Source organism: Pinus tabuliformis, chromosome 4_1, assembly GCF_031772625.1.
Source record: "Pinus tabuliformis cultivar Carrire ecotype Pingquan chromosome 4_1, CPIR1, whole genome shotgun sequence".
Classification (NCBI taxonomy): domain Eukaryota; kingdom Viridiplantae; phylum Streptophyta; class Pinopsida; order Pinales; family Pinaceae; genus Pinus; species Pinus tabuliformis.
In genome coordinates this window covers 53,646,459-53,718,547 of record NC_142303.1, presented here as the reverse complement: position 1 = coordinate 53,718,547, position 72,089 = coordinate 53,646,459, and positions in this window count along the sequence as shown.

Below are 72,089 nucleotides of genomic sequence, written 5' to 3'. Positions count from 1 at the left end.
ATCGCAGCGAAAGAAGTTTTGATGTAGGTGATTGGGTATTCCTATGGCTACAACCATATAAGCAAATGTCCCTCAAGCATGCTAAGAAGGATAATAAATTATCACCAAAGTATTATGGTCCGTACAAGGTGTTGCAAAATATTGGTACTATGGCATACAAATTGGAGCTTCCTGCAGCTTCTCGATTGCACCCAGTTTTCCATGTTTCATGTTTAAAGAAGGTTATAGGCGACAAGCTCCCAGTTCAAACGATATTGCCAGAACTTGACGAGGAAAGAAAATTATATTGGAACCGAAAGTAGTCACAGAAACAAGAGCTCGACATCTACGAAATCGATCAATTTCAAAGTATCTTATCAAGTGGAAGAACTTATCTGCTGAAGATTCCACATGGGAGGATGAGGATTTTATACAGAAGCATCCAGAACTACTCAAGCGTTGAGGACAACACTTTTTTGAAGGAGGGGGGCATGTTGGGTCCCTATAATACTAGTGATTACCCCATTACTATTGTAGTTACATCCCTTATTAATATTGTTGTGCCCCTATTATCCCCATATTGTTATTATTGTGCCCCATAGAATCCCTCTATTGTTATTTTTGTGGCTTTATATTATTATTGTTAGGTCGGCTGGGTTATATTGTGACTCCTAAGACTCCTATATATAGAAAGGAGGTTTTGTCATTTGAATCATCCAAAAATTGTTCATTTATGTAATGTAAAGGAGGTTTCCCCCTCGAAGAGGTTGAATTCTAAGGCGTTGATCTATCTTTTCTTGAGCTGGTTTCATAACAATACACCTCTCGATGAGAGGAATCTAATAAAAATATTATCAGCCATGAATAAGATGACCCACATGAAGTTTGGCCCTAGTTGCCAATTTTAACACTCCCTTTAAACTAGGGAGAACTTCATCTGCAATCTGTCTATCAGTCGCCACTATTCATCCATCAAATGCACTGCCCTGTACAACCTGACCCTTGCCCTACTCTACTCTATTCTGCCTGTTCTGATTTGTCTTGTTCTGCTCTGTATTGATCTGTAATGCTCTGCTCTGCTTTGTTTTGTTCTGCTCTGCTTTTGTCCAAATTATGAAGAAGAAGAAATGATTGAATATGTATCATACTGAATCAAAGTCAGTCTCAGAGTATGTACCACTGGTCCCAGACTAGTCTCAACCAACTCGAAGTTAGCGTCACAGTGAGTACAACTCTTACCACTGGTCCCAGACCAGTATCATCCTCCATTGACTCAAAGTCAATCTCAGAGTGCATACCACTGGTCCCAGACTAGTCTCAACCAACCCGAAGTCAGTGTCATAGTAGGTACCACTCCTACCACTGGTCCCATACCAGTATCGCAGTCTTAGAGAGTGTACCACTGGTCTCAGACCAGTCTCAACTAACCCGAAGTCAGCGTCATAGTATGTACCACTCTCATGGATCCCAGAACAGTACTGCATTGACTAGAGGTCAGTCTCAGAGTATGTACCACTGGTCCCGGACCAGTCTCAACCGACCCGAAGTCAGCGTCATAGTGGGTACAACTCCTACCACTGGTCCCAGACCAGTATTGTAGTCTGAGAGAGTGTACCACTGGTCCCAGACCAGTCTCAACCGACTTGAAGTCAGCGTCATAGCATGTACCACTCTCACTGGTCCCAGACCAGTACTGCACTGACCAGATGACAGTCTCAGAGTATGTACCACTGGTCCCAGACCAGTCTCAACCGACCTGAAGTCAGCGTCATAGTGGGTACAATTCCTACCACTGGTCCTAGACTAGTTTTTATGTCTCAGAGAGTCTACCACTAGTCTTAGACCAGTCTCAACCAACCCAAAGTCAGCGTCATAGTATGTATCACTCTCATTGGTCCCAAACCAGTACTGCTCTGACTAGAGGATAGTCTCAGAGTATGTACCACTAGTCCCAGACCAGTCTCAATCGACCTGAAGTCAGCGTCATAGTGGGTACAACTCCTACCACTAATCCTAGAACAATATCGCAGTCTTAGATAGTGTACCATTGGTCCCAGACTAGTCTCAACCGACCCGAAGTCAGCGTCATAGTATGTACCACTCTTACTGGTCCCAAACTAGTACTGCACTGACCAGAGGTCAGTTTCAGAGTATGTACCACTGGTCCTAGACCAATCTCGACCGACCCGAAGTCAGCGTCATAGTGGGTACAACTCCTACCACTGGTCCTAGACCAGTATCATTGATGCCACATCAATGAAGGTCATCCTAACATAGGGAGTACGGTAGATACAACGATGCGTCCATTGGTACTACTATGGTCCCTATCCTCATTTCCCTACTCATTGATCAGATGAGAGGTAGTTCCCATGAGTCCTAGATTGCATGGGTAGGATGCCTTGACAAGAGAACTTAATCAATCCTGTCCTCATAGGAGAACTAATCATCCTTCTACACAATTTCCATGGAGAACACATCATCCAGGCCTCACAGGAGAGCTAATCATCCTGCTACATAATCATCATGGAGAACACATCATCCACACCTCACAGGAGAACTAATCATCCTGCTAGATAGTCGTCATGGAGAACACATCATCCAGATCTCACAGGAGAACTAATCATCTTGCTACACAGGAGAGTGAATCATCATGTACCACAAGAGAGCGAATCATCTTATTCATAGTGCACACCACTAGGGGAGGGTGAGTCACCCTGTGGTCGTATGTTTCTTCAGTAAGAAACACAAGCCCCCAGAGCTCCCAGAGCTCAATGTATGCAACATGCAGGACCCTTTTACAAGGGTCTCTCGATGACTCCAAGTCGTTCGGGAAAATCACAAATTTGATCTTTCCCCGGGGCTCTGACCTATACATCATCTCAGTGCGATGGAGCCTCCTTGCTCATCGACTTACCATATCCCAGATAAGGCAGTATCTGATGTCTATCTACTAGAGAAATCATTGAATACGAGATTCCTCAATAATCGAATCCCACCTCTGGTTGTCATAGAGAATCACAGTGGTATTCATCATGTGTACTCACTGAAGAGTTTCCACAACTAGGAAACATCATACGAGGTCATACTAGTAGTTATGTATCCGGTCTCGGCGGTACTTATAACAACTGATTTCTGCTTCCTACTCATCCATGATATCGAAGAAGAATCCAAAGAGAACTAGCATTGAGAAGTGCTCTAGTGATCCTCCACAATGCCTGCCCAGTCAGCATTCGAATAATCATGCAGTTTTCATATTTCTGGCAGTGTAACTCAATCCATGAGATATTGTGCCCCAAGGATATCTCAGAGGACTCTTGGCACCAATCCAGTGAGGCTCAACCAAATATGAGCTCACCATGCTAATTGAAAAAACATATGTCCAGATGGAAGTTCACCAAGAACATCAACGTGATTGAGTTTATGAAACTTAGAGGCATTTCCCAAATCTGGTCCGATATCACTACCATATAACTTCTGAAAGTTAATATCCTTGAGGTAGTCACAGGCTTGCAGTTTAACATTCCACATTTAGAATCCAACTCCCTCTTACTTCTGCAAATGAGAGGGTCTGCAACTGTCAGAAACAGGTCATCCTTATGAGGTGCCAGTATGAGAGGTCTATCATTCATAACCTTCGGGTAATGGTTTGGATCGGTTTCACTCCTAGTGAATCTCAGCTTCATCAAACAACTATCAATCCTCTCATACTACGCCTGGGGTGTTTTGCTTCAAGCCATAGAGGGCTTTCTTCCACATGTATACATGAGATTCCCGTTCATGAATCTCAAACTCCACGGGTTGTTCCAAACCTGTGGACCTGCTACATGAGGGGAATAGTCCCCTTGTAACATTTTCCTTCTGTACATCTCAGACATGTACCTTCATGCTCTTTTTGAATTCAGGCATCCCTGTCACCATCTGACTCACATACCTCCGGTGCTGTGTCAATGGACATGGTCCCCAGTGGACTTCCTGCAACTTGATACAACCCTGAACTCAAAAACATCTTTGAAAAATCTATTTTCAAACACGTACCTTTCCATCGATGAGTGCCACCTTGTAACCTTTGACTTCCATTGTTGAAATAGACACCAGGTTCTTCTTGCGATCAGGTACATAAAATAGATTCTATAAATGAATCGAGTTACCTTCATTCAATTGAGGGGTAACATTCCCTACACCCTTAGCGCTGAACTTCCCAATGAAGTGATCTTTAAGTAGGCCATCAGAAACTTCTGCTGTGCCATTCTGATAATATTCTCTACTTCCGCTTCACCCTCGGTGAATTTGAACCCATTGATCCTTTTGTCTTGTCCCAACTGTTGTCAGTGATTGCTCTTTCACTCTTGCTTGGGCATTGTCTTCGCCTTAGCTCTGATACCATGTTAATTTTATGGTATGTTCTATGCTTATAACAGTTTACTTTCTTTTCTTATTATATTCCATAGATTAGCAATCACATGTACATAAAGTAAAGTGTAGATAGAACATTAAATGATTGACATAAAACAAGCCAAGACAAGAGACACAAGATGTGGCGGCTAGCAAGGGACAAACCCCAATATGGGGAAACCCTTTGATCAAATCTTCTTTTATCTTCAATAATTCAATAGAGAGAAATAGTACATAAATCTGATTTACATCAGCAGCAACAAACCCTAGATCAGCGGCATCAGCATCATCGGCATCAGCCGATATCATCATCGTTGGCATCACCAGTATCATCGGCTTCACTAGCATCATCGGCATCACCGACATCATCGACTTCACTGGCATCATTGGTTTCACCAACATCATCGGCTTCACCTGCATCATCAGCATCACCGACATCATCAGCTTCACTGGCATCATCAGCTTCACCGGCATCATCATCATCGGCATCACCAGCATCATCGGCTTCACCGGCATTATTGTAGGATCTCTCCTCCTACTAAAACCCAAAGACAAGTAGAGAGAGGAAGATATCCAAGTGTGTGTAGAAATGACTTGAAGTCCTCTTCTATTTATATTAAAACGTAGAGGTTGAATAGACATGACATTTGGGCTTCTTGAGCCTACGTAAGTTGTAGGTTGACTTGATAATAATTCCATAATCAAAATAAATTCATATCTTCATGAATACTTATCGGAATCGGATGATCTTTAGATCAATCCTACACCTCTCGATGAGAGGAATCTAATAAAAATATTATTAGCTATGAATAAGATGACCCACATGAAGTTTGGCCCTAGTTTCCAATTTTAACAAAAATTCAAATAAAAACACATCACACCCAAAAGAAACACAATGGTTGAAACAAAGTATGTAAAAAATCCACTATTGTATTATTGATAGTTCTCTCGAAATGACACCAAAAATGATGGTTTCTTCAATTTCCTTCTAATTTCTCAACTGATAATTGAGAAATTATGCATTTAATTATCAATCTATTGTTCATTGGGAACTTGTGAATTGTCATGAACCATATATGTTAATACATTTTGTTAAGTGTTAATGAAGTTGCAATATTAATTAGCTAATTAATTATCAATTGTAGGTGTTAATGATCTTTATCAAGTCACTAGGTAAAATTAACCACACACACTTGGTAGGAATTGAAAAATTCACACAATTGGTGGAATTGAAATACTAACTATTGTTGCAAATTTAAAACACACTTGTAAGAAGTGATTGGATTGTTTTGGTTCCTTACTCTCAGCCACCCATGGGGATCATGATAGAAGCACATTGCAGTAAAGACGATAACCAAGGAAAGAACAATGGATTTTTTTACCGGTTCCCTGCTCTCAGCCACCTGCAGAGATTGTATGGAAACACATTATGGAAAATGAGAGAAAATCTAATCTAATTTGCAGAAAACGAAAGAAATTCAGGGAAGTAAACACACTTGTAGGAAAATAAGCAGTCTGGTGATTCAATCAATCCAATTTTCCAACCCTAAATTTTGTAATGGAAGCACACTTGTTAGAAATAATTGATAAATATTGAAACATTGTTAGACTAGAAATTTAATAATAAGGTTGTGAACCAATAAATTATTAAATTGCATAAATGAAAATGATAAGCAAAAGCGACAAAAAGGAATGATTGGTTAACTAACTTCAGATGAGCCGTAATGAATGTAAAGTAACCTATGCTGTAGTACAAGTAGTACCTGACTAAGGAGGGGTCTCTACCTCCTTGTTGATGACATTTTAACGATATTTGCTTATTTAGGCTCGACTAAATCTCTCGACTCACCACCTCTAAATTTTGTGCCTTAGTTCGCAATTGACACCTCTAACACCTTCACGCCTATATCCCCCAATTTCATTGGTATAAACATGGCATGTCTTGTCTTGCAGATTTTCATGTGATTTTAGAAAGAAAAAAATGACCTCTTCCCTTGCTCCAAGACAAGACAAGAAAAAGAATTTATTCCCTATTTTAAGGGAGATTACATTATTATTTGACCAAAAAAATTATTCCCTATTTTAAGGAAGATTACATTATTCTTTTTACCAAAAGCGTGTGGGTTTTTAAAGTACTGTCTTTCTCTAGAGGCATGTGTGTTTTATTCCCTATTTTAAGGAAGATTACATTATTCTTTTTACCAAAAGCATGTGGGTTTTAAAAGTATTATCTCTCTTTAGAGGCATGTGTATTTAAAAAAAAAAACGTAACATCTGCTCGAGACCACTAAAAAGAAGTTTGTTGAAGATAGGCTCTTAAAGATAGGAGAAGCATTTGCAGGGCTGTTCATGATCGTACCTAAACTTCTTTTGCAGAATGTGATCAAGAGCGTAAAGATGCATGCAACATACCTCACTCATGGTGACATTGACCAGTGGTGAGGAAGGACACCACGATTCTTCAGGAGGCAATAAACATTTCAGATGTATTGGAATGTTTTAATGATGATGCAGACTTGGAAAGTATCACTGCTCAAAATTTGAACAAGGATGTCATGCAAAGGTCGCAAATTGCAGACTCGAAAGGTCTTTCTCGATGTAAATTTATGGCGGAGAATGCACCTATTAGAACTACTAGACTGAGTTTTAATTGAACTACTACTACTGGAGTCAATTGTAGATTGAGTTTCTATTCTCAAACCTCAAGGCGTTCCCGCATAGTACTTGTCCTTAACACAAATAATAGCTACTAAAGAGAAGTAAACAAGCTAACGTGTACACTTCATATATGTTTGGACCAATTGGAAAGCTATTGAAGATTGTGTCCTATTTAAGGATGACACGAAGGTCATCATTTGAGGAAGATATTATTTTAATATATCTTTATGTAAAGCTGATTGAAGAGTGAGAGTTAGAATGCAAAGTGTAGAAATTACAAGAAATTTGTTATTGCTAATGAAATTAAACTGAAATTAAGACATACAATTTTTTTTTACTATTTTGTGGAAAGGAAAACTTATTATAGAAACACATCCAATAATATGCAATCATCAAAACAGAAGGAACACAATGATTTTACAGGGGAACCCAACTGGGAAAAGCCTCTTTGTTGCTTTGCATTATATCATATGAGAATATGGATCAATTATAATGACTTGCTTCAATCCCGAAGCACACCCTACACTGCAATTTTGATCTCTTGCTTACTAACCCACTTTGACCCACACTAAGCCAAAATAGGTCTCTGCTTTCCTCTTATTTCCTTGTGCAAACCCTGATGGATCTGACTACCTACTCAATGCAAAAACTTGTACACTCAACTAGTATACAATAATATATAAAATTATGTCTTTTCCCTCCACTCAACTAGGCAATTCAAATTCCATGCATCACTGGGTCTATTTTTAGTGATTGATCAGTAAATTGAGAGATCAGTGAGTTAACCATTGTTATAACTACTCAATTGAACTCCTACTAACTCCATTAAAGACTAGAGCTCAGTTAACTAAGTTTAACTAACAATAATTCTACTAGATTGCTAAATTTTAACAATCAACCCATGCACAACTCTACTTCTAGCCTATAACTCGAATTCACCGATTTAACTAGGAGACAAAGCCATGCCACTCTAGTTAACTGCAATCCAAGTCATTTTGCTGATGTGGAAAATTGGATTTTTCCATTTAACTAAGGCACATATCAAATGAAGCCTTTTCTTGCTACAATTTCAACACTCCCTCTTAGCAAGAAAAAGGTTCTGCACAACCCCAATCCTGCTCCTGTAGGAATGTACTATAACAAAACTCCCTCTCATTGTTGCTATTTTTGTTGCTACTGCAACTGAGAAGCATCCAAAATACTGAATCAACTATGTCTCTGAGCTGCAATTGTCTCGTGAGTCTTTGACTACTACTAGCTCGCAATTGTCGCTCAAGATCTAACTGCATCAATTGACATTGATCCTTCTGCTACTGAATATAGTGGGCCCCGGTAGCAAGGGTAATGATCCATGAGAAGAGTATACTGCAAATGTTGTTGCTCTCCTATGGACCCTGCCCAAATATTTTCAACTCTGGGACTAAGGCTCCACGTCGCCCCATCTCACTCCTGGAGGTATAGCTGCATGCATGGTGAAATCTACCTCTAGCTTGTAGATATTTTTAATTCAAACACTAATTGATCTGGATTTAAACAGGAATGCAACAAATTACAGAGATAACCATAAACATAGAGATGCAGCGGAAATAGCATTTCATTTAATTAATGTAATATACTGAAATATGCTTACAAACATAAATGGAAATAAACCAGTTAGGGCGATAGTAGCTTATCTTTGAGAAGAGATGTGGTGGCTACATGCCTCTGAACTATGTTACAATGAGGCTCGAAGGACTATATATTGTTGAGAAACAATGGAAAACCCTAAACTCAAAAACCTAACCCTAGAAGATGAAACGCCAAACTGTGGGCCCCGTTTGGGTAAATTGGTACATCAACTTCCCAGAGTCGTAACTTTGGCATACGATCTCCGTTTGACGCGCACAATATCTCGTTAGAAAGATCTATCCGAGAACTCCAACTTTGGGAAGAGAAATATTCGTCCATAGACCCATGTTGCTCTTAGTTTTCCCAAAAAACGTCATTTAAGGCCTCAAAACGGCTCTAAAAGTTCAGGACCCAAAAAACTGCTAAAAATAGTAAACTGTGCTACAATTAAGGAAACTGAAAAGCTGAAAGAAACAATGGTGGGGGTCCAAGTGGACTTGGTGGGTGGCCACTGATATCCACTTGGATCATTCTTCCCCCCTTAGGAAGCAATGGTTCCCATTGCGTTGAGTTCCTCCATGAGATGAGGAAACTTCTGCTGAACTTGGTCCCTGGTGAGCCACTTGCCCTAGTGAAGGAGTTGCCCTGCTTTGACAACTCGATACAGTTGGATATTCTTGTGGCGAGTGTTCTTGATCTGTGTGTCCATGATCCGATCAGTTACAACTTGTTCCATGTAATCTGGATTTATCTTTTTGGGTGTGAGCTGTTCTGCAATGTCGGATGTGTTTAGTAATGGTGGAAAGTATGGCCGAAGGCGGTCCACATTGAACACTGGGTGCAGGCCAAGGAATGGGGCAATGCTATGCTCAAATGCATTGTCTCCCACAGCCTTGGTAATGTTGTAAGGACCATATCGAAGTGGTCTAAGTTTCTGATAGGCTCCGCTAAGGTGTTCCTTTTGCAGATGCAACCAGAGTTTGTCACCCACCTGAAACTTGTGTGGCACCCGATGTTGATTGTGTCGCTGCTTGTACTTGGCATTTGATTTTTCCAGAATGTCATGGACCTGCTAGCGAATATGTTGGATGTGCTCAATGAAGTTGTTTGCCTTATCTGTTTTAGACTGGACGTGAGCCGAATCTACATGGGTAGCTACAAATGGCATGGCCACATCAATGGGACATAGTGCCTGGAATCCCAAGCCCACCTGAAAAGGGTTGTGGCCAGTTGAGCTGTGGAGAGCCCGGTTGTAGCTGTGTTGAACATAGGGGAGGCTCTCGTCCCATGTACGTGGATGCTTTGAGTTGTACATGCACAGAATGTGTACGATCATCCTATTGACAACCTCTGTCTAGCCATCAGTTTGAGGATGGAAGGCTCTGGACTTAGTGAGTTTGGTGTCCAACATTGACCAGAGACTGGACCAAAATGTACTGAGGAACCTGCTATCCCGATCTGAGATGATAGACTGTGGGATCCCAAAGTGTACCCACACTTGTTCAAAGAAGAGTTTAGCAGTGGCTTCTGCTGTGATATTCTTATCGCAGGCCACTATAATGGCCATCTTCGAGAATCTGTCGATGACCACAAAAACACAGTCGTTTCCATGCTTAGTGGAAGGAAGGCATGACATGTAATCCATGGAGATGGATTCCCAACGTCGACTAGGGGTAGACAGCGGGGTATAGAGGCCTTGATTCTTGATGGTCGGTTTGGCAATGGCGCAAGCAATGCATGATTTGATGTACTTCTTGACATCTTGTCGAAGATTCGGCCAATAGAAATACTTCTGCAGTATTTCCACCGTTTTCTCGACCCTGAAATGCCCAACAACCCGACTATAGTGTGCTTCCCAAATCATCTTGGCATGCTCGCTTGAAGGAACAAAAAGGTGACCTAGGTGGCATAACAGGGCATCCTGAAGGTGAAAACTTGGAACATGCTGACCCTCCAAGAGTGTCTAGTATGTGTGGCCGAATTCTGGGTCGCTTTTGTAGAGAAGTGGCCAATCAGAAGTCTCGTGCTCACAAGAGTTGAGCATGGTGGTTAACGCCATGATCGGTGGTCGACTGAGGCAATCTGCAACATTATTGGTGCTGCCCTTCTTATACTTGATATTCGAAGGGAATTGTTGCAGGTATGTGGACCACTTCTAATGGCGATCATTTTGCAATTTCCCTTGGGTCTGTATGAATTGCAGGGGTCAGTGGTTTGTGTGGATGACCGTTTCCTTCCCCAAAATGTAATGCTTCCATTGTCGACATGCCTACACAATGGAATACATCTCTTTGTCATAAGTGGGATACTTCCAGGTTGTGTCTGAAAGTGTCTCACTGTGATATGCCACTGGATGCTTGTGTTGAGTAAGGACTGCCCTAATAGCATAGTCAGAGGCATTTGTCTCGACCTCAAATGGTTGTTGCAAGTCTGGTAATGTGAGCACTGGTGCCGAGCAGAGGTGATCTTTCAACTCTATGAATGCCTTCTGTTGATATTCAGACCAAAAGAATTTTGCTTTTGCTCCTCTCTTGGTGACTTGACTCAAGGGCCAAGTGATATGAGAAAATCCCAACACGAACCTGTGGTAGAAGTTGGCAAGACCTAGAAAGCTGCGGAGCTCTGTCAGAGTGGTTGGAGATGGCCAATCTCGAATGAATTAGATCTTGGCTGGATCCACATGCACCCCCTGTTCATCAATAATGTATCCCAAATACTGAACTTGGGTCATGCAAAAAGTGCATTTCTCAAAATTGGCACATAACTTGTGTTGCCGCAGTGTTTGGAGAACATGTTGGATATGTTGTAGGTGCTCTTCCCAACTCTGGCTGAAGATCAGGATGTCATCCAAGTATACCACTACAAATGAGTTGGTGAATGGCTGCAAGATGTCATCCATTAGCCTCATGAAGGTTGCAGGAGCATTTGTCAATCCGAAAGGCAAAACCAACCATTCGAAAAGGCCCTCCTTAGCTTTGAAGGCAATGTTCCACACATCGGAGGGTTCGACTGGTACCTGGTGATGTCCTGACTTCAAATCGATCTTACTGAAATATTTTTCTCCCTTCAGTTGGTCCAGGAGGTCATCAATCCATGGGATCAGTTACCTATTACGGACAGTGATCTTGTTCAGCGCCCGATAGTCAATACAGAGTTTCCAAGTCCCATCCTTCTTCTGTACCAACATGATCATGCTCCCACAGGGCAATGAACTCGGACATATGTGACCTTTCTATAGTAGCTCCTGAATATGCCTCTTGATTTCATCGTTCTCGAGAATGGAGCGCCGATAGATTGGTCCATTGGGAAACGATGCACCTAGGGTCAGATCGATGGAGTGCTTGACCTGACAGTGCAGAGGAACCCCTGCGGGGGAGGTGAAGATGTCCTTGTACTCCTCCACGACCTTGTCCATTTGTAGTTGTCATGCAGAGGGGCCCCGTCTGGAGGTTGTGGCCACCATCTTCTTCTTTCCTTGAGGCGTATCATCAAGAATTTTTTTTTCTCGGTTTTGCAAATGAGCTTATTGCATTGTTTTGCAGTAACCAAAGAGGTGGCAGTAGGCGGTGCTACCTCCGGTATCCTGTACTACTTATTTCCCAAAGTAACAAAAACAACACGAGGCCTTGATTCATACACAGCATGTCTCTTCCACAAGTATGGTTGTCCTAATAATATATCACAAACTTCAAGGGAGAAATGTCACACAATACCTCATCCATGAAGGGCTTGATGTTGTATGGAAGGCGACACTGTTGGCTCACACGAAGATCCTGTCCTTGGTGAAGCCACCCAATGGTGTACGGTTGTGGATGTGTTGTGGTCGGTAAACCCAGCCGTTTCACAACCTTTGCCGAAATGAGGTTCTTTTGGCTCCCACTGTCGAAAATGAATTGTAGCGGAGAGCCCTTTACCCACATCTGGGAGTGGAAGAGACGCTCCTCCTCCTCTGGATCTTTGGGTTCCTCCTTCTGGATCTTCGTGGTGGCAATGGTGGCGTTGGGCTCCGCATCGATAATCTGCTTTCCTTTGTCATTCCCCTTGTCGAGTTCTAGCTCAGGGTCCGAACATGCATCTGATTCTGAAACCTTTAGCTCAGCCACCAGTGATTGCTTGGCCCGAAACTCACTTGTGTTGTGAGTGGAGCTCTTATGGAACTCACACCACTTTCCCGTGTCCTTTTTCAGCTTCGCGGCGCTGTTCTTTGCTTGCAGCTTTGACAGGTTGTCTTGGGCCGCCCCACCTTGGCTTTGTCCTTTGTTCTGCGGTTTGGGGGCACCTTTCCCTTGCTTCGGATTCGCATATCCAAAGTCTCGCTTCTTCTGTTTAAACTTTTGCTCGACCTTGACGACATATCAGTATGCCGTGCCGAGCGAGGAGATGTTCAGGAATTCTATTTCTTCCTAGATGTACTTGTGCAGGCAACCGCAATATTTGAGTATCACATGCTGCTCCGAATCCTTGATACCCAACTTTGTGCGAAGGGTATGGAAAATATTAGTAAACTCTGACATGTCTTGGTCCCTTCCTTGCCGCAGTGTGGTCCACTTTATGTATTGATCCTGATAGCTTCTGACAGGGTAGTACTACTCCTTGATGGCATCTCGAAATGAATTCCAAGTGGGTGCGGCTGAAAATAGTGACCCTGTACTTTCATCCTTTTGCTCGCAGTAGGTTTCCCACCAGTCCTTGACATGGGGGGCTGCTTTGAGAAGAGCGAAAATAATCTTTTCCCGATTGGAAAAATCATGAATAGAAAAATAACCCTCTAGCAGATTTAACCATTTATCAACGACATCTACATCTATCTAATCCTTGAATATGGGGATTTCAAAATTAACTTGTACCTTAAACGGTGTGGCCTTTCTAGATTTGATGTTGGAAGACGATGCGTCGCCCCTGTGTAGCCGCTAAAGGATATGGGCAAAGTTGTCCATCATTGCATTCCTTGGTCGCTCCAGGGCTTCTTCGAGTAAGATTTTGATAGGATCTCTTGCCTCCTCGTCTTTCTTTTCATGCACCATGGGAGGCCGTCGGGATTTGCAAGGCTGGTCTTGCAAAGGTTAGACTAGTTCAAGCCCTAACTCCTTATATCCCGACCTCGTTGGGGACATGCAAAGAAAAATAGAGAAAAAGCAGACCCCTCTGATACCACTGAATCGGATTTAAACAGGAATGCAACAAATTACAGAGATAACCATAACACAAAGATGCAGCGGAAATAATACTTCATTTCATTAATGTAAAACACTGAAATATGCTTACAAACATAAATGGAAATAAACCGGCTAGGGCGATGGTAGCTTATCTCTGAGAAGAGATGTGGTGGCTACATGCCTCTGAACAATGTTATAATGAGGCTCAAAGGCCTATTTATTATTGAGAAACAATAGAAAACCCTAAACATCCAAAAACCTAACACTAGAAGATGAAACGCCAAAATGTGGGCCCCGTTTGGATAAATTGGTACATCAACTTCCTGGGATCGTAAATTTGGCATACGATCTCCATTTGACGCACACAATTTCTCATTAGAAAGATCTATCCGAGAAATCCAACTTTGGGAAGAGCATCATTGGTCCATGGACCTATGTCGCTCCTAGTTTTCCAAAAAAACATCGTTTGGGGCCTCAAAATGGCTCCGAAAATTCAGGACCCGAAAAATTGCTAAAAATAGTAAACTGTGTTGCAATTAAGGAAACTGAAACGCTGAAAGAAACAATGGTGGGGGTCCAAGTGGACTTGGCGGGTGGCCACCAATATCCACCTGGATCACTAATTTATTTTACTTGTCTAGTAGCAATATGCTTAAGATATGCCTTCCCTCTACTGAACATCACATCATATCCTGTCTTCAAGTACAACTACAGAAATCTCACAAGTTCAAATGATGACACATTTTCTCCTACTCCTCCAAGTTCATCTTGAACTTGAGTGAATCTGGATAGGTATTGTGGAATAGTTTCATTTTTTTGCATTTGAAAGCTCCTGAGTTTATCTCTCAATGCCAATTTCCTAGCATCCTTGCTACTCTGGAATATATTTGAGAGAGTTTTCCACATTGGAAAAGGAGTCTAATTTCCATGCAAGTTCGAATCCACATGATCTCCCACACCCTCCAGAATAATCCTCCTGACTTTTATTGTGTCTTTCTTCCACTAAGAAATTGCTTGTGCACCTAATGTTGGTAGTTTCAGAATACCAGCTTGTGTCTATTCCCATACTCCATTGTCATCCAGGACAACTTCCATTTTGTCTTTCCAAGCTATGAAATTTGAAGTGCCCTCCAATGCATACTCAAGTCTCAATCCATAGAAGGACATTGTTCCTGCACTGAAGAAAATTTTCTCCATAAACTCTGCAATTCGAAATTTCTCTAAGAGAAGATCAGTAAGTTGGTTTTTATGTAGTTTTCAATGCTCTTATACCATGTAGAAATTGCAAGAAATTTGCCACTGCTAATGAAATAGAACTAAAATCAAGAGACACAAATTTCTTCTATTATTATGCGAAAAGGAAAACACATGATAGAAACACATGCAATAACATGCAACCATCAAAACACAAGGAACAAAATTATTTTACAGGGGAACCCAACTAAGAAAAACCCCTTCGCTGCTTTGCATTAATTCAGATGAGAATATGGATCAGTTACAATGACTTGCTTCAATCCTGAAGCACACCCTACACTGCAATTTTGATCTCATTCTCACTAAAATGCGCTAATCAACACTTAGCCAAAATATGCCTCTGCTTTCCTCCTATTTCCATGCACAAATACCGAAGGAATTAACCACCTTCTCAATACAAAAACATGCACACTCAACTAGTATACAACAATATATAAAATTGTGCCTTTTCCCTCCACTCAACTAGGAAATTCAAATTCCATGCATGATTGGGTCTATTTTTAGTAAGTTGATCAGTTACATGAGAGATCAATGAGTTAACAACTATTATAACTACTCATTGAACTACCACTAACTCCACTAAAGGCTAGAGCTAAATTAACTAAGTTTAACTAACAATAACTCCACTAGATTGCTAAATTTTAGCAATCAACCCATGCACAACTCTACTTCTAGCCTAAAACTCGAATTTACTGATTTAACTAGGAGACAAAGTCGTGTCACTTAATCTAACTGCAATCCAAGTAATCTTGATGATGTGGAAAATCAAATTTCTCCATTTAACTAAGGCACAAGTCAAATGAAGTCTTTTTTTGCTAAAGAGGTTGCACTTATAAGAAGCATGAAAGTTCCAAATGGTTGACCAGACAGTTAAACATGTGCAAACCTAATTGCCTGATAGTCATCTTACCATCCAATCGATTTCTCTAAGAGTGATCCAAACTGTGCAAAAACTCAACAGAATTATAAGAACAACCAACTGACCAGTTCAAAGGGGATTCTTAACCTCCGATACTGAGTTGCTGACCAAATTTAGAGTGAGGTGTTCTGGCCAGTTGTGAGGTTTTATTTCCTTGTTTTTTGATCAATTTTCTTGCATAGGTCTCTATGATAGTTAATGATGATTGTTGGTTGGTAGCACACTCACAAGTGTGTCTGAGAAGGTGAAGGAAGAGCTCCATTATTCAGTGACAGTGTGAAGGTAATGCTTGGTTTCCTTTCTACACAATTTCCACTGTTATTCTCTTTTTGTTAGTGATGACCCAATGATGGTTTTGTAAGATGTGATCGACTTCAAGCCACTCAATATTTTAAATTTGAATTTGATTTACCCTCAATTTTGACTTTGATTCACCCTCTCTTTTATGTATGCATGTACTGTCTCTTGCAAAGTCTTATGAATTTCTTGAGCCAATAATATTTTTTTTCTCTCGTTAGTCTAAGATTCTTCTCTGTTCGTGTGCATCTCATTTTTCTTTTCTTTACATATATCACTCACTTCCAGATCTTATCTTTTGTATAAATCTTTTTATTGGGATTTGTGGATAGTTTTGAATTTTCCATTTGGGTATATATGAATTTCGAATAATAATCAGTCATGCTTGAAACTGCGACTGTGCTTTACCATGTACATATATGGTAATTTTTTGTGCATATTTAAGTTTAATGTTGTATAATATTAACTTATAATTTTTGTTTTTATTTAATCTAACTTTTTTTTTTGCATATATTTGTTTGACTTGTATTTAGTATTTTATTTTTTATTTTATATATATATATATATATATATATATATGATGACGCAAGAACAAAACTAATCTCATAACAATACTTCCATTTATCTTTTAAGCATTTTAATAATGAAATAATTTACCTTAAAGAAGGAATGGGTATTTTTTTAATTTTCTTGCATCACGTTAGGGTAGTTAGTTATTTCCTTTGTTTATTTTCTTTTTCTCATCGGAGTTGTATGCTACGAGATTGTTCCTAGCAAGCTGCAACTCCTTTGACGTATATGAGAGGGTTGAGTTGCACCAGTATTTGCATGAATTCAATCTTACTCCTAAGGCTTTAAACCACAAGTAAGATCTTCTATTGCTTCTCGCTAGTCTCCGAGAGGTTTGAGGTGTTGATGTTAGAGCGATCATATTTAGAACATCAACACTTCTTAGGTGAGGCACTGGTTAAACATTCAATAGAAAACTTATGCTATCAATGCATCACACAGATGGATCAAATTAAGTAAGAAATGGTGTTTTTGTATTAACAACAAAGTAGTGAAATTCAATTACAATTCTTCCAAATTCTCGCCCTCTTGCTCCAATGGAGTAGAGTATTTATAAATTGTTTAATTTTAATATTTAGTATGGAGGTCGAGAACGACCATGAGAATATCCTATTCTCGAGTTGTCTCTCCTTGTTATAACAATATAGGAAAAATATAGGGTGAGGAATGGTTCCTAAGTCACTAGCCACCTCAACCAGTTGAAGCTAGTCAAGATTGTTGTATTCGAACCTCTCTTGCTAGCCACTCTTTTGTTGTTTCCCCTATTGGGTGGTGTAATTTTTTCGACTTTCCTTTTTATTAGCTAAATATAGCAACTAGGCAGTGGAGGTTGACCAATATCACTCCACTTGCTTTGTAGTAACTTTTGTTAACAATTAATGCAAAAAGTTGTTGCAGCTGATGGGCCTTTCAACTATCTCCTAATTCCTTTAGTAGACAACTGAACAACTATACATTTAATTATCAATTCGAGAATTGTATGGAAGTTGTGAATTGTGATGCACCATATATGCTAGTAAAATATGCTATGTGTTATTGTAGTTGCGGTATTCTAAATGAATGTCATAGGACAAGATATTGAGATGCTTTCATAAGTCACCAGGAAAACCACACCATACTTGCAATCAAAACTAATCTTACAAGAAACTAAAGAGAATGCTTGTAAGAAATTAAACATATTTGCAAGAAGGTAAACACACTTGAGGAAAGTAAACACACTGGAAATTAAAGGGTGACTTGTTCAAGTATTTAGATGATCTTGAATTTTGTAATAGGAATGCACATGAAATGAAATGGTTAACAATTATGCAATAAAGCACAATCTATAAGAAATTCAAACTACACTGCATTACAAAGAATTACACCACAAAAATAATTGCAATTTATATAAAACAAGATAAAGTAGAAATAAATATGATAACAAAGTAATTAGCTAAATTTAATAAAACAAAACATTGTAATGTTAAATGTAGAGTAGTAGCAATAACCTAAACTACAATTTAGAACTATGATCTTATGCAAATTGCAACAATAGTCAAGTCACGAGTTAGAATAATATGAGTTGTGGCAATGTATATGATGCAGAGTTGCAACACTATGTAAATAGAAAAATTAAATATTAGAGTTGCATGAAAATAATAAATAGAGGATTTATTTGAAATAAAAGATTGTAAATGAATCTGTAGCTATACTATAAAGTTGTAAAGGATGGAGCCCTATGTCCATAGGCGAGGCATTGGTTAAAGGAATAACAAGGCATTAATCATCAACACACCATAAAATTGAATTAGGACAAAATAGAAACTTGTATTGCAAAAGTTTAAATTACAATTACAGTCCTTTGGACTTGGGTAATTCTTCTCTATTATCTGTTTATTAACTCTATTTCTATTAGCATGGTATTTTATACATGATATCAAATACCTAAATTAAATCAAGGAACCAATGGAAAAAAATGATAATTTTGTTGTTCCATCCAGTTACAATGATTTCATCAAAAGATAGAGAAATCATGCAAGTGTTGACTCTTTCGGTTTTGTGACAAGTGGTAGTTGGATCATACTTTCCACGTTGATCGACCAATTTCCTTTGTTACTTTCTTCAATATGAGTTTGGTTGGTTGTCTCCTCTGGGTGATTTTTTGGTGATAGTTGTGCAATTGAGATGATGCATTATACCCAATGTCCTATAGTTACAACACCTTTCTTAAACGATCAACTCTTTGAGAGTTGCAACAACGATTTATATAGTAAGTTGCAACAATGGTGCTAAGGTAAGTTGCGGCAATGGTGTTGCGTGAATTGCAATGGTGAGGAATCACAACACTAGTGGCCACAATTTGGAGTTTTAGTACTCAAAGTTTCATCATCTACACTGAAACAACAAGTTGCAACCACCAAAAATAGGGAGTTGCAACACCTATGTTGAAGTAGTGAGTTGTAGCAGCTATCCATGGTGATTCATAGCTTGTGTTGCAATAACCCTGAGTTAAAATTTACTATAATAAAGTTAATAAACTCAAAATAAGACGAAGTTCATGGGACACATATTCCAAGCTAAATATTGGGAAAACATCCTAGTGGGTGTTAATTTGGTTTATTACAGTTAAGGAAATTGACAAATGTAATAGCAAAGGCTTTGAAAAAGTAAAGAGACATTAATTGGCATTTTATTTATGAAAATAATGGAAAATAGGAGGAAATGAAGGTGAAAGGTCACAAGTTGCATGTGAGGAGGAAATTGAAGGAAAAATAGAGGAAATTGAAGAAAATAGAGGCCTCAATCATAAAAAGGCTTATGAGGATCAATTCACAGCTTTTGTCGGTATTACCTTTTGTTAGTTCAGTTTTGGAGCTCTCTCTCTCTATTCTCTCTCTCATACTCTTGCACTTAGATCATTCTTGGAGCACTCTAGAATTGGAGAAAGGAAGGCAAAGGAAGGACAAGAAAGAAAAGGGAAGCAAAGATCATGCAACGAAAAATTGGATCAAGCAGCTACAATGGGATTACTTTGTAGGTATCGAGTTGCATGTATGGGTTCCTTGCTAGTTTTGGCATGCATGGTATATGCATATGTGTATTTGATTCTCTTGTTGTCATTGGCATGGGATTTTCTAGGTGTGACAGTGATTTCAACTTTTCCTTGCCATTTCTGGATAGCCACGGTGTCATGGGGTTCTTTTATTTGGTTTAGCTTTGGATTGTCGGATGGTTTTGAAATCGGATGAAGTGGTCTCAGGAAAATTCCCAAGGGCCTAGGAATCCCTTGATCGGTAATGATAGGATACACGGTCAAGCCTAAGGGTGGAGAGAGGAAAATTCCTCAAGGTATTGGTGATGAAATCTAGGGTCATCCAAGCTTGTTTAGGGCCTAGTGATCCCTTGATTCATTTTGGTAGGATTGCGGTAAAGCATGGTAGTGTATGTTTATTGTTTGGCCTAGGCATCCCTTGACCGATAATGGCGGGATTGTGATAAAACCTGGTTGTATAGAAAGGGTTTTGGGCCTAGAAATCCCTTGACCAGTAATGGTGGGATATGCGGTAAAGCCTGAGGAATCCTTGGTGGTTTTGTTGTGAGTCCCACATTCATACTTGGAATATGGCACGGGGGTGATTGGTTGAAAGAAATATTTGGTTCAACCCAATCTATAGTCGAGCGGTATGTGGAAGTCCCTAACTTGGTTGGATTTTTCATATGTTAATAAGAGTTCTTCTCCACTTGTATTTCATGAATATTTATACTTGTTATTATGTGGATTTGATGGTTGTTCTATCATTGTTATTATTTTGGTTATATGTTGGTTATAAGCGTGGTTTTATAACATAATTTAGTTATGTCTCTCATCATTTTTTGATTATTAAATGAATGGTTAATGAATGTCTGACCTGATAGATGTTATTGTAGCTATTGTGAGAGGGCATCAGACCTTATTGATGATTCCCAGATAAGTATGAGACCCATATGTTCAGATTTGCATTTATAACCTGTAGATTACATGTTCTCCATGTGTTTGACAAAATGAATGTCATGGTTGGGGCTTGATTAGGTCATGTGTTGGACTAAGTTTTGTATATCTATCTTTTTATTAATGCATTTGATCATTTTGGATAGTTCTACCAAGTTCTAGGTAGAGGTCTGAATCCTAGCCTTGAAAAAGTGGCCCAGATCTCAAGGTCACAGGCACAAAACCGAGTAAATTATATTATAGTGATTGGGAGGCAGGCTTATGCATGCGACTGAAATCCTACAGTCACATGGATGCATGCTTATGCATGTGACTAGGAGTCTAGGTCAGTGAAAAAGAAATCTGACTTAGGGTTTGGGCACTTGGAGGGGTGGTTTAACTCCTGTGGGTCCTGTAGCTCTCGAGGAAGGTTAATAAGGTTTCAGTTGTCGATTCCACTTCCTTAACTGTACCTAGGAAGTTGAGTCATATCATAGTAATTCTTCGTCACATATTTACCCTGGTGGACCGGTGAACTTGAGTAAGTGTGGGAGGAGGGTGTCACAAGGTGGTATCAGAGTAGGTTGCACTCTCTTTAGGTAATATCTGATACTACAAGGTGGTATCAGAGTAGGTTGTGCTCTCTTTGGGTAATATCTGATACCACAGGGTGGTAAGAAAGCATGGTTCAACACTTGGACTGGATGGGCAGAATGTGTTTTTCATGCATGCTTGCAGGTTGTATATGTGTTTGTTATGTATGCATGGTGGTGGTCATTGTTACAATTGTGTTGTCATGTATAATTTGATGATGTTGTTGTTGGGATGAATTTGTCATGAATGCATGTGAGTGTCTATATGTTGTTATGTATGCATTTTTATGGGCATGGTTGTCATGCAAGAGGTCATGGTATGCAGTTGGTATTGTCATGCATGATGTTGATATTTTTGTTATGATTATGATTATGATTATACATGTATCATGCTAATCTGGTTGATCTTGCAGACGAGATATCCTCCCCTGAACTATACTTAGGTATGTTGGTTATGCTTATGTTAGGTTATTTGACATAATATACTTGCAGGAAAGAAGATGATCAAAGATGACTAACAAAAATGTGTATTATAGCTTATGAGACACTCCCTATAGATCATATGAGCAACATGGTGATAAATACTCCACTCACATAGAAGATACTTGAGAAGCTTGAAGGGAAAAAATAAAATAATGAAAAAATCATTCAATCACAAGAGAGACTTGTCAGGGCATAAGAGAAACAAGCAGAGGCCAATGCAGTTATCCTTCAGATTTTGTTAGACCTGCAGAGACAGGGACCCCTTAGGATCAATCATGGACATGAAGAAAGGACTAATGGAGCCTATGGTAGCAGATCTCATGAAGGTCATAGGTCAGACATGGATGATATTGTCATGGATGGAATATTATTTGATACACATGATAGGAGAGGTAGTGGATATGGGCTTTATTCTTGTTCTAGTTCGGACAGGTACCGTGGTCATCATCGCTATCATCCTTACAGGATGAGTGACAAAGTGAATTTTTTGGATGAGTTTAAGAAAGGCAAGCCACCTACATTTGATGGATATTTGAAGAAACTGGAAGACGCAGATGCATGGTTGCTTGGAATGAAGAATTTCTTTGAGATGCATGATTACACAGAGAACATGAAGGCCAAAATAGTTATTTTTTGTCTTAAAGGGAAAGCAGATATTTGGTGGGAAGATGTGAAGTGCGTCAAAGACATCAGGAAAGAGGAGTTTAGTTGGCATGAGTTCAAAAGTATTTTCCAAAAGAAGTACTTGTCTCAGAGGTACTACGACAATAAATCCAAGGAATTTTATGAGTTGAATATGGAATCGATGACATATGAGGATTACAAAACTAAGTTCTTGGAGTTATTGAGGTATGTGTCATATATTAAGGATGAGAAACCCAAGGTTCAAAGATTTTTTAGTGGATTACCATTAGAATTTAAGGATTAGATTAAGTATGATGAGCCTTGATCACTGGAAGAAGTCATTGGGAAGTTGAAACATTGTTATATGCAATTGAAGCGTAAGAAAAAGTCTCAACAAGATTGGAAAGGGAAAGATAAGACTAAAGGAAAATGGGCACCGAAGCGAACAAGACCTCAGGATGCAAGTGAGAAAGAGAATGTTGTTGCTTACAAGAAGTTTAATGTAGTTGGAAAGGGACACAGGTCATAGCCTAGAGGGCACCAGAATAAAGGTGAGGGTAAGGGACAGTTGCAATGTTGGATATGTGGCAAGGAGCATCTTAAGAAGGATTTTTCATCGTATTAGGGTGGTAAGCCTCAGATCTACAATGCTCAGGAGGTGTAGATAGTTGGGGATGTAAGGATAGAGCATTCCTTAGATCTATGAATCATTAGATAACAGACATGTGGATCACCATGCATCTATTATATAGATGGACGGTAAGATTTGTGATCAAGTTGTTTCTATTTTGATTGACCCTGGATATAATTATAGATATGTTAACCCTAACCTGGTGGATAAGTGTGGTTTGAGAAAAGAAATACATGAAGCATCTTGGTTAGTGTAGTTGGCTATAGATACTACGAAGAGAGTTCATTATTGGGTAAGAGCTTGTGCATTTTATTTGAATAGTATGCCTACATCAGTGCCTCTGAATGTATTTTCGTTGGGATCATATAATATGCTTTTGGGTATGGATTGGTTGTATGTTCACAAGACTAAGGTGGATTGTTATGAAAAATCTATTGATTGTTTGGATGAAAGTGGGGAACAAATAATCTTGTAGGGTAAGAAGAAGGCTTCATCAATAAGAATGGTTACAACTATGCAAGAAAAGCGTAGTCACAGGAAATGGTGTGTGTTATTTGCATTGCATTTTTCTAGTGATAAAGGTCAGGATGTTGAGGATGTAGAAGTCTTGAAGAGGTACCCGATCTTGCAGAAGTTTCAGGATGTTCTCCTAATATATATTTCAGATTTGCTGCCTCATAGGGAAGTGGACTTTTCTATTGAGTTGGTACCAGGGGCAACACCATCATCAAAGGCACTGTACAAGATGAGCACTTCAAAGTTAGTGGAATTGAAGTTGCAGTTGAAGGAAATTATTGATAAGGGATACATTAGGCTAAGTGTATCATCATTGGGGGCATCGATATTATTTGTGAAGAAGAATGATGGTACTCTTAGATTGTGCATTGATTACAAGCAATTGAATAAGGTGACAATCAAGAACATGTATCAGTTGTCGAGGATTGATGCCTTATTTGACCAGTTGAAGGGAGAAACAATGTTCTCAAAGATTGATTTGAGATTAAGTTATCATCAGGTATGCATCAACGAAGAGGACATCTACAAGATTTCTTTTTGGACTAGGTATGGGCATTATAAGTTTGTTGTGGTTCCTTTTGGTTTGACTAATGCTCTAGCTACATTCATGTGTTTGATGAATAGTGTGTTGCATCCTTATCTGGACACGTTTGTTATTGTATTCATTGATGATATATAGATATATTCTAAGAATGAGGAAGAGCATGTTGAACACTTAGCAACAATATTGAGATTTCTAAGAGTGCATCAATTATATGCAAAGCTTAGTAAATGTAGTTTCTTTTAGACAAAGGTACATTACTTGGGACATGTTTTTTTCAAGAAAGGCATAAAAATGGATCCGGAAAATATAAGAGCTACATGGAATGGGAAACTCCTAGAAATGTGGATGAGGTCAGATCATTCATGGGGCTAGTAGATTACTACATGAGGTTCATCAGAAATTTTGGGTATGTGTTATATTCATTCCACGATTAGCGTCACGCGTTGTATGTTGCAACGAGTGCAATGCCCCATGATTTTTTTTTTATGCAGACCCAATAATAGTTGGGCGGACCCAAAGATGGGGGGCTTACCTACCCATGGTTTTGTGTGTGGGTTTTGCACATGGTTTTGGGCATGATAGTTTTTAGCCCATGGTATTTTGTAGATTTGGTTAAGGGAACTACAATTATGTTCTAATCAGGGTTAATGGATTGGGGTTTATGAATGCTTTGACATATATATATATATATATATATATATATATATATAGATATATATATATATCTATATATATAGATATATATATATATATATATATATCTATATATCTATATATATATATATATATATATATATATATATATATATATATATGTATGTATGTATTGTAACATTGAAGGGGATATAATGAAAAATCAATCTGGTAGTCCCAGTTTTGGGATCCAGGAGAAAATATCTATGTATATTTGTTTATGTTCTCGCCATTGTATATTTTTTGTTTTAAGAATTCGTTTGCAGGTAATTTATGTACAGGGTTAAAACCTACAAGGAACTTCTCACAGATTTCCTACCCTATCACATCCTTGCAGAGGAAAGGAAATAAGTTTGAATGGATAGAAGAATGTGTAGCTATCTTTGAGAAGTTGAAGTAGTTGTTGAAAAATGCTCCAATTCTCAAGATTGTAGATCTGGATAAAGAGTTCATGGTGCGTACAGATGCTTGCAAGAGAGGACTTGGTGGAGTTTTGATGCAAAAAGGACATGTGGTATGCTACGAGTCAAGTAAAATGAATGAGCATGAGCATAACTATGTGATGCACGATCTTGACTTGGCAACGATAATCCATGCATTGAATATTTGGAGGCACTATCTTCTTACCATGAGGTTTGTATTGATGAGTGATCACAGTGGGTTGAGATATTTATTTGAACAAGCTAATATGAATTCCAGACAAGCTAGATGGTTGGACATGATTAGTGAGTTTGACTTCAAGATTAGGTGCATTAAGGGTAAATAGAACAAGGTTGTAGATGCTCTTAGTATAAGAGTATAGGTAAATAACATAACAACTATGAGTTCATATCGAACATATTTACAGGATCAGATCTTAAAGGTGGGTAAGTAGGATGGTAGGTATAGGGAGCTTAGGCAAAAGCTATAGAAATAAGGTACAAGTGATCAGGATCTGAACTATCGTCTCACAACAGATGGTTTGGTCTGATTTAGGGACAAGATCTATATGTCAAACAACAATGAGATCAATAAGCTTACCTTGAGGGATTTTCATGTTAAGACTTATTCAGCTCAACCGGGATATCAAAAGGCACTGATAGAGGTGAAGAAATTATACTATCGGCTGAATTTGAAGAAAGAGGTAGACGAGTTCGTGGCTAGATGTTTGAATTTTCAACAGGTAAAAGCAAAGTGAAGGCATCTTGGTGGTCTACTGCAGTTGATTTCGATTTCGGAATGGAAATGGGAGGTCATTTCCATGGATTTTATTACAGGTTTGCCGAGGACATCTAGACAACATGATTCTATCATGGTTGTGGTTGACAAGTTGACTAAGGTAATGCACTTCATTCTAGTGAAGTCAACTTATTCAATTAGTGAGGTAGCATAGGTCTTCATCCGATAGATAGTGAGATTGCATGGTATTCCTAAGAAGATTGTGTTCGACAGGGATGCTAAGTTCACTTCTAGGTTTTGGAAGGAGTTATTTGCAGGTTTGGGGATAGAGTTGGCCTTTAATACAACTGATAATCCATAGACATATGGACAGACAGAGAGGGTCAAGAGGATTTTGGAGGAAATGTTGAGAATGTATGTTATGCATCAGTAACGAAAGTGGGAAGAGTATCTTCCATTGATTGAGTTTTCTTATAATAATGGGCATCAAGTGTCATTGAGGATGAGTCTCTTTGAGGCACTTTATGTGTAGAGTTGTAATACTCCCATCATCTGGAGCGATCTAGTTAAAAGGGTGTTGATAGGACCAGATATGTTGGCAGAGATGGAATAGGAAATGCAGGTTGTTAGGGTCCTATAATAATAGGATTCATAATTTTGAATTGGCTATGGTTAGTCTTGTAATATTGTACATACTTTTGCTTTTTGTAAAATGTTTGCCCATATTAAAGTTAAAAAATGTAAAGAGGGTATGTCCTAAAAGAATAATCAAAGGACAAAAAGAAAGAAAAAGATAAAAAAAAAGTAAAAAAATATATGAACCCCACAAAAAGAGATAAAAATAGATCATGAAAGTGTGAAAATTCAAATTCCACTCCTTTTACTTTACTTTGCAAAATAATATTGTGTGCAGCTTGTCAAAAATGCCACAATCTGTGATGGTCAAATAGTTTAATCTTGATTCATTCATGCTTTAAATTTCATGTTGATAGATAGAGAAAAAGATCTAGGCAAGCTGTTTAATCTTGGCAAATCAGTAGTTAGGTAGAGAATAATAATGAGCTCATCAGTTTAATGTGAGCCATTGGAAGTTATAAGGTTAGAATTAGATAGTTTTCTTATCAAAAGAAAAATAAATAAAGGGCCAACAAGCTTAAATGCACCCAATGAATGAAGAGAAAATGCTAGGGTAAATAAAGGGTAGGTAGAAGAAGTTTTGCAAGTACACAAGGTTGCTAAGCCAAAAAAGCACATTCATCATGCTTAATCCTATGTTTCATGTGTAGGAGGAATTGTGAAAGAGAAAGGATATTCACTAAAGATTATTTACTAATTTCCCCTCATTTCACTACACCCCCACATAGTTACTTTATTGTTAAAAATGGCAACCAGGGCAAAACTTCATGTGGGTCATCTTATTCATGGCTGATAATATTTTTATTAGATTCCTCTCGTCGAGAGGTGTAGGATTGATATAAAGATCATCCGATTCCGATAAGTATTCATGGAGATATGAATTTATTTTGATTATGAAATTATTATCAAGCCGACCTACAACTCATGTAGGCTCAGAAGCCCAACAGTTGCATCTATTCACCCACCAACGTTGTGTATAAATATAAGAGGACTTTTCCTCATTTGGACTCACTCATCTCATCACATCTCTCTCTCTCTCTACTATGCAGAAATGAGTCTCTTCTCTACTGCGCTGAAATGGGTCTCTCTCTCACACATGTGAAGCCGGAAGCTGTTGAATTTGAAGCTGCAACTGCAGAAGTAAATATTGACTTGCGTGGCCTAGAAGATCTCCTCTTTGGAACTGCGTTGTAGGTTCATCTGAACCTCCTCTGAAAGCCGCAACTTTTGGTGGTGGAATGAAGTCAATCCGATGAACGGTTTGCAAGATATCGACTGCCCTAGTTTGAAGCCGGAAACTGCTGAAACTGAAGCTGCAACTGCAGAAGTAAAGATTGACTTGCGTGGCCTAGAATATCTCCTCATCTGAACTACGCTGTAGTTTCATCTGAACCTCCTCTAGAAGCCGAAACTTTTGGTGGTGGAATGAAGTCAATCTGACAGTCGGTTTGTGAGATATGGTCTGCCCTAGTTTGATAATGAAGCCGCTAATGCTGATGCTGCTGATCTAGGGTTTGCTACTGCTGATATGAATTAGATTTATTGTACTATTTCTCTCTATTGAATTATTAAAGATAAAAGAAGATTTGATCAAAGGGTTTCCCCACACATTGTGGGGTTTGTCCCTGGCTAGCCGCCACATCTTGTGTCTCTTGTCTTGGCTTGTTTTCTGTCGATCGTTTAATGTTTTATCTGCACTTTACTTTATGTACATGTGATTGCTAATCGGTGGAATATAATAAGAAAAAGAAGTAAACTGTTATAAGCATAGAACATACCATAACTTAACATGGTATCAGAGCTGAGGTGAAGACAAAACCCGAGCAAGATTAAGAGAAATCATCGAAGAGAATATTGGCAAGGCTATCCTAAAAGAACTATGGGGTCCTCAACACTCTTTCCTGCTGAAGACAAGCTCCGTGAGAAAGCTGACTATCACGGATGGAAGATGTCTATCGATCTAACCCTTGAGAATCAAGGAGTGTTGGATCATGTGAGAGGCAATATTGTTGAGCCTCCATCAAATGCATCCGCTGCTGCCTAAAACAAATGAAAAAATGGAGAAGTCAAAACAATAGAAGATCATCCGGGACTCTATCGACAAGCACTTGGTGGCCTACATCTCTGAACTGGACACCTCCAAGGAAATCTACGATAGACTGGATTGCCATTTGAATGGTATGTGTTCAGGACTACTCTTTTGAACTATAATGTAATTCCTGGTTTCGAGGAATTAATGGCTAGATGCATTCAAGAAGAAACAAGGGAAGACGTGCAAGAAATGCCCATGCCTAAAGGTCCTCCTGCTGCCTTTTCTTCTCATGCAAAGAAAAGAAATAATTCCGGGACTAAATCAAAAGGAAAGGCTAGACCTAAGGCTAGAAGAAAATGACGATGTTACATTTGCGATAAAGCAAGTCACTATGTATGAGATCATGAGCATCATGATGAATGAGATCATGGACATAAAGGGCAACATGAGATCATGGACATATAGGATAGCATTATGATGATGCACACTAGTTTGAGCAGCATTATGATGGATAAAATCATGGACATGGGCAGCATGATGATAATCATGATTAGAGAAGCATGGTACAGTATGCAGTGGTGCAACTCGAAATCCCTTTGATGGCAATCAAAGGAATGACAAATTCAACAACAAAGGTAAGAGGAGAGCTGGGAATCAAGGAAGAGGACAAGCATTCAAGAAGGCTAGAAATTCTAGGATGTATTAAATGCACCTGACCTCAAAAGGAACCTAGTGTCCATCTTGGCAATGGAAGACAGAGGCTACAAGGTAACCTTCAGCAATGGCAAGGTATGTATATGGAAAAATAATGTTAAAGATGCCTTTACTCTTGGGTTTAGTGTTGATTCATTATATCAGGTCGATGGAAGTCCGCTAGGTGTCATGTCTTGTGACACAACTCTTTAGTCCGAACTTTGGCATCGGAGGTTTGCCCACCTTCATTACAAAGCTCTACCTGATGTAAGACAAATGGTAACAGGGATTCCTGAATTCCAAGTAGAGAAAGAAGGTGTATGTCCGGGATGTGCCAAAGGAAAGCTCAAAAGGGGACCATTCCCCTCAAGCCAAAGCAAGACCTCCAATATATTACAATTGGTTTACTCAGGCATACCTGAGTTTGGCATTAAGAGGGAGACTACTACACCACATACTCTTGAGCAGAATGGTGTGGTGGGAAGGAAGAACCACATGATGATGGAAGTTGTTCGGGCCATGCTACATGATCAAAGACTTCCAAAGTTTCTATGGGCTGAAACTACAATCACCGATGTACAAAATCGATGCCCTCATCAAGCATTGGGTTCCTAAACTCCTGAAGAAATGTTCACCACCGGTCAAAGGGAAGTCGTGATTATTCATGATGTCACCTTTGACAAAGATATGGCTCTCAGCAAGGTGGACAATCTGCTGACTTTGAGTATCTCTCAAGAAGCCGACACCAGGGAACTGAAAGAAAAGGATGATGAATCAATGCCTTATGTAGAAGAACCCATGGATCCGATTGATCCTCATCTACATGAGCCTTCCTCTTCTAGGAAGAGGCCTTCATGGCTTAGGGGGATACTTGATGATGCTGAAGGACATGCTGCACCCTAAGGAACCTTCCATCCAAGTAAGAAACTTAACAGGTATAAGGGATACCTAACCATCATGAGCACGATCATACAAAATGAACCTTCATCATTCTCAAATGTCATCAAGCATTAAATATGGAAGGATGCTATGACCATAGAATATGAGTCTATTATGGAGAGTGATGTCTGGGAAGTAGTTCCCAGACCCTGGACAAGACAATTGTTACTTCAAAATGGCTTTACAAGATAAAGCATGCAGCAAATGGAAGTATGGAAAAGTATAAGGTTCATTTTGTTGCTCGTGGTTTATCCCAGAAGGGAGGTATAGACTATGATATTTGCACCTGTTGCCAGATATACGACCATTCACTTGATCATAGCCCTTGTGGCTTCACAAGGATGGAACCTACATCAGATGGATGTTAAGGTCGCATTCTTGCATGGTTCTATCAAAGAAGAGGTCTATGTGGAGCAACCTGAAGGATTTGAGATTTATGATTGAAAATATCATGTATGCAGGTTGAAGAAGGCTCTCTATGGGCTGAAGCAAGCACCCCAAGCATGGTATGAGAGGATCAATAGCTACTTGATGAAGCTGGGATTCACTAGGAGTGAAGTTGATCCTAACCTTTACTTTAAGGTTGAAGATGACAAGCCTCTCATACTGGTGTTGTATGTGGATGACCTCTTTCTAACAGGTGCAAACCCTCTCATTCACAAATGTAAGAGGGAGATGGCTTCTGAATTTGAAATGAAGGACCAAGGACTTGAAGTGTGGCAGAAGCCAAGGGAAATTTTCCTATCTCAAGGAAAATATGTGGTAAATATATTGGAAAGATTCGGTATGATGGACTGCAAGCCTGTGACTACCTCGAGGATCTTAACTTTTAGAATTTATATGGTAGTGATGTCGGACCAGACTTGGGAAATGCCTCTGAGTTTCAAAAACTCATTCGCATTGATGTTCTTGGTGAAACTCCGTCCGAACATATGTTTTGCAGTTAGCATTGTGAGCTCATATTTGGTTGAGCCTCACTGGATTGATGCCAGGAATCTTCTGAGATGTCTTCAGGACACAATCTCTCATGGATTAAGATACACTGTCGGAGATGTGGGACTACTTGGATATACTGATGTTGATTGGGCAGGCAGTGTGGCGGACCGTAAGAGCACTTCTGGGTACTGTTTCACCTTGGGATCTGCTTCGATATCCTGGATGAGCAGGAAGCAGAAGTCGGTGGCTTTGAGCACCACCGAAGCAGGATATATTGTTGCTAGCATAACCTCGTGTGAGCCAGTCTGGTTGCGAAAGCTCTTCAGTGAGCTGTTTGGATTTACATTGGATACCACTGTGATTCTCTGTAACAACCAGAGGTGGGATTCGATTATTGAGGAATCCCGTATTCGTCAATTGCTCCAGCAGATAGACATCATCTGGGATATGGTAAGTCGATGAGCAAGGAAGTTCCATCACATTAAGATGATGTACAGGTTGATACACCTTGTCAAAGCCCCGAGGAAAGATCTAATCTGTGATTTTCCCAAACGACTTGGAGTCGGCAAGAAACATTTGTACAAGGGTCCTGTACGTTGCATACATTGAGATCTGGGAGCTCTGAGGGCTTGCGGTTCCTAATGGAGCAACATATGACCACAGGGTGACTCACCCTCCCCTGGTGGTGCACACTAGAACAAGATGATTCACTCTCTTGTGGGACAAGATGATTCGCTCTCTTGTGGGACAAGATGATTCGCTCTCTTGTGGAACAGGATGATTCGCTCTCCTGTGTAGCAGGATGATTAGTTCTCCTGTGAGGCCTGGATTGATGTGTTCTCCATGGCAGCCTGGATTGATGTGTTCTCCACGACGATTGTAGCAGGATTGATGTGTTCTCCTGTGAGGACAGGATTGATTAGTTCTCCTGTCGAGGCATCCTACCCATGCAGTCTGGGACTCATGGGAAGTACCTCTCATCTGATCAATGAGCAGGGAAATGAAGTTAGGGACCATAGTAGTACCGATGGATGCATCTTTGTATCTACCGTACTCCCTACGCTAGGATGACCTCCATTGATCTGGGATCAATGATACTAGTCTGGGACCAGTGGTAGGAGTTGTACCATACTATGACGCTGACTTCTGGTCGGTTGAGACTGGTCTGGGACCAGTGGTACATACTCCGAGACTGACTGCGTGTCAGTGCAGTACTGGTCTGGGACCAGTGAGAGTGGTACATACTATGACGCTGACTTCGGGTCAGTTGAGACTGGTCTGGGACCAGTGGTAGGAGTGGTACTTACTATGAAGCTGACTTCGGGTCGGCTGAGACTGGTCTGGGACCAGTGGTACGCACTCTGAGACTGACTTTGAGTCAGTGGAGGATGATACTGGTCTAGGACCAGTGGAGTTGTACTCACTATGACGCTGACTTCGGGTTGGTTGAGACTGGTCTGGGACCAGTGGTACATACTCTGAGACTGACTTTGAGTCAGTATGATACATCCTCGATCATTTCTTCTTCTTCATAATTCGGACAAAAGCAGAGCAGAACAGAACAATGCAAGAGCAGAGCAAAACAGTACAGATCAGTGCAGGGCAGAACAAGACAAAGCAGAACAGGCAGAATAGAGCAGAGCAGGGCAAGGGTCAGGCTGTACAGGGCAGTGCATTTGATGGATGAATAGTAACGACCGATAGAAAGATTGCAGATGAAGTTCTCCATGGTTGAGAGGGAGTGTTAAAATTGGCAACCAGGGCAAAACTTCATGTGGGTCATCTTATTCATGGCTGATAATATTTTTATTAGATTCCTCTCGTCGAGAGGTGTAGGATTGATATAAATATCATCCGATTCCGATAAGTATTCATGGAGATATGAATTTATTTTGATTATGGAATTATTATCAAGCCGACCTACAACTCATGTAGGCTCAGAAGCCCAACAGTTGCATCTATTCACCCACCAACGTTGTGTATAAATATAAGAGGACTTTTCCTCATTTGGACTCACTCATCTCATCACATCTCTCTCTCTCTCTACTACGCAGAAATGAGTCTCTTCTCTACTGCGCTGAAATGGGTCTCTCTCTCACACATGTGAAGCCGGAAGCTGTTGAATTTGAAGCTGAAACTGCAGAAGTAAATATTGACTTACGTGGCCTAGAAGATCTCCTCTTTGGAACTGCACTGTAGGTTCATCTTAACCTTCTCTGAAAGCCGCAACTTTTGGTGGTGGAATGAAGTCAATCCGATGAACTGTTTGCAAGATATCGACTACCCTAGTTTGAAGCCGAAAACTGCTGAAACTGAAGCTGCAACTACAGAAGTAAAGATTGACTTGCGTGGCCTAGAAGATCTCCTCATCTGAACTGCGTTGTAGGTTCATCTGAACCTCCTCTGGAAGCCGAAACTTTTGGTGGTGGAATGAAGTCAATCCGACGGTCGGTTTGTGAGATATGGTCTGCCCTAGTTTGATAATGAAGCCGCTAATGCTATTGCTGCTAATCTAGGGTTTGCTACTGCTAATATGAATCAGATTTATTGTACTATTTCTCTCTGCTGAATTATTGAAGATAAAAGAAGATTTGATCAAAGGGTTTCCCCACACATTGTGGGATTTGTCCCTGGCTAGCCGCCACATCTTATGTCTCTTGTCTTGGCTTGTTTTCTGTCGATCGTTTAATGTTCTATCTGCACTTTACTTTATGTACATGTGATTGCTAATTGGTGGAATATAATAAGAAAAAGAAGTAAACTGTTATAAGCATAGAACATACCATAACTTAACATTTATTAATTTCCCCTCATTATCCCTTCATTACTTGTAAAAACCCTTCCCCTCATTTTGACCTTTTATCCCTTTGTTTCACACATTTCCCTAGACATTACCCTTCAAAAAATCATTCCCCCTTCCCAAAACCCCTTTCCCTAGTGTGAAACCCATTCCCATCACAAATAATACATTCCCCCCTTATTAATTTCCCCTTTTCCCCTAAAAAACCCACTAAAACCCTTTTATCCTAAGTTATTTCCTAAACTATACCCCCGCATTATATAATTAAACTCCCCGACATTAATATTCCTCGACACCCTTTTAACTCACCAAACCTTGGTGTATAGTTAAAACCCCCGCCATATAACCCATGGTCCCACCTTTATTAACCATTTGCTTATATTAAAAATCCCGTCATTATTTGTTGATTAATTACAATTCATTGTAATTAAACCCCAAGCCTCGCCAATCACATCCCAACTCCATCCATGCAACTTCACTACGTGATATCCCTCCGATCTCCCACCTCCAGATCCAATGGCGCACAACCATATCGCGTAGATTCGTCATCCAATAGTTAACGGCTCGAGAGCACGCGAGATTCAAGGTTTTGGCTGGGCACTATTTTGCTTCGTGGTAGCACTAGGTTATATTGCGTGCTCGTGAAAATACTGCCCCCATCCAAAAGCGATACGATATGGCCTAAAACTACCTCCCCACCTAAAACCAAAATTGCCCACTTTTCATTCACCAATACTCATGCCAAAATGTAACTGTTATTGGTTAAAAGGCCGAAAAACCCCCATTTTACTCTTTTCGCTCATTTTCATTGTAAACCTTTGTTAACCAAATCTGACACCCTAAACCTCTGCGCGACCAATTTAACCACCTTTTTCCACCTGAAGATGTTGCAGACACCAAATTGAAATAGCAAATTGGCAATTGAAGCCTCCAAAGCCTCTGCTGCCACCACAAAACCCCGTCTGTGCACCAAATCGTCAAATTTCCAGGTATTCTTGATAGAACTAGAACGACCCTGTAATTTGAGTTATACACAATAATTATTAAAGGGTTAATTAATTAAATTAATTAAAGAACCTTCCTAAACTAAAGAAAAGCTTACTGTGCACCTAAACCCCTTTTTTACAGACTGTTATTACCCTCCCCATTGTTCCAGAGCTTCTGACCTTACTCCTAAAGCCACAGAAAGAGTAATTCCATTGAATAAACCAAATTATGGCTTCCCAGACCTCTCTAGATGTAAGACCTCTACAAACCCCTCACCTGGATATTGACGACCTCCCTTTAGCCGACAGAGAATTTCAAATCAAGGACACTGCTTCCCCTGCCCACCTACTGAAATTCCACTGCTAGAGTAAAGACAAGTTTTTGAACCAAAATGATGACATTCACCTATGGGAGTCCAATTTTCCCAAGTACTTGTTCCCACAGGTACACCTATTCCCAGAAATCATCCACTTCTGCCAAGCTTGCTATGTTCCAAGTCAGAGAGCCATAGTCACCCCTGACCAACAGGTTTTGTTCACCATTACAACAAAATCAATAAATCAAATGTTGCAGATCCAGTCAAGCCCAAATGAGACCCCACTTTCCATTGAAGGCTTACTTGAACTCTACACCAAGCTAGACCTTCCCAAGAAAGCTCAGATTTTTTAGACTTTCATCATTAAAGAGTCTCATACTCCAATAGATAGTCCTCCATATGTTGCCACCATTTTCTCTAAGAGAGGGAGACAAATTATAGCCATGATCTCTTGCATTCTAGGGTACACCATTGATGAACATGTGGATGAGGTTGTTCTTGCTTTCCTTTCTATATTTGGCCCAGGCAAGCCTCTTGCTACAATTTACAACTTTTCTCAATTCATAGTAGACAGAATCCATGAACAGTTTATTAGATTACCAAATGAGAGAGTGTTCAAGTATTCATCAATATTGTTTCATATGTTCTTATACTTTCAGTTAGACAAGTTTCCAGTCAACATCCAAAAGTTAGACACCAATGGAAATCCAAGATCTGTCATCTTTTGGACACCATTGATCCAAAGATATTCCACCGTTTTTGGTTATAAAGACTTCATTGATTCATTTTTTCATCATGTTATAAACATGCTAACCAGTAGCTATCTACCCAGGATAAGTGAGGATATTAAGATAGTTTTGCAGTTGACTAAGAACAGTAGAGTGGGAGATTGCTATCTATACCAGGACCACACAGAAATCAGGATATATGGATGCCAACTCACTCCCTACAAGCTGCCCAAATACCTCCCCATGAGGATATTTGCATTAGAGTATTTCAGGGAAATCATAAATTCTGATGAAGTTAATTTCCTGTCTGATAAGAAGAAAACCTAGTTTAAAATGAAAAACCAATTGGGCCCTTTTATTTGTAATAATAGGGAAGTTGGACCAGAGGTAGACAAAATCTTATAGTAGATGAAATTCAAGAGAAGTTTCAAGTGGCAGTATGACCCTAATGGATTCATAAATAAACTAAGGCTCAAATTCAAATTGAGTCCTTTCATACATGAGCCTAGGCTAGACATTGAGAGATTTGCCAACCAGAAAGAATGGTTGGAAAACACTTTGATAGATGTGGAGAATACTGTAGTAGATGTGGAGAATACTTTGATAGATGTGGAAAAGCATATTGATAGTAGTTCCTTTCTGTAGGTTCTAGCCCTAGAGGAACAGATGAATATTACTCCCATTTTACAGACTCCAGTCAATGAGGACAGAAATGTGAAGAGAACCAGGGAAAAAGGTTCTAGCTCAGGGATGGACACTACAGATGACAGGTCTGAGATCAGTTACAGGATTTTGGCCCAAGCTTAATCCTGTAACTAAGCAAGAAGACACCATTGAGATAGTTGAAATCAATGATACTGACATAATGGTGGGAAAGAGCAAAGCTCCAACAGTTTCAGAGTAAACTCATTAGCCCTCCACCTTAAACACTCAAATCATTGAAAAACAACTTAGCATTGAAGTCTCTTCATCCAGCAAGCCTGTGGATAAAGAGAAATATATTAAAGAGAACTACGAGGAAATTAAACTGAGGAATGAGGCATTGAAGGCTGAAACATATGCCCAGTACTTCAAACAAACAGCTGCCAATCAAAATAGATTAATGTCAACCTTTGACATTAAGACTAGGAAGATGCAAATGACATTCATGCAACCTATAGTCCAGCAGTCCAAATCATCAACAGACGACAAGAATACTGAATTTGAAGTTTTGTCTAGGGATGTTCACCCTATTGACCAAATTGAGTTCCATAAGCAGGCGGGTGAGATGATTTATTACACCATGAAAAATAAAGAAACGACTGTGCACAAACTCCAAATCTCACTGGATAATATCATAACACAGTATAAGTTAGAAAAGGCATCCTCACAGGCCAAGGACAACAAAATCAAGTCATTATAAGACTTGGTGATTGAGCTTGGATATTATCGCAATGATGTCAAGGCTGCGAAGAAATTGTTAAAGAAGAAAAATGAGGATATTGCTGCTTTAAAGAAACAACTGAAGTTGCCTCATTCAGAGCATCCACAGACCAAGGAGGTCCTTGAAATCCAAACTTAGCAGGGGGAGATGATGGATCTTATTCTCCAATTAAATGATCAATTGAAAGAAATGGAGAAGGAGTTGGACAACTTAATACAGCTGAAACAGGCCAACCTTGAGATAGCCACTGCCACTGCCATTCCCATAGTGACTACAAGAGTTCCATCAACCTTGGCAGCGTCATTGGCCCCCACAGCTCCACTGGATACAACACTTCCAGCTGTAACAACATCTACATCAACAACAACAGCAACTCAGCCAAGTGATGAGGCAAGAAAACTGGTCAAAGCAATGGAGGACATGTCCATTCAGACTGTTGAGATAAATAAACTAAAAGAAAAAATAAAAAGTTTGGAGGATGAGAAGAAATTGACCCAAATTATGCACAAGAATGAAGTACAGAAGTCAACCAGGTTGACTGAGAGGATAAAAAACTTAGAGAAAGAGTTAACATTGAAAGAGCCACTTGCCCAAGTTAAAGAAAAACTATGGGCCAATATCATTGACTCTGTCAATGATATTTGGCCATCTATTCAAGTCATCTTTGAACAAAATGATTTAGTCAAGGAGGCTACTTAAGCAATTCAGAGAGTTAAGGCTGAACTTGGAGACATGCCAGAAGAAGCCACCAGAATAATCAAATTCCTTAACTCTAAAAATAAATATGAATTGCAGAAGTTGGACATAGATGATAGGACTGGCACCATAATAGAGTTGAAGAAAGTGCTCACCAAGAGGAACCTAATGATGAACCTTGAGGAAAAATACCAAACCATGGAGTTGGCTATAGACAGGTTCATGGTTAAGTTTGATGCTTTGAGGCAGAAAGGTCTGCCAAATCCCTTGCTGATAAATGACAGATTGATGCCACATGAAGACTACAACAGGAAAATCAAAGAAGTGGCAAGAGATCAAGCCAATAACTCTTCTATGAAGGGGATGCCTACAGGAAAGGTTCTGTACCAAACATTTGAGAACCTATTTTACCTCCAGCATGAGGTAAAACACCTTTTGTGAATAGACCCACCTTTGAAAAGTACACAGAACCAGATGAAATCTACAAAAAAATGGTAAATATCAAATTGCCAGATGCAGAGACCTGGGAGAAATTAAATGAATTACTGTAAAAAGGTTGGGTAAAGGTAAATAAAGAGCAGTAAAAGAAAAGCAATAGGTCAGCCTAGTCAAAGAGTATCAGATGAAAGAGTATCAGTTAAAAGGGAAAAGTAAAAAGAACAGTCAGCATGAAGACAAACAGCAAAGGAGAAAAGGAAGCAAAAGATCTGACAGCACAGCGTAATAACATGGACAGCTTGCAACAGTTGAACATATGTCTCTGTCTTCTTGCATGAAGATATTTCTTTTCCCTAGATTAATTCCCAAGACAGTTTGGGATATTTTGTAACTATTTTTGTATAAATACTTCATAATTCGAAGTATAGAGTGTGGATTGCTAGACATTTCTATAATTGTATTGATCTGTAACCTGAGGGTTCATTGTACCAATTTTTCAAGTCAGCAAACTGGATTGAGTAATAAAGAGATTGCATTACAGGATTCATGTGTTGAGTCACTTCAGTGAAGTATTTTCTATTTGTCAAATTGTTATTTTCTTGAGTGTTTCATAAACTTGCATCTTATCTAAATCGAATGAATTAACTCGAATTATATCATAGAATTTGTTTAAGTACACTCTGTCTTTAACAATTAATCATTCTAATGTCTTCTTATGATATCCAGATCTAAGAATCCTTAATTTCTCTCCCATCCCAGTTGACCTCTTTCGCTTCCTTCATTATCTGATTTAAGGAACCCTTAATTGCTCCTTGGATCCGATTGAAAACAACTTCACCATCCAGCCTTAAGATCTGAATTTACTCAGCTACCTTACCCTATAAACACTATCTTTAGAACTTGATGCAGTCCTATTTGCTTGACACTTGACCCCATAGCCCAATGGTAAAAGACATCCCTCTATCCATCTAAGTCAGTGATTCCACCACCAAATCTAAATCAAAACCCAAGTACAATCATAACTAGCCTAAAATCAATTAACAAAACAAAGTTAAATCATAAAGAGAGAGCCCTCTCTAAGCATTAGGAAGGCTAGATCCTAATCTCCAAAGTAGGTTTGTGGTTACCTCTATCATTTCTTTCATAAAAACTCTAGAGAAATTTTGGAGTGATAACGTAGGTTATCAAGAAGAATCTAAAGGAAACACAAGACATACATAAACATTATGTAGATCAACATAGGGCATTTAAGGAGTTTCGGGTTGGGGAACATGTGTGCTTGTGCATCAATCTTAAGAGGAGCTTCTTGAGGACTGGGTCATGTGTGAAGTTGGCACCTCGGTATTGTGGACCTTTCTAGATCCTCGAGAGGATTGTACCAATGTCCTACATACTTGCACTACCTCCAACAATGAAAGTCCATGATGTTTTCCATGTTTCATTGATTAAAATATATGTGAAAGATGTTGATCATGTGATTGATTGGTATTTATTGTAGGTGGAACCAGAAGGAGAATTCCAATCGGAACCTTAGTGCATTTTGCAACGGAAACAACTCATGCTTTATAATTGAGAAATTGAGCAATTTAAGGTGCAATGGAAGTATTTTGGGCCAATGAAGCTACATGGGAGATGGCTAGTCAGATGCAAGCTATGTATCCTTCATTATTTGTTGGTGAAGGAAAATGAGTTTTGGTATATGTACAGATTTATGCATGGTTGTTATTGTAAATACTACAATGAGCTGTGTTATAAATCTCCAATAAGTGGTATGGGTGTCATGTTGTTATGTTTGTCATGTTGGTTTGCTTTTCAATAGGTTGATATTGTAAATACTGCAACAAGATGGGTTATAAACCTCCATAGGCAATTTGTTTTGTCTTAAACGGCCTTGCTGGTCATAGGTGTTATAAAACACCAAGGATGGTGTTCCCCTAAGGGGAAGGGTCTGTAATAGCGTCGGGTTAAAATTTCATGTAATAAAGTTAATAAAGGCAAAATGAGACGAAGGTCACGAGACACATATTCCAAGCTAAATGTTGGGAAAAACATCCTAGTGGGTGTTCATTTGGTTTATTATGTTTAAGGAAATTGGCAAAGGCAATGACAAAGCATTTGAAAAGGAAAAGAGGCATTAATTGGCATTTTATTTATGAAAATAATTGAAAATAGGAGAGAAGGAAGGTGAAAGTTCATAGGTTGCATGTGAGGAGGAAATTGTGCTAAAATTAGCAACTATGACCAAATTCCACTTTGGACAACTCATTTTATGGAGATTGATGAGGCTCATCATTGTGTAAATATATGGACCTTAATACACCTCCAATATTACTAAAGTCAACTCTTCTCATAATTCCTTACACGTTTTAATTATATTTTGCTTAATGAGATGATTAAAAGTAAGATGTTATGTCTAGTGGTCTAATGTGCGTTCATTGCAGGTTTTTGGGAGCAAATTATGGCAATTATGTCTAATTAAGGTGCAGGAACTCGAATGAGACAAGAGGAGAGATTATAGGAGATGGATCTTCCTCATTAAATCCTCACTCATTCGAATATCCTCCAATCAAATCACACTAGCTCGGAGTTGCAGGCAACCTAGTCATGAAGATCATTGGCAACCGAGCTAGTGATAGTCAAAGAACCAGTGCATCTTGAGATTGAGAGCCAAGCCTCCCTATATTTAAGGAAGTTGTTGGAAACTTCAGTTGTATAAATGAGGCCTAGAGCCTCATTAGGATTCAGATTTTTTCTACAAGATAGCTAAGCACCTTCGAGTTGAAGGATTGTGGCAAAACACTGTTATGTATTATTTTTTGATATGTTAATGAAAATCAGCCTTTCCTTGATCCAACATTGAGTTGACTCAGAGGGTTGAAGATCTTGGGTTGGGGCCCAACCCTAGCAAAAGAGGTTCCTCTTATTGTACTTGTATTCTTAGGTTATTTCAGATATTACTTGTTGAATTAATTTTGACATTGTTTCATTGCAAGTATTAGTGAATTTGATTAGTTTGCTTCCATTTGTGCATAGCTTTAGCAATAGCTTTATAGAGATAAAGGAATACCAAAAAGGCTGATAAAAGGTGGTTTTTTTCTCACTCCTCCCTTCAGGGACCACGGTTTGAAGGAAAACTCCCATTCAGCCCCAAAAAGACAAAATTCTGATTTCTTATGAAACTTAGGGTTTTCTGCTAATTAGGCCAACATCTTCAATTTTCAAGGATAGTTTGCAGCTGTTATTTCTGTTATCTCCAACTTTGTATTAGATTTCATGATGTTTCACAATAGGATGCAAAGTATTTCCATGCAGGAACTAGGCGTTGGGCTAATTTATGGAGTAAATTAACACAAGTATTTCATTATCAATCTAGGTTTGTAGAACTTGGAAGCATGTCCAAAATGTATGGATATCGGATGTAGTTAAGGTTAGAAGATAAAATATGAAGAATTGAGGAAATACATATTATAAATATAAATCTAATTAAGTAATTTCTAATTCACTTATGCAATATATGTGAGATGAAGTGGCTCCTAACTTAGGAGAACCAGTTGTGTCCTTCTTCTAAAATATTACTTCATGAAATAAAAAAACCCACTAATTGACAATAACTTTAAGATGCATAAATAAATAATGAAAGAGGCTCCTAACTTAGGAGGTCCTTGCTGTTCCTCATCACAAATTCATTCATCATAATACCATTGTTAGAAAACTAGAAATTCATAAAATTACTTGAAAGCAAGAAAGATGAATTTTAGTTTTTATTCATTAATCCAATAGAAGGAGGGTTCAACTTGAACACTGGGTTGTCCCTTCATATAAAGATGATAAATAAATCAAGATTCGTTAGCAAACATAAATCATCATACATCAAATCAAGTAAGCAAATCTGAAGAAAAACTAGTTTATGAAAATCAAGCTAAATTAACCATGAAGTGTACTTAGCTTGGAGTGGGGGCCCTCCACCCTTGCCTTGCACACTTGAAGAGATTATCAGCTACTGCAAAATCAGTCAATCATCCACACCATTTAACAGCAAAATCAAGGTAGAACAGGTTCCTCAAATTAACTCAAAGTATTCAGATGTCTCAATATAAAATTATACAAATTCTACCTATCATAAGCCTTTAATGTTTTGGCTTAAACAGAAGAATATGAAACAAAATGATCTAAAATATCTCCAAAAACTATATCTATCCATATCCCACCTATCCAAGTCAAACTCATCCATCCTATCATTAAAAATATGGAAAATCCCGTGAAATCATAAAACTGCCTTATTTCCTAGGGATTTCCAGAATGATTGGTCCTGTTTGACTAGCTTTGACCAAGCCTGTTTAAGCTCAGTTTGACTAAACCAATAGGATTTAGTTCAATCCTAGTTTCCAAGCTTTCTATAAATGTATTCAGCTCGTGCCCAAGTGTCCTGCAAATATGACATCCATGTAGCCATTACGGGAATTTCTGATTTTGTCCAAAAATGCACTTGAAATTCAATTTTCATAAAAACATCTAAAAATTGCAAAATTAAATTTATATACATGAATATGCATAAATACATCAAAATGAGGTGTATGTGATGGAAAATGGATGGAAAATATAGAAATTAAGTATGTTTTCTTAAGCAAAACTGGACCAAAAACGAGGGCCAACACTAGGCAAATGAATGATGAAATTTTGTTTTCTTATGTTGTTGGAAATATTTCTTGTTTTGACATGATTTGTGGGTAAATTCCGGTGATGTGCGTATTGCAGGAGTTTCAAGAGTGTAGGAATATCTCATGTCAGCAGCCCCAACCTAACCTCATCCATCCATAATCGCCAAAAGCCACTAAGTCTATAAATCGAGTTATCATTTCATAAGACCGACTTGCCATGCTTGTTGAGCAAACCCAACCATCCTAGAAACTTTGGTTTGAGTTCTGAGGAAGTTTTAGCCACTTCCTTGCCTTATTCCTTCCATCAATCACCCTCCCTAAGTGCTATACCACTGCCTAAATCACTCCTTATGCTTTCGGCCTAATCCTGTAGGAATACAGGGGATCTTGTAGGTGCATTAGGAAATCCTGTAGACATCCTGTAGGATGACTTGTAGTGGCTTGTTTTGAGGCCGATTTGTGAAAAATACATCAAGAAAGATAGGAGAAGACCCCCGCTTACCTCCCAAGCCTTCTGACCCTTCACAACCTCTCTCCACACCTAACCCACCTGCCATACAATAAAGAAGAATTAACATTCATGTTTTCACAAAAAGGACAAAAAGGAAAGGTTGTTGTGTTCATTCATATGCACAACAGTAAAGTGTTTTGATTAGAATAGATTGCATGCTTAGGATAGTTAGGGCTCCACATGTGTTAGTTTAGAATTCTTCTAAAGCAATATCTCTTAACAAATAGCTAAATGAGTGGCGTGTTTTAAGCATTTGTTTCAGTCTTTCATTAATTCAGTAAATAATATTTCAATTCTCTCAATTAGGGAAAAATTCCCCTTTTTCCATTGGTAATCAAACTTTTTCTAAATCAATAGAAGGTCGGTTTGAGAAACCCTAGTGGTCTATCACCAGCTCAGCAGTGACAAAGAGTGGATCCATTGCATCTATTTGTGTATACAACACTGTCACCTCCAAGTTTGTATGAACCCCGAGTTGATAAATTAAAGTTGGTAGCCCCAGGAGTTGCATCATTCTTGCTACAATACTGGCACTCATCACTTTTTGGTGTCGTTGTCGAGGAGGTTTCTGAGTAGATGTGATTTTTTCTTTCTTTCTTCCATTTCTTATCTCTTTCATTCTGTTATTAGCTTCATTTTTGCAAAAGTAGTTGTAAGTTGGTTTTCTTTCCTTTCCATTTTGCAAGTGAGTTCATTCAAAAATTAGCTTCAATTCAGTTTGTCATTTCAATTCTACAATTAGTCTTAAAGCTTGAAAAAAAAAAAAAAAAAACACTTCTTTCATGCCTCGTAGGAATAGGAAAATTTCTACCAAATACCCCCACCACTTCAAACAACCAACCTTCCCTCTTCTTCGGTGGCTGTGAATTGGAGGACCCCTTAGGCGAACAACCAGAGATTTTTGAAGAGCCTATAGGGGAAGAAGAAGAAGAAGAACCCATTCCAACTGACCTAATGGCTGAAAATAGAAATGACAGAGGAGATAGAGAAAGAATTGAGGGTGCTTTTCCCATCAGAGAAACCAATGGGGATGCCAAGATGAAAAACATAAGCCCCTCTGCTCTTCCTCACTTCCATGGCCTGACCTCAGAAGATCCAGATACTTTCTTGTTTGAATTCGCTATCATATGCAGAACTTATGATTACACCACTGATGATCAGAAGTTGAAATTATTCCCATCCACTCTCAAGGATGCAGCTCTGCACTGGTTCATGGGTTTACCTGGGGATAGCATCACCACCTGGGCTTAGATGCAACAAGCTTTCAACAACAAGTATAGGGACTACTGTAGGTCCAAATACACTAAGAGGAAAATTTTAGAATGATCTTGGGGCATGATGAGTCCTTCGAGGATTATGAGGAAAGATTCTAGCTTAGCTAAAAAGGTCTAGGTGCACACTTGATCCTGAGTCATTAAAGCTAGTCCTACTCAAGGGGGTCAGGTAAGATCTTCTGGATACCCTAAACCTATTATCAGGAGGGGACATCTACCAGCTACCCTATGAGGATATCAAGACTGTATTTAAGAATTATTCTAGGGCAGCTAGAAAAAAGGGTAGGGGTAGTGAAATAGTGGCCAACTCATCCTCGTCCAACACATTTATAAAAGGTGAAATTGGGAACATGTTGGAAGATTTTAAGAGTGAAATGTTGCAAACCCTTTCCCTACAAATGGACACTATGCACATCAAGAGGAGGCAGGAGGAAGCAGAGAGATCATTAGCCATCTTCTGCCCTAGATGCACAAGGAGGCACCCTAGGAATGAATGTCCATTAAACATGATAGAAATCTGCTCGGTCTATGAAGAAAACCACTCCACAGAAAAGTGCCCTTCTCTACCTAGACTAAAAGTTGTGTATCAGGGAACTGAAGGGGTGAATGAACAACTCTGCTACATAAATCAAAGAAGGACTCATGGGCCTCGACCGTACTAGCAGGGCATGCAAGGGTCATCCTATGCATATTACAACCCTAACCAAAACACATCCATTCCTTCTTGGGCCCCCCTGCTCATCCCTCTTGGTCTACACCTTCTCCCTGATCTTTTTCACCTCAGTACCATTCCCACCTGACCAACCAGCCATTTCAGCCATATACTTCTCCACAGCCTCAGTGGAATGCACCATCCCAGGGGTGGAGGCCTCCATACAATAATGCTCCAGCTTTATTGCCTTCACCTCCTACTCAACCACAAATTTTACACCTTGATCCACCTAAACAACCTTAGATTCCTACCCAACCAAATTCAAACTGAAACAATAGACAGGCATAATAGGTCTATACTGGAGAGACATCCTACCCTACTTGTGCTGTGGAAATTCAGGAAATCAACTTGAGGTCTGGTAGAGTACTCTCAGACAACCAACCTCCATCTCCACTTAGGGAGAGTGAGGAGGAAAGAGAGGAATGTATGCCTAGAGTGAATCCACCACCCTTTCCTGAAAGGTTAACTCATCCAATCCAGCCTACCCCAGAAGAGAATGACTTCTGGGTGAATTGAAAAATCTATGTGTCAAAATTCCACTTCTCCATGCCATTAAGGATGTACCTATTTACAACAAAATGACTAAAATGAAGTGTTTCAAACATCCAGGGATGCAAAAAAGAGACACCCCTACCATTAATGTCATTGGACAGTTGTCCGACTTAATGTTGGGGCAGGTAATTTCCTAAAGTATTTAGACCCTAGAAGCCCTGTAGTATATGTGCACACCAATGGAAACATTGTCCCACATACCTTGATTAATATTGGGGCTGCCATTAATGTAATGACTAAGGACACCATGCTCAAGATGAATCTCCAGGGTTCATTAAGAAATACCACAACAATCTTGCATCTTGCAAACCGATCCAAAGTAGCCCTTGAGGGGATTGTTGAGGATGTGATGGTCTCTATTGACTCCTGGGAGTACCTTGTAGACTTCCTAGTTATCCAACCTAAGGCCAAGTTTAATGGTTATCCTCTCATACTTGGGAGGCCTTGGTTAGCCACTACTGATGCCTACATCAGCTGCAGGGCTGGAAACATGACTATAAAAAATGGGCATCTATCCAAGCAGTTGGTCTTGTACCCTCCTGCTTAGCCATCTTTAGAACATGATTTACCTTTATGGCTAGAAGAGGAGGAAGAAGATGAAGTCTACTCTACCCAACTCTATACCCTAGAAACTTCCATGGGAGGAGGACAACCTGATGAAGATGATTTGATTGAACACATCCTCCAAAATCCAACTCCCAACACCTTGTCTCTAGAGGAAGTAGTGAAGGAAACCAAGAGAAACCATCAGATTGACCTATGCTTAGCTGAGTCAAACCCTACTCATGTCAAAACAATAGAATTCGGCCTTGAAAGAACTCTGAAAATCAACCCCTATCTTTCTGTACACCAAGGAGAAGAGTTATGTAACATGCTAAGGGAGCATTTGGGTGCCTTTGATTGGAATTATAAAGAGATGAAGCGAGTGCACCCCTCAGTGTGTACTCACCACATTTATATCAAAGAAGGTTGCAAACCAGTCCAACAACCCCAAAGGAGAATGAATCCAGCTCTCAAGGATATAGTCAAAGAAGAATTGCAAAAACTTATGGATGCAAGATTCATTTACCCTATCTCAGAAAATGAGTGGGTGTCTCCTTTGGTGTTGGTCCCAAAGAAAAATGGGAATTGGAGGATTTGTGTTGATTATAGAGAGTTAAAAAAAACAATGAAGAAGGACCATTTCCCTCTACCTTTCATTGACCAAGTGTTAGATGGCCTGGCAGGGAATTTTTTTTTCTTTTTCTTAGATGGGTTCAGCGGGTACAATCAAATCCATATTAGCCCAGAGGACTAGGATAAAACCACCTTCACCTATCCTTGGGGTACTTTTTCTTATAGGGTCCTTCCTTTTGGTCTATGCAATACCCTTGCCACTTTCCAAAGGGCAGTCCTGAGTATCTTTGCCGAGCTAGTCCATGATGCAGTAGAAATTTATATGGATGAGTTTACACCCTATGGGTGTTATTTCTAGGAGGCTCTCTATAACCTAGGTAAGGTTTTGAACAAGTGCATTGAAATGAACTTATCCCTTCGTCCCGAAAAATGTGAGTTCTTAATGACTACAGGGAATGTTCTAGGTCACTCAATATCCCAGGAAGGACTACAAGTAGACCCAAAAGATAGCAATCATCAAAAGGGTTTCGACTCTGCAAAAACAGAGGGATGTCAGAAGCTTTTTAGGCTTAGCTAGATACTATAGGAGGTTTATAAAATATTTCAGCAAGTTAGCTTCTCCTTTATTTGGGTTATTGGCCAAAGACTCTGAATTTTTATGGTTAGAAAGCTGTCAAGAAGCCTTGGACACCTTAAAGGACAAGTTGACTACTGCACCTATTCTCCGAGGCCCAAATTGGGCTCTTCCTTTCCATATACATGTTGATGCCTCTCACAAAGCCATAGGAGCAGCTCTATGCCATATAGATGACAAACTACCTTATGCCATTTACTTCATCATTAAGAATCTGTCAAAAGCCAAGCTGAACTACATAGTGACTGAAAAGAGCTCCTAGTTGTTGTGCATTCATTGAATAAATTTAGGCATTACATTATTGGTTACCAAACATTTGTACATACTGACCATGATGCAACTAAATACTTGATGAATAAACCTGATGTAAATGCCTGAATTATTATATGGTTACTTTTATTGTAGCAATTTGATTTAACAATTATTGATAAGCTTGGCAAGGAGAATGTTGTTGCATATTTTTTAATCCAGATTGACTTTGCCTGTAGGGGAGGAAGGAATGGCTGATGATCAATCACCAGATGAACACGTATTCATCATTTTAGTTCTCTCTCCATGGTTTGCTGAAATAGAAAAATACTTGGTGTCTGCAGAGTTTCCACCAAATTTGTCCTCCAAGGAAAAGAGAAAGATCATAAGGAAGAGCTTCCCATTCACTTGGATTGGGGGAAATCTCTTTAAGCTAGGCCTAGATCAAATTATGAGAAGATGTGTCAAGGAGGAGGAAGTCTTTGACATCCTTATGACCTGTCATGATGGGCCTTGTGGAGGTCACTTTGCAATGAAAAGAACAACATTCAAGGTACTACAAGCTAGTTATTACTGGTCCACTCTTCACCAAGATGTGAGGATGTATACCAGTCAGTGTGATCGGTTCCAAAGGATGGGGAAACCTACCCTAAGGGATGAAATGCCTCTACAACCTCAAGTGAATTTCGAGCTATTTGACAAGTGGGGCATGAATTTCATTAGGCCCGTTGACCCTCCATCCAGATAGAAGAAATACATCATTATGTGCACTGACTATTTAACCAAGTGGGCTGAAGCCAAGGTCATCAAAGCAACAACATAAGAAAAGGTGGATGAATTCTTAAGGGAAAATGTGTTTTATAAGTTTGGGTACCCTAGAGAATTGGTCACTGATCAAGGCAGTCAATTTACATCTCACACGATTGAAATTTTTTAAGCTAGCACAAGATCAAGCACATAACATCCACTTCTTACCAACCACAGGCTAATGGGAAAGTGGAGGTAACCAACAGAGCGCCGGAAGGAATTCTGACCAAAGTGATTAGCAGCAACAGATAGGATTGGGCAGATAGATTAGTTGAGGCCACTTGGGCCTACAATACCACTTGTAAGACCACCACTAGGTTCACTCCTTATGAGATGGTCTATGGGAAGAAAGCCCTGTTGTCCATTGAATTTGAATACAACACCTTAAGAATGGCATCACAACTAGATCTAGATCTCACTTGGGCACAACAACAAAGATTGCTCCAGCTGAATGGGTTAGATGAATTTAGGATGGAAGCCCTCCTACACACAAAGGTGACATAATTTCAAAGGAAAATTTGGCATGACAAGAATATGAGGGACAAACAATTTCAAGAAGGTGATTGGGCTTTGTTGTATGATTCACGGTACAAGGATTTTAAAGGTAAGTTAAGGACTATATGGTTAGGGCCTTATGTCATAGAAAAATGTCATGATAATGGTGCTATATAGATAAGAACCATTGATGCAGAGGTTATCCCTTTAATTGTCAATGGGTATAGATTAAAGATCTATGACAAGCCCTTGTCAAGGCAAGAATTCATCAATAACATCAGCAAGACAATGACAGTGGTTGAAAACCTCTTGAGGCAGCCCAAGGGTGTTTTAAAAAAAAAGAGAAGAAAATAAAAAGATCTCTGGGTGAAAACCTCTTTTGAGGCACCCAAGGTAGGCAACTAGGATGAAAACCTCCTTGGAGGCAGACTAGTTGTTTTACAAAAGAAAAAAGAAAAAAAAAGATACAAAAAATTGGAAATTTTGTTTTGCAGGTCAGCAAGAGGAGGATAAGCACAACATGAGAGGGACAAAAGGACCTACAAGAGCCATGTTTCAATCCACCCATCTCATATCTTTAATTTTTCACCTATTCTTCCACTTATGAACCCCTCCAGCTCATCTTACACAAGATCTGTGTTTTCTATAGGATTCCCTGTAAACCTACATGGAGTTTCCTGTAGGAATTACAGTGGCCTCGAAAATCCCAAGAAAGGTAGTCTGAGAGCAAGGGGATGAAAAGCCTATGTCTGGATAAAAGAAAACCCATTCACTCCACCACATCATTGCCATTCCTTTCATCACCATGTCACCCCTGCATCCATCAATGAAATCAATTAAAAAAAATGCATATTACAAAAAGAAAAAGAAAAAAACAAACAGAAGAGAGAGAGAGAGGAGGGAAAGAGGAACAATACCTAGAGACAAAATCTCTCACCTACCATTCCCTACCACCCTTCTCCACTCATTTCAACATCCCTCATGCTTCAGAGTTGAGAAAAAGTATGAAAGTTTAGGGGAGAGTGTTATCGAGAAATCTAGTGTCTATTCAGAGCTGCTAGTCCTACTAAGACGGGTAGCTATATTAGAAACAAACAGATTAAAGTTACTTGTTTTTCCTTTACGAGAGAGAGATGGGAAAGAAGAAGAGAGTACCAACCTCAGTCTTCCGCTTGGCTCCTTGCTTGTTTCCTTTCCCCTTTAACAGAATCTCGCCACTGCTTCCTTACTTGTCCCACTTCAAAGAGCACCTGTAGATTCACAACAGCATAATACCATCAAAGCATAGAGATCTTTCACTGTAAACAATATAGGATCAGATATATGTTGACTATACAAATGCATATACCAACACAATATTCAGAGACACACAAGAATATGGAGGAAAACTCAAATAGCTTTGTTAGTAAAAGTAGTAGAAGAGAGGATTAGAACCACTTGGTCTGACCCAGCGCTATCCTCCCAGCTTGAAAGGCCTCTTCACCTCACATAAAGCAAGATCACCCAATAATGTCTTCAAAGAGAAACCAATAACACCTCTTTGCAAATTACCAAATTCCAACCTTTGGATCTCTGGGATGAGGGATCCATTTATAGATATTTGCAGGGGGGTGAGTCAGCTTCTGGGATTTTGATTAGTGTCATCTCTCTGATAGTTCCTGGTTCCACATGGAGATTTTAGATCTCTTACTCATCCCTGGGTGAACTCAGAGAGGCAAGTGTCAAATGAGTAGTTTCTAGAAGATTCTCTGGGTTTCCACCTAGCAAACTGCTTGTGCCATTTGTCTGCTCTCACTCATCGCACCCTATAGAAGGGCTTTCCAGTATGCATCGCACTTTTTGCATGTGGCAGGTGAGATGCATCACACCTTTAGCACTGGGCAGTCTGTATGGTCCTGCTTTGACCAGTTCTGAGTAGTTTTTCATGGAGAACTTCTAGGAGATGATGTAATCAGCTGACCTTGATCCTTTATGGTATGAAACAACACTTTTAGGGACTTATAATCCCTGGGTTTATGGACATATGTGATTGGGGTTGCAGTGCCCAAATATTTCTATAACAGAGAGGCAACTACAGGACATTCTATAGGTTTCCTGTAAGAAATCTTGTAGCAGCCTATCCCACAAAGGAAACCTTATAGTTTATAGTCATCTTCAGCATCAAGATTCCAAGGATGATGAAGCTCCTCCAGAGCTCAACAACAACAACAAGATCACCAACATCACTCTCTAGCACTTGCACATCAAAAGAAACAAGCATCAAAAGAGGCAAATACACAAAAGAATATGCAACAAAAACACAACAATGAAGCATCATTCTCTAGCATGCATCATCATCAAAGAATCTTACCCACAGGTATGTCATCTTACTCATGCTCTCTCGTTAGTACGATATGATCAAAACTATAGGATTATGTGAGAGTTGATTTTATAAGTAAAGGTGGCTAGTTAACTTGGCCACCTTCAGCCAATAGATGAGAAGAAAAAAATTAGACCAATCCACACGTGGAAAAAGTAAAATCAGAAGAAAAAGGGAATAAATCCAAAAATGGTTAAGTTACGGAGGAAATGAGTGGGAGATGATTACTAGGTGAGGTGGACTGATGGATTGATAGTGGGACCAACAGTCTAAAATGAGGTGCTTGTACTTAGACGACCAACACACCACCCCACACGATCAGCCATATATGGAAATAAAACACTGATGCCCATACAAAGAGAGCATTAGCAATTTCAAGAATTCATCGAATGAAGAGGTCTCTCTCGGCCTTCCTGAAGCAGCACCTACATGAGACAGTCAACATCTACAATGCAAGAGACCTACATGACACCTACAAGAAGCCTACAGGATACAGAGAAATAAATCTACAGGACTGTTAGTAATAACTAAGGGAGGTGAAATCAAAGGTTATCCTCACCTGAATGTAACAAAGCGAGGTAGGAGCTATACCCTCCATTTTTTCCATTTGAAAAAGGAAAAAATCCTCAATTTTATTAAGGAAATTGCAATATAGGAGAGTTGTATTTCATGTCACTAAAAGTTAATATTCATACCTCCCTCACCTACCAAAATTCTTAAATTGTATCCTCACAAGCATCCACAATTACCAGGGAAAGATGACAAGAGGTTTCAACAAGAGAGAACCCACAAACACAAAAAGGATCCACTAGCATCCTCCTATAGTGGAAATTTTCACAAGGCACCAATGGATGGGGTTCTTTGAGTGGATGAGAGGATATGATGATGATGTGGCCAGAGAATTTTCCCTCTCACTCATACCCTTCACTAGGACCAATGCCACTGATGTGGTGAAAGGCTTATCAGTAGTAATTACCCCTAAAGTTATAAGCAAAATCACTACACTCCCTTTAGGGATACCATGGAGAAAAGAAGACAAGGGTAACAACACCCTTGCAAAGAAAAGATCCTTTTTGGAAGGAGAAGAGCCAATAGAGGATAAAAATGGGGTTACAAGGGAAAGCACTCCATACCCTTGGAATGAAGTCAGTTACCACCTAATTAAATACATGTCATGTGAAGGGAGATACAATGTGGTTTATGGATACCACTTCAGACTCCTCCAAGAACTGAGATTTGGAGAGAACACACCTCCTCAAAACATATTAATTATACCCTATTTCCTTCTACAATTAATGATAGACATGAGCATCAAAGTGCAGGAGGGAAAACATCAACAACTAGCCCATCATGGGTTGATCAAACTCATCCTTGAATATGCTATACAAAGCCTAAGACTCCCTATTACAAGGACAACCTTCAGAGACATGCAGGCAGGAAGAGAAATTCAAGCTCTTGAATATGACAAAAGCCCCACTGCTAGTGAAAATGAAGAAGAATCAGAGAAGGAAAAAGAAGAAGAAACAGAAGAGGAAAAATAAGAAGAAATAGAGGAGGAGAATGAAGAAGAGACAGATGAAGAAACAAAAGAAGAGACAGATGGGCAGAGTGAGGAAATAGAGGAAGAAGAAGAAGAGGAAGGTGGAGACAAAGAAAAGAATGAGAAGGAAAATGGAAAAGAGGAAACAAGATAGAAGGATGAACAAAGGTCTACAACTCAAGGCAAAGAAGGGGAAGAATCACCAAGGGTATCTCCAGAACCCACAAAGAAAGAGGCAACAACTGCTTTTACTACCCTAAGTACACCTATCAAATCAAAAGGGAAGAGGCAAAGACAAACCCCACTATATTTAATGATAAGAAAGGGCACTAGGATTAGACAAGGGAGACCTCAAACCCCCACCAAAACTCCAATTGTCATTGAGGATTCACCAAAGCAGGAAGAAAAGGCAGCCCCTCTAGAGAAAAATCAAGGAGAAGGATCATCAGAACAAGCCTCTCCCAAATCTCCCATCACTTATGTTAAAAGGCCTGTCACAAGGTCAACCTCATCAAAGGGAATAGGTCTCCTAAAGGTGACATGAATAGACCTACAGGAAACAAAGGCTATCCTACAGGACACTCTGTTAAACCTACAAGAAACACAGAAAAGGGACCAAGAAGGTATCACTCAATAAGAAACAAATAAATAAGACCAAGAACTGAGAGAACCTAGTCCACAGCCTGACCTTAGCTCCTACTACAGGTTTATTGAAGGAGGTAGGGTAATCCAACAAAATTTTTCCATTCCCCTATTCTTTGAGATTGAAAAAGAGAGGGAAAGGACACACAGGTGGATGCAAATTTCCAAATCAAAAGGGGTGGAGGATGTAGGCCACATGGAGGAGAAATTGAAGGAGATGGGCAGAGAACTGAGCAACACAAGGGACAAAGAAGCAATGGTGAACTCTCAGTTAGAATCAGAGAACGCATGGCTAAGGGGATAGCTACAAGAAATGGAAAGCCAGTTGGCAACTATGGCCAATTTATCCTTGGAGGCAATCCAGTGCAAGATGACAACAAAGTCTTATGCCTTGTATCTCAAGGAACAATGGCTACAATTCCAAATCAAGACTCTAGCACAAAAAGGAACTATGCCCTTCGAGGACTATAAACAATTCATTGAACTCTGTGATCAAAGTATGTTGGAAGATAGAGAAAAAGTATCTGAGTTTTACCTACACAACTAAGCATTGACAGATTTGAATGTGTGGGACCCAAATTCAAAACTAGGAGAATTGCAGTTGATGGCCTTAGCACATGGATGAATCATGAGGAGGTAAGAGCTACAAAGATAAAAAAAGGTAATGGAAAAGGAAGAGATAGAACCCCTTATGATAAAAGCTGAGCAATCTAACCCAATGACTGTCATCAGCACCCACAACCTCATTGCAAATGATCCCAAGCTTGCACCAAAGTACCTTGCTGCACAAGAACAAGCAGTCACACACTTTGAAGACATGTTCAGATTGCTAGGAGATGACAACATGCAAGCTTGCAAAAGGAGATGGAACACCTTGCCTTACAGCCTAAAAATCAAAGAATACCATTCTCCTAATAGAATGAGAGAGGCACTAAATAGAACCCCCATGTATAAGCAGGCTCTACAAAGACTCAAAGTCAATTGGATTGGATTGAGGCTCAGTCCACCATTTCTTTTAGGAATGTTGGAAGGAAGGAAAGAAGAAGAAGAAAGAAAGCTATGGGAAGAGATAGAGAGGAAGGCAATATTTTATTCACAGGAAGATAAGACTATAGCAGAAGCATGGGATGTCAGGGAAGCCACTAGAGAAATGAAGGACATGGACATAGATTAAGTTGCTCATAGGATGAACAACACTTTCAGTAGGGGGTTGATGATGAGGCTCATCATTGGGTAAATATATGGACATTAATACACCTCCAAGCTTACTAAAGTAAACTTTTCTCATAATTCCTTACATGTTTTAATTATATTTTGCTTAATGAGATGAGGAAAAGTAAGATGTTATGTCTAGTGGTCTAATGTGCATTGATTGTAGGTTTTTGGGAGAAAAGTATGGCAATCATGGCTAATTAAGGTGCATGAACTCGAATGAGACAAGAAGGAGAGATTATCGGAGATGGATATTCCTCATTAAATCCTCACTCATTCAAATATCCTCCATTAAATCACAATAGCTCAGAGTTGCAGGCAGCCGAGTCATGAAGATCATTGGCATCCGAGCCAGTGATAGTTAAAGAACCAATTCATATTGAGATTGGGAGCCAAGCCTCCCTAGATTTAAGGAAGTTTTTGGAAACTTCAGTTGTATAAATAAGGAGGCCTAGAGCCTCATTAGGATATAGATTTTTCTTCAAGATAACTAAGCACCTTCGAGTTGAAGGATTTGGCAAAACACTGTTATGTATTATTTTTTGATATGTTAATGAAAATCAGCCTTTCCTTGATCCAACATTGAGTTGACTCAGAGGGATGAAGATCTTAGGTTGGGGCCCAACCCTAGCAAAAGAGGTTCCTCTTATTTTACTTGTATTCTTAGGTTATTTCAGAGATTATTTGTTGAATTAATTTTGGCATTGTTTCATTGCAAGTATTAGTGAATTTGATTAGTTTGCTTCCATTTGTGCATAGCTTTAGCAATAGCTTTAGAGAGATAAAGGAATACTAAAAAGGCTGATAATAGGTGGTTCTTGCCTCACTCCTCCCTTCAAGGACCATGGTTTGAAGGAAAAACTCCCATTCAGCCCCAAAAAGACATAATTCTTATTTCTTATGAAACTTATGGTTTTCTACTAATTAGGCCAGCATCTTCAGTTTTCAAGGATAGTTTGCAGTTGTTATTTTTGTTATCTCCATATTTGTATTAGATTTCATGATGTTTCACAATAGGCTGCAAAGTATTTCCATGCATGAACTAGGCAAATGAATGATGAAATTCTGTTTTCTTATGTTGTTGGAGATCTTCCTTGTTTTGACATGATTTATGGGTAAATGCTAGTGATGTGTGTATTATAGGAGTATCAAGAGTGCATGAAGATCTCATGTTAGCAGCCACAACCTAACCTCATCCATCCATAATCTCCAAAATCCACTAAGTCCATAAATCGAGTTATCGTTTCATAAGACCAACTTGCCATGCTTGTTGAGCAAATCCAACCATCCTAGAAACTTTGGTTTGAGTTCCGAGGAAGTCCTAGCCACTTCCTTGCCTTATTCCTTCCATCACTCACCTTCCCTAAGCCCTATAGCATTGTCTAAATCACTCCTTATGCTTCGGCCTGATCCTGTAGGAATACAGGGGATCTTGTAGGTGCATTAGGACATCTTGTAAACATCATGTAGGACGACCTGTAGTGGCCTGTTTTGAGGCTGATTTTTGAAAAATGCATCAAGAAAGATAGGAAAAGACCCATGCTTGCCTCTCAATCCTTCTGACCCTTCACAACCACCCGTCTCCACGCCTAACCCACCTACCATACAATCAAGAAGAATTAACGTTCATGTTTTTACAAAAAGGTCAAAAAGGAAAGGTTGTTGTGTTCATTCATATGCACATTAGTGAAGTGTTTTGATTAGATCAGATTGCATGCTTAGTGTAGTTAGGGTTCCACATGTGTTAGTTTAGAATTATTCTAAAGTAAGATCTCTTAACAGATAGCTAGATGAGTGGTGTGTTTTAAGCATTTGTTTCAATCTTTCATTACTGCAGTAGATAATATTTCAATTCTCTCAATTAGGCAAAAGTCCCCTTTTTCCATTGGTATTCAAACTTCTTATAAATCAATAGAATGCTGGTTTGAGAAACCCTAGTGGTCTATCTCCAGCTCAGCAGTGATAAAGAGTGGATCCATTGCATCTATTTGTGTATACAACATTGTCACCTCCAAGTTTGTACGAACCCCGGGTTGATAAAGTAAAGTTGGTAGCCCCAGGAGTTGCGACATTCTTGTTGCAATACTGGTGCTCATCAGAGATAATGATTGCATTGAATTCCTCTTTTCGAGTGGACCAAAATTAACCTAAAGATCATCTAATTTCGAAAAGGGAAAGTATATTTTTGAATTATGAGCCCACATGTGCATATTTGATCAAGTCGGCCCTAAAGTAAATTGGACACCCTTGGAAGGTTATAAATACAAGTGACCTCTACCTCATTTGGACATCATCATGGATCATTCTTCTATTCTCTTTCTTGGTTTTGGATCGCACAGGTCTGAGGCACATTCGCAGAGAATGGATTCGTACGAAGGAGAAATTGCAGGGTCTGAAGCTCGCATTTTTTTCTTCGGGTTTTGGGCCTCAGTCACAGGAATGGCACATAGAGATATCGATTGCAGTCACTCGTAGGTAGGCTCATATGTGTGACTAAATCTTTTTATCCACACACAAAACACTTCCTCCATGCAAATGACATCTAGTTGAGTCATAGTTGCAGGCTTTCCAAAGGCTGATTTTGACTGTAGTCATTGGCTTACTGGCTCAAGGGAGTGACTAGAACCTCCCAGTCACACGCATGACTCCTCCTCCATGATGTGAAAATTCTGAAACCCGGAATACTATTGCAGCAATTAGAAATTATGCTCCTAATTGTTATTTTAATTAGCAATTTATTTACTATTTCCAATAGAAAATATTGAATAAATCACACTGCAACCTACACAAATGAAACTGTGGAAGAATAAACACTGGAAGAAATTCTAGTGCACACACATAAAAATTACACAATTATTTTTGGACAAATGTCCCTGGAAAAAGCTAACTTGGGAAAACAGGTGTAACAACTGAGGGTTTTATTATTATGCAGTAGTGAAATAATCTGAGTACAACTGGATGCTGAAAATGGAAATCCTACAGAGAAATACTGGAAAAAATCTAGAGATGAATTTTCCTCACCCCACAGGCAATCTCTTGGCACAACTTGCCTTCAGAATTTCGGCCCTTTGAGCATCTGCACTGCTCTACGTAGATGGCTAGACTTCTTGCCTTAGACTGGACTCTCATGAAGTAATTCTGCCTTCTGCTGACTAGAAAGACGCTTCTCCGACACTCCTTCCCAACCTCTAGAACTGAAAATGCCAATCTCCCTCAACAAATCGACTTTACCTCTAGAGGTTACTGCGTTGCCCCAAAACCAAACTCTCTGTGGCTCCCTTGCCTCTCTGCAAATGCACTCACCAGATTTGGAAATATTCCTCCGGCTTCACTGTCTTTGCCCCTCTCTCACTGCTTCCATATCACTAGAACTCTCTTCGAAAAATGACTACTCCTACTCTAGAAATCGATCTACCAAGAAATCGAACCGTTGAAGTGTTTTCTCCAGGTGCCCATCGAATCCTTCTTATAATCCTATGTTGGGACTCCAACGACCAAGATTAAATCTTAATCGATGGCTAGGATTAATTTGAAGTCAATCTCTATGATTTTCTAGATCATTCACGCCTTGACTTAATTAATGATGATTGATTAACCATATTCCGTAAGTTTAGACTTAGGAAATATTTAAAAACTGGCTAATAATCTAATTAAGTCATTTCTAGGTAGAATTTCCAGAAATGATTTCCGAGTTTTGGAGATCTCCTGTATTCTAGCCTCTCCACAAAATTTCATGGCTAGAACACATCTAATGCTACAAAAAATAATACATGCGACTATGAACTAAATGTTAAAATTTTAGTTGTCCAAAGTTTTCGCTCGTTGACCGCAATGTTCGACAATTGACCGCAGACAGTGACAGTTCATTACAAGCTTCTGAATCGAGATTTTGAGTATGAGCATTGTTGGGTTCATCTCATGGATATTGTTTAGTTGATTTGTGCTAGATAGTTGTATGGATGAAGAAATGGATCCTTGTACTCTCTTGTTGAATCAATCAATGACAATCTATTAAGAAGAAGAATTTGAAGGGTTTTCCCCTGGTCTCCGACCAATCCCGGTGTCTTTATGTGTGAATTCTTTTATTCTATTGTTCTTTATGTTCCACTGCATTGATGATGATGATATATTTCTTTCTACATAGTTTCATATAGTTTCATATGTTGCTGAAAATTATGTAAATCTAAATAATCTTATGATGTTATGGGGTGAATTTAATGTGTAAATGAAGAAATGAAATTATCAAAGAAAAGAAAAATATAGCCCTAATAAAAATTAACATGATATGAGAGTTGGGTTGAAGAAAATTCATTAAAGATCACCCCTATCATGACACCATTGATGGAAGCAAGAGAGCATGGAGGAGACCTAAAAGAATTCTAGGGTTTGAAGGAAACCCTAGACAATTTGTTTATTAGATTCTGATGGATAGAATGAGGTTAGGGTTTGAGAGAAACCCTAGATTATGACAAATATTTGAGATATGAAATATAGAAACCTTAGCATGGTCAATATGAATATGCTTAAGCACTTGTGACAAATTTGATGAAGCCCTAGATGAGATAGTCTCTATTAAACCTGGTGGTTGATGAAGTTGGTAAATATATTGAAGGCAACAATGAAATATGGTCGATGGAGAGTGATGACTCTTGAAGTCTGTTTCAAGAGGGATATGATAACCTCTAATTAAAGATAAGTATTTTTTGCTTTATAATGCTCCATTATGTCTTACTTTTGTTTAGAATCGTGGATCTGATTATTGTTTTGATTATTACTTATACTTTCTGCATGAATATTTGAGTATTTTAATGCTTCTAACCTCTTGATGAGTTTTGATAAGTGGATCCTTCTTGAGGATCACGACTAATGCAGGAAGAGAAGAGCTAGTGTTGGAAAAGGAAAGAGGCACCTGATGAAAAGTTGACAAAATGCTACAACATCCTATGTCAAATAAGAAGGTGCACATGTATTTGAATACTACAATGTATGTATTGTGTATTGGTTCAATGTTATGTCTCAATTGTAATATTGGATGGCAAGGTAAGCCCTAATGTATAATGGGAATGTCACCTTCAAAAATGGCTCATGTATATGAAAGGAAGTTTGATTCATGATACCTATGATGAAATGATGCACTTGGTAGTAAACAAGTATCTTACTTTTTAGACATGATGAAGTTCTTGATTCTATGAAGCTACTTAATATTGATATACTTGATGCTTTCTATCATTTTGGATATCTTGATCCCATAAAGAAGGCTAGCTCCTTGATTCTAATAGATGGTAACTTGATACTATTGATAATGTTTGTGAAATGCATGGTAGCCATGATAATAGAAGTGTAACAATGAGATTAATATTCATGATCTTATTATTAACTATGGTTAAGTTTTGATGATCTTAGTAATTATGGCATATGGTAAAATTGAATGCGGTGAATTTATGGATTGATTTATGTGACAAAAAAAGTAATGTTGTGATCATGATTCTTTAAATATCCTCCTAGTATCTATTTGACGCTAACCCTTGATGAAAGATTGATGTAATGGTGAAGTAGTTGATGTTAACATGATATGACCATGATAAATATGTGATATAGTCTGACTTTATGATCTAAAAGATTTGTTGATGCATTATAGATAGGTTGATGAATTGGATGAATATGACTAAAGTGGCTTCCCATTCAGAGGGATAATCTCTCGATATGATCCCCACTCCTATTATCATTCACATTATATGTATAGAATATTATTTATTGTTGAAGTAAGAATTATGGACATGAATAGACAAACACTTGATATTGTTTTTTTGCAACAAAGTTCTGGTCTAAGAAGAAAGAGTTTTCCTTACTCTAAGCCTCAATTGCATGGAAGGAAGCCTAAGGTTGCAATTGTAGCTTCTCAATTGCACAAAAGGCCTATGGGTGTGGTTATGCCTGTAGGACTCGAAAGTGAAGCTTTGTGTATGAAATAAGAAATTCACCTGAAGGATGTCAATCCTATAGACACCGAGCAGACAACAGACTGACAAGCTTGAATATTTGACTTACTATAGAGAATATGAATGTGTTGATTAAACTTGTGTTTGCAGGGGACCAGAATATGCCTATCAATATGTCATTATGATTTAAGCATTGAGGCTTGTGTATGACAATATTTGATAATAGTTGCAAGGTTTTGACTTGATTTGGATGATTGATATAGATGAGTAGTTTTTTGAATTTTTACATGATGCTTGGTAATGATTTAGAACTTTGACTTGATGTTGAGATGTGTTTTGGGCTATAGATCTCAATGTGATAGGAAATTTGGGTTTTGAGCTCATGAATAATGATTTGATTTGACGACTAATGATTTGCCTTGATAACAATGCTATATGGGCATAGTGACTTTCAGTGACTTATATTGGTAGACATCATTAGCTTTGACACATTGATTAAAGTATAAACAATTATGATTCAATATGCAACAATATCACTATGAATGGATGAAACTTATATGACTTGTCCTTGATGTATCCATTCATATTTAGTAGCAGAAATGATTCATGCTATGATCATGAGTATGGATTGATAAAGTTTGATTGATAGTGTTGTAACTTGACATTTGGATATGAGCTCTACTAGTCACCTGGTCCAAATAATTTGTTAAAGTGATATTGATGAGTTTGATATTAGTTTTGATCTGGCATCTAAACTTTGATAAGCTGACTAAGTTGATTTGATTGCACAGTATTGATTTGTGTAAGGATAAACATATTTCTTTGGTCAAGTGTTATGTTTGTAGAAAGCATTGTATGAATCAAGATCCCCAATCCTGATATGTCTGCATTAACAGTTATCTGGTGAAGCCAAGATGATGTGTTGATCCAAACCTCTACTTCAAAAGTGGTCCAAGGTATGGCTTTGATTTTGGTCTTATATACTGCTGGTCTATTCTTGACAAGAAATGAGTCTCTGATGATAAAATTAAGAGGGAGATCGCCTCTAAAGTTCTAAATGAAGTATCATGGCATGATGAATCACGTCCTGAAGTTGGGAAAATAAAATATATATAGTGAAGCAAGTGGAAATGCAAATCCTTGGATACTCTGATCAAATTTTAAGAAGTTATGAAAAAAGATTGTTGAACCTATCTTGGAAACCAATAGTTGATTGAAGATTTGATGTTCCAACACTCGTCTGTATATATGTTGTTCATAGAACCTAAGTGAATTCATGATTGAGTCGCTTCATACACATTGATTTGCCACTGAGAACCCTGCGAGATATTTGCATGGGTGATCTATTTTTGTCTAATACATTCTTCTTGTGATATGTGACTGCATGGATGTACCGATACTATTTGGGATCTTTGTTGATGAGATAAGAACACTTGGGTGTTTCCTTAGTATGATATCTACCATGATGTTTTGGATGAGAAATTTGTAGCTTTAAGCGCGACCGAGGTTGAGTACAATGTTGCTATCGTGCCTATTTGTGAGGCAGGATGAAGAAGCTATTTTGAGAGATGTTTGAGTAGGTTTTGGATATGACACGGATACATTGTGATGACAAAGAGTGGGCACTGATTAGCAAAGAATCCTGTATATAGTTGGGATTGAGATGCCTTCATATATTGAGGCAGTGCTGCTCTACAACACAAACTTAGGCTTGTGGTTGATTCCCCCATGAACAGGAAAATGAATATGGTATCTTTTGATATACGTATATATATATATATATATATATATATATTCTGATATGATATTAAATTTGATGACTTGTATGAAAAAGAGATTGCTGCTACTGAGACATGATGATTACCATATATGAGCACGACGATATATTTATGATCTATAGAAAGAATCATTGATCAAGGACACTGAGCCAACTCTTCCCCCTTGTTTGAGCTCCCAAGGTGTGGAATTGAGAAGGAGAGCTCTTAGGGTTGAGGGATCCTTGTTGGGTGCAACCCAAATTGGCCTAGATTTTGGCAAAGACTCCACATTTTGTGGATCAAAGCACACAGTAGGGCATGCAGCAGAGCAATGGAGTGCGAAGTGGACCACACAGTGGAGAAGAATTAGATGTACAAGTGGTGTAAGGGATTCGGGTGGATCAAAGCCCCTCATTTTTGTAAAATCAAGTGATTTTGTAAAGAATCAATGAGTTTTGGGACCATAGTTGCTTTATTTAGGAAGTCCATGGTATTTGGACCATGGTAATGTAATGATGTAAGCCTCTAATGAAATAGTATATATAGGGTAAAATAATAAGAAGAGAATTGATCATCTATATTTGGATCCATATGATTGTTATTGTCGTACTATTGTGATCTATACTTTGGTAGAGAAGGTGAGGCTTTGCAGCTGAGTGCGCAAAAAACCCGTAGCTTAGTGTGTAGGCCAAGAACTATTTGTTGTACAAAGATTCATTATATAAGAAATGGTTCTTGTGGATGTAGCCCCACATTGGGGTGAACCACGATAATTTGGTGTCTTCATGTGTATTTTTCTTATTATCTGTTTTAGAGTTGCAGTTAGTACAATTACATTTAATTTCAGGACAATGATGGTTTATGGTTTTAGATGGCATGTGTTAAGTGATTGATGTAATGTGGCGAAGTGATTTATGAATGTTAAGAGTAAGGAAACATAATAATACCACATCTCCTAGTCCTTCAAGGCTGCAGAAACTTGGTTTTGCATCCTCCCATAGTCACTTCGGGTGAGACTGCGACCTGCTTGCAGGTCGTTGCCAAAAGGGCCAGTGATTGAGGGTTTTGTTGGTGTGCAATATAGATCGAACCTGGGTCAGCCCAAACCAAAACAACAAATGGTTCTGTTGCTGGGACTAGGATCTATTTGACGGATATGTGGATGCGACACCCGTCGAAGAAAGAGATTCAAGATTGGATAAAACTAAAAGAGCGAGAATTACTGAAGAAAGAAAACAAAAACCCTCGTTTGACATCTAAAGCTTTGTTGCAGAAGTATATTTTCACAGATCAACACAATTTTTTCTTCGCATATTTTCCTGTTGAGACATGTGAGTGGATATCGAGGTTGACTGGGAGAAAGATTGTTTTAAAGGTGACTAACCTATGGTGTGGACTCTTGAGCTGATAGGATGACTTAAGAGCACTGAAAATAAGATTTCAAGGGCTGTTGATTTTTGGATTGATAGCATCTTGGGAGGATTCATTATTGAGTTCGCGGTAGAATCGATTGTGTCCTAGAGCGAAGCAGAATGACGATTCTTCAAGGGTTCGCGAGGTAAGTATTTAAAATCTCTGAAACTTTGGATTACGGTGCTTATGTGTGAAAAGGGAGTTTTATGGATTCAATCAGATTGCTATTTTACTTATGTTTGGAAGAAGATTTGAATAAGAGATCGCACTAACGTGAAGTGGAAAGAGGTAGATACTAGAAAGAGATCTCATGGACAAGATCCGAAGACCTTTATAGAGATTGATTATTGTCCTCTTTTAAGTGAATATGAAAGTTAAAGAGAAGAAATGCACCCTGATAACCCCCAGGTAGCTTCACAGTATTCACCCTTCCAGCCTGAGCGTTTGCAGAAGCCAAAATCCAGTAATACCCAAGGTGTTTTTTGACTCTCCCCCTCCCCATCCCTCTATAAGAAGAAGTATGGTTGATGATATTAAGCTACCCGTCTTCAAAGGAACTAGATTGGAGGATCCAGAACAATTTTTGTTTTTATGTGAAGTTTTATGGACCATGAAGTAGATCAACGATGAGAATATAAACAAAGCGCAACTCATTACGAAATTCCGATGTAGAGAATTCAAATGGTATATTAAGTATTCAAATAATTAGAACAAAACGTTTGTAGATATTAAAACAACATTGATAAGAGAGTTAAAAGAGACCAAACAGAAACCTACTGAGTCTATTTGGGAGTTTAATCAGAGATTTAAGGCGTTATTGGATCAAGTAAGCTTCGAAATATCTCTGCAGGAACATCAAGAATGGTTTATAGATACAGTGCTACCACATATCAGATTGCCATTGATGCAAGACAAGATAGAAAGTCAAGCTGAAGCTCTACACATTGTGATGAATTTAGAAGCTTTTCCTATAGGAGATACTAATGCAGGCATGCAACAGAGTTAAAGTCAACTAGCGAACCTAACCCTACATATACAAGACATCAAGAAAAGAAAAGAAGTTAGAGAAGAAGTCTGGTGTACGAAGCGTAGATCGGAGGGCCATTCTAAATAACAGTGCCCTATCTTTAGGAATTACATGGATGGTGAGGCACCAAATCCTCTGAATGTAGGATCTAACCTGTGTTGTGAAATATGTAAGACTAGAGGCGAAAATCGTTAAGAAGACTATTGCTTGTTACAAGAATATGTACAAAGTTCAAGGAATCTATACTATAAACTCTGTAAATCAGTAGGACATGATGAGAATAATTGTCGAGCTTATGAACTAATGATGGAATGTGGCACTGACACTTATAAAATGCAAGCAAAAGAGCATGGACATGAGGACAATGGACAGCGCAGTAGTCAAGGAGGTTACCAAGGAAGAGGTCGAGGTGGTGGAGCTCATCAAGGACGTGAAAAGATTATTTTCTATAATTGTGGCCAACTAGGACATTTTGCGAGAGACTGCAAGAATCCCACAATGACATGTAAATATTGTAAATCCTTTAACTATGTAATTGAAGAATGCCCTATAATTATGGAAAAGATACAAGAAAAAAGGAATATATAGCCGACACAAAATATTCAAATGATGACCACTGAAAGAAGAAATGAAGAACCTCAAATTAGTATTGTCACTATAAGTGGAGCTACGAACGGTAGTGATAATACAGATGGAAAGAAAGAATCTAGAAGTGCATGGGTCAGAAATACTATTGAGAAGGTTCATCTTTTTATTTTCAAAAAGAAAAAGAAGTATTTATGGAAGTAAAGTGAAGTTTTATGGACTTTGGAGCTTCGACCTCTAGTGCACAACCAAAGCTCAATCAGAAAAGTAATTGTGACATGTCACCAACTTCGATATAGAACTGAGCTTCGACGTAGGATCGAGCTCTGACACAAGACCAAGATTCAACAAATCAAGTAGGTATTTTAAAGTCTTTTTTGTAGACTTGTATGAAATTGTTAAGAGATCAAAAGGTTGTAGAAGGGCTTCAGGAGTTGATAGATTCTTGTGCATCCAAAGAAACACCATGAAGTGAGATGTGTGCAGTCAATAATTTTCATCGACAGAAGAGAATCAGAAAAGAGATGAGGTTTAGCACGTAGATAGGAGAGTATGAGATGGTTCAAATTATTCTGAATCTATGGTATGATGCTAATGTCTTGATGAAGAAGACATGGGAATTAATGGGTAAGCCGAAGCTACAGTGGTCACGTATTTAGTTAAGGATGGCAAATCAACAAAATATTTTCCCTCTAGGAAGACTACTAGGTGTCACAGTGGATATTGAAGGAGTTCGCACTACTGCTGATTTTGAAGTAATAGAGATTGTTGATGAAAGTAACCCTTATCCTTCATTACTTGGAATTTACTGGGCATTTGACAATATGAGCATAATAATGTGAAGAAGAGACAAATGACATTTGAGGGAAATAATATGAGAGTAATTGTTCCTTTGGATCCATCAGAAAGAGTAAGATATACAGAACCAGTGAAAGAAGAATATTGAGCAACTGACATAGAAAACATCTATCAAATGACAACAAAGGAATAATATTGTGTTAACCCTACTACAGAGGGCAAGTTGAGTTGGGAGCGTGATATTTCTTGTACCTTAGACTCAGAAGAAGAATTGGAAAATTGGTAGAATAGGCTGCATGAAGTATCCACAAGGCATTGTGCAAGAATTACTAAATCAATTTGTTGTATGATATCTGAGGTATGTAACCTGCCTTCTTATGATGGCTTAGGTGATGTAAATACTTTTCTTAATGATTATGAAGAACAAGTTCCAGAAAATCAAAGGTTGTCAGCCTTGGATATAGCCCTGAAAGCTACCCTTGCTAGATGGTGGAATGCACACAAGAAGAATATAGGAGGCTGGTAGGAATGTCGAAGACTGATGTGGATAAGGTTTGGATAGGTAGATATAGAAATATAGATAAAATATGATGGTGAAACTAATCCTAGGAAGCATATCCAACTATGCACTACAACATGTAAGGACATTCCACAACAAGAATGGGTACATGGATTCATTCATACATTAGAGACAATCCCTAACATATGGTAGCTAGAAATAGAGCTTCGACATGGTACCATAAATTGGGCAGACATGATTGATGGCTTCATATTAACACTCAACTTTGAGGATGATTTCCCATACACATATTTTTCCCTTTAGACAATCAAGAAGAAGGACTTTGAGAATGTAAGCCCACTGACATGGCAAAAACCTGATTGGACTGCGCAAATAGAAAATGCACTGGAATGCTATAACCTTACTGCAGATGAAGAAGAAGATCCTTGTAACATTGACATAGTAAAGTCAGAAGGATACCGCGAAGTAACTAGACTTGAGCCAGAGTTACTAGATATAAGAAAGCCACTGAAGACCAAGAAGGTGAACAAAGGATCAGAGAAGGAATCCAAGTTTGAACAATAAGAGACTATTGGGATGAAGAGACAAAAAGTAAAGTTACAAAGTTACTTCATTAATATCAAAAAACTATTTCCCACCAAGTTTTCAGAGATGAAGGGTATAATAGGACATCTAGGAGTCATGAAGATTCCCCTTAAGCCTGATGAGGAGCTAGTCAAACAAATACCTTACAGGTTGAACCCGAAGTATAAGGAGAAAGTGAAAATAGAACTCGATAAGATGATAGTTGTGGAATTATTGAACCAGTAAAAGAATCAGAATGGGTGAGTCTTATGGTGGTGCAAGAGAAGAAGACTCAAGGAGAGATTAGGATCTGTGTTGATCTTAGAAAGTTTAATGATGCATGCTTGCATGATCCCTTCCCTACCCCTTTCACAGATGAAGTGATAGATAATGTAGGAGGTAAAGAAGTTTACTCATTTACATATGGATTCTCAGGTTATCATCAGATTAGGATTGCACCTGAAGATCAGCATAAGACCACATTTTCTATAGAATGGGGCTCGTATCAATATACAATAATGCCTTTTGGATAAAAAAATTCCCCTACTATATTTTCTAGGGTGGTGGTCGCAACTTTTAAGGAATACATTCACAAGTTTTTAGAGGTATATTTTGATGATTGGACAATATATGGGTTATTGTGAAAACATGTTGGAAGTTTAAGACCTATGCTCAACACATGTAGACAATATCAGATCTCTTTGAACATAAAGAAGTGTATATTTTTTGTACCTTTTGGCATATTGTTGGGACATATTGTTTGTAAGCAAGGACTAATGGTGGACCCTTCTAAGATTGCTATCATTGTGAACTTTCCTCCACCTAATATAGTAAGACAACTTCACACTACGTTGGGACATACTGGGTATTATAGGAAGTTCATCAAGGGGTATGCTCAAATTATTGCGCCTATGGAGAAATTGTTGAAAATGGATATAGATTTTCAGTGGGATGAAGAATGTCATAAGAGCCTCAACATATTGAAAGACAAATGGTAGTTTCACCTATACTAGTGTTCCCTAATTAGAATAAGGACTTCCATGTCCATGTGGATGCCTCTTGTATATCTTTGGGAGTAGTACTGGCACAACCTGGTACAGGAGAGGTTGATCACCCTATAGCTTTTGCAAGTAGAAAGTTATCTAAAGCATAAAAGAATTACACCACTACAGAAAGGGAAGGACTAGCCATGGTATATGCTTTGCAAAAGTTTAGACACTATTTGCTGGGATCATACGTTAAAATGTTTACAGATCATTATGCACTAAAGTATTTGGTCAATAAGCCTATGTTAGGAGGAAATATTTGCAGATGATTATTGTTATTCCGGGAATATGACTTTGAGATCATTGTTAAATTAGGGAGACTGAATGTAGGACCTAACCATCTATCAAGACTTGAAATGGGGGAAGAACCAACCAACATAGAGGATAATCTCTCTGATGCGTAGTTAATTTCAATTAGAGTTGTAGATGACTATTTTGCAGATATCATTGAGTTTTTTACCATAGGAATGGCTCCTTTAGAGTATACTATGCAACAAAAGAAAGAATTAGTGGTTAAGGCATCTGAATTTTCATTAATAGCAAGACACTTATATAAGATGGAACTAGATGAGATACTGTGTAGATATGTTCTTGAACATGAAAGAAAAATTATTATAGCAAAGGCTCATGGAGGTGCAGTTGGTGGACACTATGCAGGAAATGCTACTGCAGAGAAGATTTTGAGACCAAGATTGTGGTGGCCTACATTACATAAAGATGCAAAGGAGTAGTGTCGAGCATGTGATGTGTGTCAAGGAATAGGAAAGCCTTCACGAAGAGATGAAATGCCATCAGTTCCACAAGTTACATTGCAGGCCTTTGATAAGTGGGCCATTGATTTTGTTGGACCCATAAATCTTGTAATGTCCCTTCCTAATTGTTTTCCCAAGGTGAGGAGAAACCATTTTTGGCAATTTTGTTATTTTTGGCTTAATGCAATTTTGATGGAAGAACTTAGGAGAAAGGGGGTTGATGTGCCTTTTAGTGGATTGTGGGGGCCACTCACCCACCCAAAATATGCACCCCTTGGAGGTAGCTCAATTTTCCTAAGTGGGGGATTGAAAGATTTGATGGGACCCATGTGGGGCCCAAGGGGACAATAATAAATAGAAGGAAGTGAGTAGAATTTGGGGTGTTTTGATGATTTGAGAATTTCATGGTTTCTTTGGTTGTTTAGCTAAGCTACAAGTGTTGTTCAACACAAGAGCTTCCCAAGGAGTGAAGCTCATCCCCCTCTTCAGTGGACATTGAATGGCGCCTTAGGAGAGATTTATTTCCCATTGGAGACAGAGATAAGATCACCCAACAGTGGAGTATGCTGCCTTGGCCAGCGATGACGCAGTTTGGGAGTAGTTGGGGACACAGTGGGAGAGACTGTGTGTTTGGTGGAGCAAGGGATTCAGGGAATTCAGTTGGGAAGGTTGCTAGAGGTATTCGAATCAAGTTGCCATGTAAGAGATGAGAGATTATAATAGGAAGGCTAGTTAAATACCTAGGTTGAGCTGTTGGTCAAAGGGCCTGCGTCATCCTCACTCAAGACTGCACAACCACTAGTGCGAGTCACTTGGAAGGAAGCTTAACAGGAGGATTGGGGAGCTGGGTTTTGGGGAAATTGTTGGGAGTCTGATTTGGAGAGGTTTCCTGACTTTGTGGCAGAAATTTACAGTAGTTCCAGTTACAAGCAGTGAGTTATAGTATTGGAGGAGGGCCAATCCCCAAGGGGTTGAATTTGGAGGGTCAAAACTAGAGCAAATCTTTTTTGGTTTTTACTGGGTTTTTGACAAGGATCACAACCCTAAATTTACAGAATTTTCTAGGCAGTTTTGAGGGGACAAAGCAAGGGGCCAAGTCATCCAGCAGTGTAGAAAAAATGGGCCAATCCCCAAGGCGTCGAATTTGGTAAGTCAAAACCAGGGAAAACCCTCTGTGGGCTTTTGGAGAGGAGGACATCCCCAAAGTTGAAAAATTTCTGGGTTGTTTTGAGGGGGTAAATTAGAGCTTGAAGTCAACCAACAATGTAGTTTTGGGGGGGAAATGCAGTTTTTTGAGAGCAGCAAACTCACAGCAGTTGTGCACTTTGTATTGATCACCTAAGGCTTGTAGATTGCCTTTTGCAAGCCCAGGTGCACCTCATCCAACATTTATTGTACTCTAGTTTATTTATTAATGAAAAATGAGCCGATTTAGGTGTTGATGAGAAATTTTTGTTCATATGTTCCTTACTGAAATAAAATTTTATTGTGAATGTTATTACTTGCCTTTGTTATCACTACAAATCTTCCATTAGGAATATTACAGTGGTATCCTTTGACCATTGTAATTTTCCTAAGTTGGGGATTGAAATATTTGATGGGACCCACATGGGGCATAAGGAAGCAATAACAAATAGAAGGAAGTGAGTAGAATTTGGGGCCATTTGATGATTTGAGAATTTTGTTGTTGATTTGACTGTTTAGCTAAGCTACAAGTGTTGTTCAGCACAAGAGCTTCCCAAGAAGTGAATCTCATCCCTCTCTTAGGTGGACTTCGAATGCCTTGAGTTATAGTATTGGAGGAGGGTCAATCCCCAAGGGGTCGAATTTGGAGGGTCAAAACGAGAGCAAACCCTTTCTGGGTTTTTCTGGGTTTTTGACAAGGATCACAACCTTAAATTTGCAGCATTTTCTAAGCATCAGAGGTGGAGTTTCTTGCAGTCCCTTTCCAGGTAGTAATGAGTTTTCTAGGCAGCGCAGTGTTAGAGGAGCAGTCGTTTCCAACATTTGAGGTCATTGTACTATCACTTGGGTTTTGTCATGATTTCCATTGAGGAAAGCCCAGGTTCATTCCTCCATACTATTGTACTTGCTCCATTAATTAATAAAATGACTCAACTAGTTCTTCCTTCTGGAGTTTTTATGAGCATTTGCTGATTGTTTAAAATTTATCTCTCTCCAGAGATAGGAAAATGAAAAACTTCAGCAGAAATTCAAAAATCTGGAGGCATAGAAAATAAAGAATGACACTCTTTATGTAGAAGAGATGTAGAAGACCCACA